A 72,089-nucleotide genomic window follows, 5' to 3' on the forward strand; every position below is an offset into this window, starting at 1 on the left:
GAACATGCGGAACATCTCAGAATTGTTCTAACCCGCTTGAGAGAACATCAACTATATGCCAAGTTTAGCAAGTGTGATTTTTGGCTTAAGGAAGTGCAATTTCTTGGACATGTCTTGTCAGCTGGAGGAGTTGCAGTTGATTCCAGCAAAGTGAGGGATGTGCTTGATTGGAAACCGCCAACCACAGTTCAACAAGTTCGGAGTTTTCTTGGATTGGCGAGGTATTACCGTCGGTTTATTCCAGATTTCTCAAAAATATCAAAGTCCATAACTGAATTGTTGAAGAACCAAGTTAAGTTTGTCTGGTCATTAGATTGTGAGGAGGCTTTCTAGACTTTGAAGAGACTATTAACCACTGCACTAGTGTTAGCCCAACCTGATATCGAGAAGCCATTTGATGTTTATTGTGATGCTTCAGGTATTGGTATTGGATGTGCGTTGATGCAAGAAGGCCGAGTCATTGCCTATGCGTCTAGGCAACTTAAGCAGCATGAAGAACACTATCCGACTCATGACTTCAAGTTAGCAGCTGTGGTTCATGCTCTGAAGATTTGGCGGCATTACCTACTTGGTAATACGTGCCACATGTATATAGACCACAAGAGCTTAAAGTATAACTTTACTCAGTCAGAATTGAACATGCGACAAAGAAGATGGTTAGAACTGATTAAGGATTATGATTTAGAAGTACATTATCACCCAGGTAAAGCAAATGTAGTTGCAGATGCTCTCAGTCGCAAAAGTTATTGCAATTGTCTAATAGTGAGAACAATGGGTTTGAATTTATGCCAAGAAATGGAGAAGTTGAATATAGAAGTAATTCAACAAGGAAGTTTGACCAACATAATTGTTGAAGCTACTATTCGAGATCAAGTTATAGCTGCTCAGAAGGAAAACAAGGGTATAGCCCATATCAAGGAAAGAGTCAAGAATGGAAAAGCGGAATGCTTCCGCATAGATGATGAAGATGTGTTATGGTTCAAGGATCGCCTGGTGGTACCAAAAGTTCCTAAGTTGCGGCAGTCAATTCTAGATGAGGCACATGCTACTAGGTTATCTATCCATTCGGGAAGCAACAAGATGTACCATGATTTGAAGCAAAGATTCTGGTGGACTAAAATGAAAATAGAGATTGCTAGATACATAGCAAAGTGTGATACTTGTCAAAAGGTGAAAGCTATACATTTGAGGTCTACTGGTGAATTACAACCATTGCCTATTCCATCTTGGAAGTGGGAGGACATAAGTATGGACTTTATTGTTGGTCTACCCAAGACATCAAAGGGATTTGACTCAGTATGTGTTATTGTAGATCGACTCACTAAGTCAGCACATTTTCTTCTAGTCAAGACAATATATCCCACGATACAATATGCCAAGATGTACTTAGCAAGAATCATGAGTTTGCATAGAGTACCCAAGACTATAGTGTCGGATAGGGGTACACAGTTTGTCTCCAGCTTTTGGAAACACTTGCATGCTTCGTTAGGTACCAAACTACTGTATAGTATAGCTTATCATCCGCAGACTGATGGACAAACTGAAAGAGTCAATCAGGTGCTTGAAGATATGTTAAGGTGTTGTGTCCTTAACTATTCCACTAAGTGGGACGAATGCTTACCTTTGGCCAAGTTCTCATACAACAATAGTTATCAGGAAAGCATTAGAATGGCTCCATTTGAAGCACTCTATGGTCGTAAATGCAGAACATCATTGAGTTGGTCTAAGCCAGGAGAGAGAAGATTCTTTGGAGTTGACCTTGTGAAAGAAACAGAAGGCAAGGTTAGGCAAATACAGAGTAATCTAAAGATAGCTCAGTCCCACCAAAAGAGTTATGCGGATAAAAGACGGAGACCATTGGTATTTAACAAAGGAGATTTTGTATATCTGAAAGTATCACCAATGAAGGGAGTTAACCGTTTTGGTGTTAAAGGAAAATTGGCACCCCAATACATTGGACCATATCAAATTTTAGAGAGATATGGAAAAGTGGCATATCATTTGAAGTTACCTGAACATCTCATAGCTATGCATGATGTGTTCCATGTTTCTCAATTGAAGAAGTGTCTCCGAGTGTCTGAACAGAATGTTGAAGTTGAAGGAGTAGAACTAGAACCGGATTTGACTTATTCCGAATATCCTATCCGAGTGTTAGATCAGAAAGATCGTGTTACTCAAAAACAGACAATCAAGTTCTATAAAATACAATGGAATCAACATTCAGAAGAAGAAGCTACATGGGAATCAGAAGATTACTTGTTAGAAAAGTTTCTAGAGTTTCTAGCGTCAATATAGAATAGAGTAATGTTAGTTGACTTCGGTGGTACAAGTTGTGTTTTGTAAAGGAACCTCAGTTGTTTTATGGACAAGTTCTGGATGTTTTTGGATTGACACATTTTCTTTTCCATTACTTACTCTATGGCTTTGAATCTCGGGGCGAGATTTCTTTTAGGGGGAAGGATTGTAACACCCCGGGTGTTTAAAATACTAAAACTTACCATGACATCATATGCATTGCAAAGCATTTGAACATATTGAAAACTTGGATATGCAATTACTAAAACAAGTTTACTTTATGTTGTATGTGTGAATTGTGTTGTTTGAATCAAGTTTGAAATACTTGTATTGTTTTGAAATTTCGAAAACCCTGATTTTCAGCGTTTAAATCCTACCCTAAAAATCCATTTCAAAATTTAAGCATATTTTGGGGTTGAGCCCAAAAGCAAAAGTGTAGAGCTTGACAAGTTATACAAAGTTTGTTTTTGGAGTTTTTCAAGTTGTTTAGAAAAATTTCGAGTAATTCGAAAAGGCGTAATTCGATAATTTTCCCCTTTTAAATTCCAAAGTTCATTTAAAAAAACTAGACCGAATTAGAAGATGGTTATAGAAGTAAAGTTGTAGAACTTTTGATTTTGAACAACTTTTGTTTTTGGAGATTTTTTAGTTGTTATGAAAATTTGAGAGTAATTTGTGAATTTTGGTGAATGGCAAACTTGTAAATATTGTGAACAGTACTCACCGCCGAAGCTACATGGCCGGCGACCGTCTTCGGCGTTCCAGGCGCGCGCGTGGCGGCCTTGGCTTCATGCTGGTGCGGGAAAGGTGTCGCCGTGGCTTCTCCTTGCTTCCTTGGCCGCCCTATAAAGCTCCGACGCCGTCGTCGTTGTTCTTCCTTCGCCCTCTGTTTTTCCCGACATTGCCGATCATCTCCGGCGAGCCCGTGCCGTCGTTGTCGTGCTCCACCGTCGCTAATAAGCTAGTCCTAGCTCCGCCTTAACCTTACGCGTCCAACCGACCCACCAATTCAGTTTATCTCCACCGAAAACTCGCTGTCCATGTCTTTCTTTTTCACGACCGGCGACCTTCCCGTCGCAAGCGCATCTCTGTGGCCAGCGCCCTCCGGTGAGCTGCTGTCCTTGCTCTATGTACCTATGGCTTCGTCTCGATGCTGTGGTGCTTACTCCATAGTTGGTTGCTCATTTTGACCACTGCAGTCACTGGTACACCATCACCGATGACATTTTGCTCCGCCGTGTTCGCGCTGAACGTCGAACCCCCCTTGCTGTTGGTCCTCCGGCTTGGTCTTTGGCTCCAACGCGTTTGGGGTGAGCTCCTGATGCTTCCTGTGTCCTTTGTTTAATCACTACCGCACTGGTGTCATCGGCGTAGCATGGCCGTGCCATCGTGTCCGCCATGGCCATCGTGGTGCTTGGTCCAGTTAGTGTCGAGGCTCGATTGTGCCACCAATCGACGCGTAGGGGTGTAGGGATCATTTCAGTACCTTGGTCGTCGCCGTTGAGCTCGCCGTCGGCGAGTTTTTGCTGGTCAGCGCGCATGTCGCCGTGGTCAAAGCGCGAGGTAGAAGATGACAAGTAGGACCCGGTTGTTAGTGACTCAGCGTTCAAATGGATTTTTTCTATTTTCAGATTTGAATGAATAGTGTCTGTTTTTGTTATTTTTGTGTAGATTTATTTAGAGCTCCAAAAATTACAAAAATTTTTGTGTGACTTCTATGTGGTGTATAGTATTTAAGAAAAATATGAAATAATGTTTTTCAGTAAGTTTTGAATGTGATAAAAATTGCTCAATTTATTAATAAATGGATTTCCATGATTTTTCTAGGCTTATTTATTTATCCAAAAATTATGAAATTTGTTTTGCCACTTAGTCATCATGTAATGAACATGTACTAAAATTTTGAGCTCAATTAGAATAAGTTGATTTATTTCATAATTTTGAATTAAATAATTAATTCATAAAAGTAAATAGTAACCTTAATGATTTAGGTTTTGTTGAAATTTTGGATTGAGTGATGACCTTGGGTCATTTGTTGATAATGATCCTTGGCAATTGATGTATGTGTTACGAAAAAGATTTAGTTTGCTTGACTTGCAACTGTACCGCGAAGGAAAGTTGTATTCAAATTCTTAATTTTGTATCCATCATCGAGCATCATGTTTCGTATTTCGCATCATGTTAAACATGGCATTGTTATTACGTGTAGTGAACGAAGGTGAACACGTGGTAGTTAATCAAGTGATTGAGGAAGTTAATCCATCTGTTGAGGTTGGATCGAATACTTGTGAAACGTCGCAGGAACCGGATTTTTCCGTCAACGAAGGCAAGCCCCGGATGCATACAACCCTACCTTGTGTTTTACAAATTAATTTTGCTTTTGCTTTCCATTACTGCATTAAGTGATTAGGAGTTACGTAAAAGCCTAATTGGTGCATTACCACCCTTGTTATTCCATATTTACCATATTACTAGTTTAAACTCGTATATGCCTAGTTTTGCTTAGCTATGCGTAGAACGATGAAAGTCGGGTGACTACCTACCACCTGCAAGTTTTAAATGGAACATTGGTTAATTATGATAGCATGTGAAATGGGAATGTGGAGTAATAAATCTAGACCGAGCGGACTCGGTGTGTGTGAGCCACAAGACATGGAGGTCTTGTGAGCGGGTTCTTTCCACCTGTGTCGATTAAGGCACGTCTATTGTTGAATTGCAAGAGGTGAGAATTTGTAGTACTAACCACATACTCTGGTAAGCCTAAACTTGGCAATTCTATTACGAGAATGGCTACTCGCGCACTGGGAGTGGAGAGATGGCGGGAATAGCGTGTACCCACGTGGCCATGGGCTAGAATGGTGGAGTACTATATTCTTGGGTGGCACGGATCCGTTCTTGTTTTAGAGGATCCAAGGGTAGGTTGGTATATGTAGGTCGGGGACCTGCATATGTCGTGTGGTCTAGAATCCCCAGCTAGGTTTAATCGGTTCGAATCATCATTGCTCCTCGATTATTGAGACTCAACTCACTGTTCATCATCGTAGTATTAATAACTAGAACTTGAGAATGGTTGATGAAGTTGTTGGATATGAAGTTCATGATCTCATTACGGATCGTGTCATCTTTGTATATGATTTTATGAAGTTTAAACAGTTGAAATAAAGAATTTTGTCAAAGAGCTTTTACGCAAAATAACTTTGATTATTGCTAAAACCATACCTTGAATCCCTGAGCCTGCATTCCTATGCTATCAGTTAATATTTCGGTTAAGTCTTGTTGAGTACTTTTGTACTCAGGGTTCATTGACCCTTGTTGCAGGTGAGCCTCATGAGCAGATCTATTTTGGATCGTGCTGCATGACTATCGTTCGTTCTGACGATGAGAAGTAAATGTGTGATCCTTGGGCAGGATGTTTATTTTGTGTGTTATGTATATATTAATTATGCCACTCCACTACTACTATGGTTTGTAATAATTATCGAACTTAGTTTGTAAGGTTTGAAACAACTAGTTTGTAAACTATGTTATTGTAAGACTTCCACTGTTTTTACTCTGATATTGATATTTGAATAAATGTTGTAATATTGCAATGACTTTGTAATGTGATCCTGCTCAGAAATCGTGGATGATTCGGGGTTCCTTGAGGACACTCGATAGTCTTTTTAAGTTATTGGAAGCATATGCATAAATGTCAAAGGTCATCGGATAGTGACAAGTGCATGTGGGCCCTATAACTTAGGAGGTTCTGCCACAGTGGTGCAGATAATGATGACTTTATTATCCACAACCTTCTATTGTTCTTGGTCGATTCAGCAAGAACCTGGTTGGAACACCTTCTGTCCAACAGAATCCAAAGTTGGGTGGACCTGAAGGAGATCTTCGTGGGAAACTTCTAGGGCACATACAAGGGCCCTAAAAACCCATAGGACCTCAAGAACTATCGGCAAAAGGCTAGAGAAACTCTCCGTGGGTACATCTGGCACTTCTCCTGGCAATGCAACGAGCTCCCTAACGTCTCCTCCGTGCCTCAGTGAGCTCCATGGCCAGCCTAGTTGAGACGCTCTCGTCCTCCAGCCTTCATGTTACCATGGTTCCAAGCTTGGCCTAGAGGGAGCTGATCCACTACTACGCCTCATCGTGCTCTTGGATGGCCTGGTCGCGCTCCCCGTAGGCTACGCCATGCTTGAAGTGGTGCCTCTCCGTGGTCTGGCGTAGCTCATCTCACTCCTTGCGTAGCCGGGCAACCACCTTGGCATCCAGGTTTGCCCTCTACTGTAGGGCCGCAAACCTCTCCTTGGATCCCAGCTTAAGCTCCTGCTCCTTCTTTGCCTCGACCAGGAGGTCAAGGATCTGCTAGCGGCCCTCAGCATCCCTCTAGAGTAGCTCGTCCTGATCCTTCCAGACTCTGGCGGCCTCCTCCTCGTCCTACCATGCCCTCACCGATAGTTCCTCAAATGCCTTCTCCGCCTCCACCACGTCCCATTAGACCTCAACCTCTCGTAGCCGGAGACTGGCCGCCTCCTCGGCCACCCTCTATTGGGCGGCAATGAGCTGGGTAGACACATCCCCATGCAGCATGGCCTCATCGACAAGGTGGTCCTAGCTCTCCTTCTCCTTGTGAAGGAAATAGGATTTCTCCTAGCTACGAGCGATAAGGGACTAAAAAAGATGATGGTTAGAACACAAAAATACATGAAGAAAGAAGAGAGAGAAAGGCAAGATTAAATGATTACCCGACCAGTGGGAATGACAACATCATCTAGGGTGCCCCTGGTCTAGTTTAGAGCTTATAGCACGACCAAGATCCCCTTGTTGAGACTCTCCTACTCTATGCTCTTGGTAGCATCATCGAGTGAGAAGAGTGTCGACGTCGGGTCTTGCGGATCTATCCACTAGAGCAGTGGCTTGCCCCATGCGGGTGAGTGGCTGCCTCCCAATGCTAGGGCCAAGGGTAACCCTCAGCTGGTCCTCTCCACCACCACCTTGATGCCTAGGGACCCCTCAGCTATGTCCCCCTCCGTTCGGCCCATATCGAGAGTCGTCATTTGGGCCACTGGAGGTGCAGGTCATGCCACTGCCTCGGGCACCGCCATAGTGGTGTCTACCCATAGACCGCCTATCATGGCTATCACAACTTCTGCCTACCTCGGCAAGGCCTCGTCTGGCTATGTCGCGTCCGTAGGGGTTAGCACCACAAGCACGATCGGAAGCTCTGACCGATCCATCGTTGACAGTGGCACCGCCTCCATCACTGGTTCTTCTGCGACCTCCGAGGGCGTCGTTCAAGCCCCCATGTCTGCTTGTCCTACCAAAGGCATGGGCACCACTACGGGCGATGCCTGAATGGCCGACAAAGTAGTAACACCAGCACCGTTCTCGCCTGAAATGGGTGTGACATCGGTCGATGGCCGCCACCTCGCCTGAATGGCGACACTTTTCTTGGGCGCCAGCGCTAAAAAGTTGCCCCATCTCAGGATGCTGTAAGAAATAAAAGGCGTAAGTCATGCTAAAAACAAAGAAGAACAGAGAAAAATAGAGGAGTCAATGACTTACATAGGCGTTGTTGGGTGGAGGATGCGTTTGGGGGATGAACCCACAGGCACTCGTTGGCGGCGGTCTAAGCACAAAGAAGACTACGGCGAACGAGGCCCTCCAGGCACTGGAGGGGGATATTAGAGCGGCACCATGGCTCCATTGGAGGATTGAAGTAGGTGGATGCGAATTCGACGATGGCTGAGACATGGATATGGGTGGCTTAGGCGATTGGCGGTGGAGGTTGTATATGCAAAGGCAAGGAGGCAAATTACGAAACCCTGGCAGTGAACCCTTTAGTTTTATAGGGGCGATGGATACAAGGAATGCAACCACCTGCCTAGATCTCCGCACCTACCATGATCCACCACCACATCATGTGGCGGGATATGCGCCCACAATCTCTATCCTTTCCCTCCGAAGGTGCGCCGGACATTTTGCCTCCCTAGGCAGACTAGTACTCTTTACCAGCAAAAGGGATACAGGGTCAAATAGCATTCCTCTAGCCCGCCTAGGCCTAGGAGTTTGAGGGCTGGCCCATCAACAATTTCAATGGCTGTCCCAAGGCACCCTTACGACTAAGGATCGGCCCGTGAGCGGCCAAAACTTAGGCGCACGAGCTTCACGGGTGTCTCATCCCATGATCGAGTCTTAGCCGAGCTGACCCTAGCCAGATCCCCATGAATGGGATACCAGGATCCCAATTGAGCTATCTAGCTAACAAACCATCAAGTCTCATGAACATACCCTCGAAGGGTCTAAACTCGGTGAAGAAGAAATCATCGCCTTTTGGGCACGCCATGGGTGACAATAGAGGGCCAGGGCTCTTAGAATCCTCTCTTTCAGAAAACCCTCCAAAGGAGTATCCTACTCCTCCACAGGCTTAGGGGCTACACCCACTGGGTGTGCACGTGTGCACCCACTGGTGAGTCAAAAAATCCCCTAGGCAATTCTACTCAAATCGCCCGGCGGCTCGGGGGCTACTATCAGGTACCAATATTAGGGTACCCGAAGAGGAGCTAATGACCATCAACATTGATTTATTTGCGCGATTAAGAGCGCGACTACAGCGCTTATAGGGTCACTCCTCGTTTGTCCACCGAGACCATGGGCCCCGCCTCAAGCTGACTCCTGAGGGATGGCTCCACCTCGCCAGACGTCTAAGGGCAGACTCTGTCTCGCCCGACCCCCTCAAAGGGCTAGCTCTGCCTTGCCCGATGTCTGGGGGTTGGCTCCGCCTCGCCCAACATCTAAGGGCAAACTCCATCTCACCCGCCCCTCAAAGGCCTGGCTCTGCCTCGCCCAACGTCTAGGGCTGGCTCCACCTCGCCTGATGTCTGGGGCTAGCTCCACCTCACCTGACATTTGAGGGTAGACTCCATCTCAACCGACCCTGAGGGCTGGCTCCATCTCGCCTGACCCTCGAGGGTAGACTCTATCTCGCCCGACCCCCAAGGGCGGGCTCTACGTCGCCCGATGTCTGAGGGCAAACTCCATCTCACCCGACGTCAGGGGGCTGGCTCCGCCTTGCCCAACATCTAGGGGCTAGCTCCGTCTCGCCCAACATCCAAGGGCTAGCTCTGCCTCATCCGACGTCTAGGGGCTAGCTCCGTGAAACAACCCCAATTTCCGTGAAGGGAAAACCACAGAGTTGAAGTGTAATAAGACCGTGGTAGATCATATTACCCAAATTCCAGTCGAATATCACATCCATACAACGATAATATCAGAGTACAAATAGTGCAGAATTATATAAATTATTACATCACCGCATTGGTGGAATCAAAAGTAGCATTCATTCAGAACAGCTTGAAGATAAGATCGCCAAACTCAAGCGTAGGCATGAACCCCTCAACCGTCAAACTCCTCGGAGCTATACTCCTCAGCAGAACCTGTATGCCAAAATTTATCAGTACGATTTGTACTGGCCACTCCCAACCCTATGAGCATTGCTTTGTGGAAATTGGATGCAAGTTGGATATAGTCAAAAGGAACCTATAAGGCTAGGGTTTCCTATGCAGTAGCGTATGAAGTACATAATAACAGTTGGTCAAGTTTTAACACCATTCCCACACACACTCCACCCCATTCCCTTTCCAGAGCCAGGTTTCGATCCTAGGATCGATATACCACCATCTCTATACCATCACCATACCATACCATCGCTCAGTCGATAGGCCAACTCCCTCTCGGCACTGTCTCAAGGCCCATAGCCCCTGGCTATGACCAAACACTCACTTCCCGGGGGAAGAAAAGGACTCATCTATCTATCTAGTTTAAGCAAAACCCAGGAAAGGTCCATAGCCGACAAGTCAGAACATGTATCAATCGATCAACCCTACACTCTGCAGAGGTTTTACATAACCACAAGATCCGCCTTCCTTGCTGACCGTCGTCAACTGGCCTGATTTCGGCCGCTTGCTAGCCTAGGATAATGCCACTCTACCATTCAGCCCTAGTACACCCCAAGTCTAGTCTGGGGTGGCTGAAACTGTGAGTCATGAGCCAGGTCCACAAGGTCTCCATGAAGTCTCAGAAGGCTGTGGGGGAAATCCTCCGCACCCCGTACCTCCCTCGCACTGTCCGCTATCAACCTAGCAGTAGTGGCAATATCCTACAAAGTAGTCCGGCCGTCCCGCACCATATAGGGAGAGTGCTACATAAGGCTTCCCGGTGAATCTGAGTACTAGTAAGTCCTTAGGGTTGACCAAGCCAGAATGCCTTCATCAGGGTTTCCATTTACCATGCCACCATAGCACCTCCATCCCGGGCTCCTCCCATCATAGGTTCACACCCAGGACCACCTCATATACCCCTTTACCCACCACAGGTATCCATTCTAGGGGTGCCTAGGTAGCACCTCACAGCAAGACTTGCCCCAGGCTCGTTGTATACTCCAACTTGGTCGACACAACCCTCACCCTCCACGCACCCAAGTCGCACACGCAGCACTCTCCTCATAGTTCAATTATCACCAGTTTCCAACACGCATCAATGTAGTGTAAGCGTAGTAGAAGTAATAAGCAAGCGTGTGACTAGCCTATCAGCAGGGTGAGCAGGGGTAAGGTTGCGTCAAGGTAAAGGCCATCAAGAAAGCATACTACCATGCATGTTCTACCATAGTGTGATCATAACACCAAAGTAAAGCACTAGCATCTCTATTTTAGCCATGCATAATAGGTGCTACGAGATTGGATGGGATGTGGCACCTTCAGTGTAGTCGTCTCCGTACTCATGGTATTCATGATCCTCGTCGGTCTGGTGCTCCTCCGAGTCTACAAACGATCATATTATAGTCGCATTAGCGACATCTATAGAATAGCACAAAGGAGCAATGAAAATTCAAAAGAGCCAAATGCACTCAAACATGGGTTCATTGCGTAGGGCTTGATTTTAGATGAATTTTGGTCCTGGTTTCGTATTTTTCTAAGGTCGTATGAATTAGTTATGGATTTCTAAAGTTTAAATCTATTTATGAAAATGGAAAAAGGCTGAATTAATCCTGGGTTGACACGTGTCATGCTGTGGTTGGTCCACGTGGCTAGCTGACGTCAGCATCACGGTTCTGAGCTAACAGGTGGGGTTCAGCTGACGTCAGCATGACATCATCAACGTCATCCACACCGATAGGTGGGGCCAAAGGCTATTGGGTCACTGACAGGTGGGTCCAATCAAAGTCAACGCCGGTCAATGGCGAGTCAATGGTCAATGGTCAACAGTTAGGGTCACTAACATGTGGGGCCTGGGCTACTGACATTAGCAGCTAATGTCAGCGTGATGTCAGCATGACGTCACCTCGGCTGTGCTGGGTTCTGACATGTGGGTCCCGCGTGACGTCATCATGACGTCAGCATCTGACGTGTGGGTCCAGAGTGTCTGTGCTACTGACATGTGGGTCTAGGTCAACGGTCAACGTTGACTAGTCAACGGTCAATATGACCGGGTCTCAAACGGGCTTTGGGTTGGGCCAGTCTAGGCTAGGCCAAACATGTGGCGTGCTGTGGTGCAGCCACGCCACGGCCATGGGCCTCCACTGGGCCATGGTCCATGGTTCATGGTCCACAGTGGATGGGTGCGCCGGTCTACGGTGGACCACGTCTTCTTTCGGTGAGCCGCGTCCACCCCTCTCTTCCTCTGTCTGTGGTTCACGTGCACCAGGTTTACGTGTGGGTGGCCGGTGAGGGGGTGTTCCCCTGTTTTTCTCCCGCGGTGGTGCTCCTGTCGGCGGTGGGCTGGCTGTGAGCCTTTGTGGTGGTGTTGGTGCCCAATTGGGGAGGGGAAAGGCTACCCCAGGCTATAGCGACTGCGATGGTGGGGGCTAGGTGGCGGCCGGGGCTCACCAAGGCACTGGCCACGATGAACGGCAGCTCGGCAGTGCTCACCAGTGGTGAGGTTGCATTTGTAGGCTCTCCGGTGGCTCGACTAGGCAGATGTGGGCATCAGTGGATCCGTGGGTGCACGGTGAAAGCATCTAGGGCTCAAGGCGGGGCTTCAGTTTCAAGGTGGCTATTGGGGGCTCCCCAGTGGCCACGGCGACCATGAAGATGATGGTGAGGCATGTGGGTGCGCTATGGGGCTCCGATGGGGAGGTCACGGTGTGGTCTCAGGTGTGCGCGTGGGTGCATGTGTTCCTACGGACCGGAGACGGCCCTAGCCTTGGCGCTCTCGGGGTGGAGCGCCATGGCAGACAAGGTAATGTCCGGCGGTGGCAAGGGGGAGACCGAGAGGCTCACCATTGGTGGTGTGGAAGAGTGGATGGTGACGCGATGGAGAGTCGCTGCCGTGTAGCTCCGGAAGCCATGTAGTGCCGCGTTGCCCGCATCAGTGATGAAGACGACAGCGTCGTCTTTGGCTCCGGCGATCTCTCCCCCCCCCCCGCAGCGGCTTCATCGCTTCCCCCTCTCCTTCCCCTTTCTCCCTCCTCCCTTGGTTCGGGTGCGCAGTGGATGGCCACCAAGTGGCGACGGGCGATGGGACGATCGCTAGGGCAACTGAGGCCATGGCTTTATAGCCGGAGCTCCGAGCTCCAAGGTGGATGGCTGGGGATTGCGTCGAGCGCATCGAGCGGCATTGCGGGGCGTGGGTGGTTGGCACGGAGTTTGCGTGGGCGCGGCGCCAAGGGGGGCAAGGCCATGGTCCGGGCGTGACCCCCTGGCCTGCTCTACCATTGCTGTCGGCCTCCGGTCAGCTGGCGGTTGAGCGTGAGCGCGAGGAAGATGAGCAAGGGAGGGCTGTCATGCGGGGTCCGTTGGCAGCGACTGCGGGCGAAGAGAAAGGGGCGCGCGGGTGAGCAGTGCTCGGCTGACGTGCGGGGCCCAGTGGCAGCGACAGCGAGCGAAGGCGGGGAGGCGCGGGGCATGAGCGGCGTGCGGGGCTGGCCGCTGGGCCTGCGCGTGTTGGGCCGGCTTGCTGTGCGCTGGCGAGGCTGTGCTGGCGGACCGAGAAGCTAGGCTGCGAGGCCTAAGCTGCGTGTCCTTCTCCCCTTTTTCTTTTCTTTACTGTTTTCTATTTTCTTTTTCATCTCCTTTGTTTGAATTTAAATTTGGTTTGAAATTTAAATTCTAATTTGGTGCACCTTATTCATTGGAGTCTTTGGTTATGTGGCCCACTTCATTCTCTTTCATATATTAGGAATTTATTTAGCCATTTGTATAACAAAAATGGGGTGGTTTTGTTATACAATAAATAGGATTAGTTTTTCCTTTTTAAATATTTATCCTTTGGTTTGAGTCATAGTTTCTTCATGGTGTTTTCTTTAAAGGAGTTTTTAGACATGACATAAAATAAATGAAAACCCAAATCACTATTGAGTTGACAATGTGAGCTATGTTTCATTTGTCAGTAATTAAATACACTTGATAACAAATGACATGCCATGCTCATGAAACTGTCTTAGTTGGGTTACTCCTAAGCCAACACTTAGGGTTGGCTCCTACAATGTCACTCATCATCACATGGGGGTTTTTAAGAAAAATTTTGTAGTTGTGATTTTTGGTGTGTGCATTTTTGGGTTGTTACAGTCCTACCCCCTTAACAGAATCTTGTCCCCAAGATTATAGCATAACGTACTCTTTGAAAAGATAAGGATAGTGTAGCCGGAGGTCAGACTCTTTTTCCCATGTTGCTTCTCTCTCTGTGTGATTGCTCCATTGGATCTTGCACATAGGAATAGTCTTGCTACGGGTCTCTTTGGTATCTCTGCCCAAAATTCTGATAGGATGTTCTTTATACTCAAGTGTATCTTGAATGTCAAGTGTATCAGTTGGAACTACTTCATCGGGTACTCTTAAACACTTGCGTAGCTGTGAGACATGGAATACGGGATGTACACCCATCAATTCCTCGGGTAACTCAAGTTCGTAGGTGAGCTTTCCAATCCTCTTGCAAATCTTGTATGGGCCAACAAATCTAGGGGTAAGCTTTCCTTTCACATGGAATCTAATAGTTCCATGTAGCGAGGATACCTTGAGATAGACGAAGTCCCCCACATTGAACTCAAGTTCTCTTCTTCTTTTGTTAGCATAGCTCTTGTATCGACTTTGAGCAATTCTCAAGTTCTTCTTCACTTGAGCAACTCCTTCTTCGGCATCTTGAATCTTGGCGGAGTCAAAGAACGATCTTTCTCCCAGTTGGGACCACGTCAGAGGTGTCTTACATGGTTTGCCATATAGAGCTTCAAATGGTGACATCTTAATACTGGCTTGGTAGCTGTTGTTGTAAGAGAACTCAGCATAGGGTAGGAATTTCTCCCAATCAGAGCCATAGTTCAGTACACTAGCACGAAGCATGTCTTCTAAGATCTGATTTACTCATTTTGTCTGTCCATCTGTCTATGGGTGGTAAGCGGTGCTAAAATCAAGTTTGGTTCCAATGGACTTGTGCAGAGCTTCCCAGAATCGGGACACAAATTGAGGACCACGATTAGATATAATACTAGAGGGAGCTCCATGCAGTCTGAGAATATGCTCAATATATAGATCTACTAATTTTTTGGCATTGGTCTTGGTCTTTACTGGTACAAAGTGAGCAATCTTGGTCAAGCGATCAACAATCACCTAGATGGAATCATTGCCTTTCTATGAACGGGGCAATCCAATTATGAAATCCATGGATATGCTCTCCCACTTCCACTCGGGGACGTCAAGAGGCTTTAGCAAACCTGCAGGCCTTTGATGTTTAGCCTTGACTCTATTATAGGTGTCACATCGTGCCACATGTCCTGCAATGTCTGTCTTCATGCCTTTCCACCAAAAGTGTTTCTTCAAATCTTGATACATTTTTGAACCTCCAGGGTGGATATAGTACTTAGAATCGTGAGCTTCTGACAAAATTTCCTCTCATAGCACTGGGTCAGATGGAACACAGATTCTGTTCTTGAACCAGATGGTTCCTTGTTCATCTTCATGGTGGTTGGTCTTATAGCCTAGTTTCATTAGACCATGGAGATATTCGATTTCTTCACAATCTTTCTGAGCTTGACAGATGCGTTCTATGAGATCATACTGTATGCGGAGCTCATTCAACAAGCCATGCGGTAGTATCTCAAGTTGGAAATCATCAATCTCTTCCTTGAGCTCAGGTGGTATGGATTTAGTGATCAAAGTGTGACAGTAGCTCTTGCGATTGAGAGCATCTGTGACTACATTAGCTTTTCTCGGATGATAGCGAATTTCTAGGTCATAGTCCTTGATCAACTCTAGCCAATGGCATTGCCTCATGTTCAAATCTTCTTGAGTGAAAAAGTACTTCAAGCTCTTGTGATCCATATAGATATCACACTTGTTGCCTATCAAGTAGTGTCTCTAGATCTTCAGGGCATGCACAACTGCTGCTAACTCAAGATCATGAGTAGGGTAATGGTTCTCATGTTCTTTCAACTATCGAGACGCATATGCTATCACTCTTCCATCTTGCATCAATACACAACCAAGTCCTTGATGGGATGCATCACAATAGACTATGAAATTTTTGCCGATATCAGGCAATGCTAGTACAGGAGTTGTGGTAAGCTTCTGTTTCAATTCCTAGAAGCTTTGTTTGCACTCAGGCATCCATTCAAACTCCTTGGTCTTCTTCAGAAGATTGGTCATTGGACGGGCTATCTTGGAGAAGTTTTCGATGAATCGGCGATAATATCCAGCCAATCCCAAGAAACTTCTGACTTCTGTCACATTACGGGGTTGATCCCACTCTTTCACAGCTTCAATCTTGGCTGGGTCAACTGTGACACCTTTAGCTGATAGTACATGGCCTAGGAAGGCAACTTCCTGTAGCCAAAACTCACATTTGCTGAACTTTGCATAGAGCTGATGTTGGGCTAATTTCTCGAGCACAGTTCTCATATGATGTTCATGTTCTATAGCGGTGGGTGAATAGACAAGGATGTCATCAATGAATACCACCACGAACTTATCTAGTTCATCCATGAAAACCTTATTCATCATGTTCATGAAGTAGGCAGGAGCGTTCGTGAGTCCAAAGGATACCACAGTAAACTCAAACTGACCATACCTAGTCACAAAAGCTGTCTTCGGGATATCACTTTCTCGAATCTTCATCTAATGATAGCCAGATCTGAGATCAATCTTGGAGAAATACTTGGCACCTTGAAGCTAATCAAGTAGATCATCAATCCTTGGCAAGGGGTACTTGTTCTTGATGGTGACTACGTTCAAGTTCCGGTAATCAATGCACATTCTCAATGAACCATCCTTCTTCTTGACAAACAGAATAGGGGATCCCTAGGGTGAAGCACTGGGTCTGATATATCCCTTTGAGATGAGCTCATCAAGCTATTTCTTGAGCTCCGCCAGTTCATCAACTGACATGCGATATGGTCTCTTGGCAATGGGTCCCGTTCCCGGCAATAGATCAATGATGAACTCTACATCACGGTCTGGTGGCATACCCAGTAATTCTTCAGGGAATACATCGGGATAGTCTCTGACTACTGGCACATCATGAACTGTCTTCTCCTCTTTTTGTGATTCTGAACTTGCTTTAAGGGCACATAGGATAGAGGTGGACTTTCCAGACTGGGGTTCACATATAATGACTTGGCCTGATGGGTGGGTCACTTGGACATATCTAGGTGAACATGATATGATACCTCGGTGAATGGTTAACCAATCTATACCTAAGATGACATCTAGGTTTGTGGAAGGTAACAGGGTTAGGTCGGCTTTAAAGATAAGACCCTCAATGGCAAGACTCACTCCCTTATAGATGTGGGTGCATTTTAGGTCTCCTAAAGGTGAGCTGGTGATGATAGGCTTTTCATGTGGGGTTACAGGCAGGTCATGCTCTCGTGCAAACTTGGATGATATGTATGAACAAGTTGCTCTAGAGTTGAATAGAACTGATGCTGTGTTGCCATTAACTAAAAACATACCGTACACCATGTCAGGGGTAGCTTGTGCTTCCTCAGCATCCAGATGGTTGAGACGTCCACGAGTAGCAGATCCCTTGGGCTAAGACTTCTGAGCAGCTGAGTTCTGAGGGCACTCAGCGCTTTGTGACCTGGTTGGCCACAAGCAAAACAGGTGAAGGGCGTATCGCCTGTAGGGGTCAGCGCAGGTGCCTTCCAGTTTCCAGTGCCTGGTGTAGAGCGGTTCTGTGCTAGGCGTTCATTCGCTGAGCGGGGATGGTTGAAATGGTCCTAAGCATAATGGTCCCGGGTGTAATGATCCTGAGCAGGGCGGGAGTATTTGGCGGTGTAGCCTCCACTACCCCTACTTGATCTAGGGTTGTCATCCCAGTTGTGGTGAGAGCGTTCCCTAGATGGTGCATCTCTGTGGAACCTCTTGCGATCACGGCCACAAAAGGACTCCTTGGGCTTACGCTTCCTCTCCCTGTACTCTTCTCTAGCTTCAGCATGATCTTTCTCAATCTGGATGCAGCGATCCACCAGAGCACGCAACGTGTTACTCTCAATACCGCCAAACTTCAGCTTGATGTGTGGGTTGAGTCCCTTGCAATAATAGTACAGCTTCTCCTTCTCAGAATTCACAACATAGGAAGGGGCATAGCGAAGAAGATTGGTGAAATGAGTAGTGTACTCAGTCACCCTGTCCTTTCCTATCTTGATGTTGCGGAACTCCTCAGCTTTGGCCTCCATGACACCCTTGGGAATGTGGTACTCAGTGAATGCTTTGGTGAACTCATCCCACGAGATGTTGGCAGGGTCCTCATGGGAATCACTAAAACTGTCCCACCAGGCGCGTGCTGCACCTGTGAGCTAGTGTGTGGCAGCTCCAACACACTCATCATCGGTGAAAGTAGTGAGGTCAAGCTTCTTCTCCATTTCCTTGAGCTAGTCATCTGCTACAAGTGGGTCAGGGTCTGTGCCATCATAGGTAGGTGGCCTTAGCTTTAGGAATCCCTCCAGCTTCCTTTGGAAGTCATTTTGCTGACCTCCCTAGCAACGGTTTGTTCCTTCAACCAGAGCTACAAGAAGCTAGGTCTGCTGTGCCATCACTTCTGCTAGGTTTGGTGGTGGTGGTGGAGGAATGTTCTCCTTAGGCGGCGGAGTATTCTCCAGGTGGAAGGGTATCCCTCCACGTCCACAACCATGGCCACGGCCACGGTTGTTGCCACCACGTCTCCCATTGGGTTCAACTGGTTCAGGGGTGGGCGCACGTCCTCGATTCATTAGGCAATTAGAACGGCGGTTCGGCATCTGCAACACGGATCATAGAGAGTTTAGTGCTTGTGCCATAAGTGCTTATAATTCAATATGATTACATGATTTTGACATTTTAAAGAAAAACATTTATGCTATCCAACACTCATTACAAAGAAGCAATAAGATTCATAAAGATGCAATAAGATCCGAAACATTCATTACATGGTTTTTATTACATAGCATCATCTCCAGTAGCTACACTTGAAGACGTGCGAGAATCATTCTATGCATAGTGTCTCATAATATATCTCATAAGGGGTACATCATGGGGTACAACTTACAGAAGCTACTGACATGACTCATGACCACGTAGGGTCATCTACTCTAACTCGTACACCGCAGCTAGGATACGACTGTTCTCGTTCTCGATCTCCTCATCAGACTTGTGAAGTCGGGACACGTACTTTAAGGCCTTGGTGAGCTCCTCAGTAGGCTTGGCTCCAGGTAGGGTAGGGCAGGCATCTAGGTTGAGGCGAGTTGGGGCTAACTCAAACTCCTCTATCCTAGGCTTCGTCTTGCTGCGAACCTCCTTGGGTAGCTGATCCCACATACCCTTCATCTCCCTGAGATGCTTCCTGTCAGACTTCTGCCAAGCCTGCCATGTCCTCTCACACTTGTCCCATAGGTACTCGGTCTGCCTGAGTGCCTCGATCAGGTGACCCTAGTTGTGAACGGCCTTCTTCCTGAACTCCTCTAGCTCTTGAGTCATGGTCTTGTTCCGAGATTGGATCTTCAGCATGTCAATCCCCTTGGATCTCTCTCTATCTCCTCTGCGGTTGAACTTGGCCTTCTTGTCGTCCAACTCTCTGCAACTCCAAGACCTTGCTGTCAAGGTAGCAGTTCCTGTTGCCTAGGTCGGCTGCTTTGTCCTGTAAGTCAGCGACCTTGGCTCTATGGACCTCCTCATGATGGTTGAGCTCATCTAGTAGCTTGGCAACTGTCTCTAGTAGACTAGCTCACTCCTATGCTCCCTACAAGTCTCGCTCTTGGTACTCCCACCGAAGGGCCTGGTCCTGACGTCTCCTCTGCTCTAGCTAGGTCACGTACCTATCTTGCTCCAATAGGTGGATAGCTAAGACACAAAGGCATCTATCCTCCTCAGCAAGGATAACTCTGCCTGCTGCGAATCTTTGCTCACTGGGGGTAAGGCTGAGGTCGAGGGCCTAGGGAAGTAGATGGAACTTGGTCATCTTCAGGTGCTCGTAGTGGTCCCTCATCACTCTGTGAAGTGCCTTGTGTGAGATAGCTCGTAGTCCCTCCTCAACTGTGTCCTCTATAGTCAACTTGGTGGAAGCTGGGATAGAAGGTAAGGTAGTGCTAGCTAGGAACTCGGCTGAGGTGACGACTGGTCCTTCGATTCCTCCTTCCTGAGCTGGCTTTCTGGTGCAGGTGACCTTGACAAGCTCGTCGGGGACACCTAACATGACGAGAACTCGGTAGAGGGTCTGTGCAAAACCCCCGAGCTCACGTAGGTCGAAGGTAAGCTTGGCATGGTCCAGAGGTAGCAGTCCTAGAGGTGGCCAGTCGACGTTCGTTGCCATCTGCATGTTTTAAGGAATAGGTGTTAGCAGGTCCATCATAGATAAGCCTTGCATAAAAGTAAATGCAGGGTCAGTATATAACTGAAAGAAGGGCTGTCCACGTCCTATTCTATCGTCGATTTCTAAGGGTTTCGTCCTATGGTCAAGTATGGCTCTGATACCAACTAAAACAACCCCAATTTCCGTGAAGGGAAAACCACAGAGTTGAAGTGTAATAAGACCGTGGTAGATCATATTACCCAAATTCCAGTCGAATATCACATCCATACAACGATAATATCAGAGTACAAATAGTGCGGAATGATATAAATTATTACATCGCCGCATTGGCGGAATCAAAAGTAGCATTCATTTAGAACAGCTTGAAGATAAGATCGCCAAACTCGAGCGTAGGCACAAACCCCTCAACCGTCAAACTCCTCGGAGCTATACTCCTCAGCAGAACCTATATGCCAAAATTTATCAGTACGATTTGTACTGGCCACTCCCAACCCTATGAGCATTGCTTTGTGGAAATTGGATGCAAGTTGGATATAGTCAAAAGGAACCTATAAGGCTGGGGTTTCCTATGCAGTAGCGTATCAAGTATATAATAACAATTGGTCAAGTTTTAACACCATTCCCACACACACTCCACCCCATTCCCTTTCCAGAGCCAGGTTTCGATCCTGGGATCGATATACGACCATCTCTATACCATCACCATACCATACCATCACTCAGTCGATAGGCCAACTCCCTCTTGGCACTATCTCAAGGCCCATAGCCCCTAGCTATGACCGAACACTCACTTCCCGGGGGAAGAAAAGAAGAACTCATCTCTCTATCTAGTTTAAGGGAAACCCAGGAAAGGTCCATAGCCGACAAGTTGGCACATGTATCGATCGATCAACCCTACACTCTGCAGAGGTTTTACATAACCATAAGATCCGCCTTCCTTGCTGACCGTCGTCAACTGGGCTGATTCCGACCGCTTGCTAGCCTAGGATAATGCCACTCTACCATTCAGCCCTGGTACACCCCAAGTCTAGTCGGGGGTGGCTGAAACTGTGAGTCATGAGCCGGGTCCACAAGGTCTCCATGAAGTCTCGGAAGGGTGTGGGGGAAATCCTCCGCACCCTGTACCTCCCTCGCACTGTCCACTATCAACCTAGCAGTAGTGGCAATATCCTACCAAGTAGTCCGGCCGTCCCGCACCATATAGGGCGAGTGCTACGTAAGGCTTCTCGGTGAATCTGAGTACTAGTAAGTCCTTAGGGTTGACCAAGCCAGAATGTCTTCATCAGGGTTTCCATTTACCGTGCCACCACAGCACCTCCATCCCGGGCTCCTCCCATCACAAGTTCACACCCAGGACCACCTCATATACCCCTTTACCCACCATAGGTATCCATTCTAGGGGTGCCCAGGTAGCACCTCACGGCAAGACTTGCCCCAGGCTCATCGTATACTCCAACTTGGTCGACACAACCCTCACTCTCCATGCACCCAAGTCGCACACGCAGCACTCTCCTCATAGTTCAATTATCACCAGTTTCCAACATGCATCAATGTAGTGTAAGCGTAGTAGAAGTAATAAGCAAGCGTGTGACTAGCCTATCAGCAGGGTGAGTAGGGGTAAGGTTGCGTCAAGGTAAAGGCCATCAAGAAAGCATACTACCATGCAAGTTCTACCATAGTGTGATCATAACAACAAAGTAAAGCACTAGCATCTCTATTTTAGCCATGCGTAATAGGTGCTACGATATTGGGTGGGATGTGGCACCTTCAATGTAGTCGTCTTCGTACTCCTCACGGTACTCACAATCCTCGTCGGTCTGGTGCTCCTCTGAGTCTACAAATGATCGCATTATAGTCACGTTAGCGACATCTATAGAATAGCACAAAGGAGCAATTAAAATTCAAAAGAGCCAAATGCACTCAAACATGGGTTCATTGCGTAGGGCTCGATTTTAGATGAATTTTGGTCCTAGTTTCATATTTTTCTGAGGTCATATGAATTAGTTATGAATTTCCGAAGTTTAAATCTATTTCTGAAAATGGAAAAAGGCTGAATTAATCCTGGGCTGACACGTGTCATGCTGTGGTTGGTCCACGTGGCTTGCTGACATCAGCATCATGGTTCTGAGCTGACAGGTGGGGTCCAGCTGACGTCAGCATGACGTCAGCAAAACATCATCAACGTCATCCACACCGACAGGTGGGGCCAAAGGCTATTGGGTCACTGACAGGTGGGTCCGGTCAAAGTCAATGTCAGTCAACGATGAGTCAACGGTCAATGGTCAATGGTCAACAGTCAGGGTCACTGACATGTGGGGCCTGGGCTACTGACGTCAGCAGCTGATGTCAGCGTGACATCAGCATGACATCACCTCGGCTGTGCTGGCTTCTGACATGTGGGTCCCGTGTGACGTCATCATGATGTCAGCATCTGACGTGTGGGTCCAGAGTGTCTGTGCTACTGACAGGTGGGTCTAGGTCAACGGTCAACGTTGACCAGTCAACAGTCAATACGACCGGGTCTCAAACGGGCTTTGGGTTGGGCCGGTCTGGGCCGGGCTGAACACGTGGCGTGCTGTGGCGCAGCCACATCACGGCCATGGGCCTCCACTGGGCCGTGGTCCATGGTCCACGGTGGATGGGTGCGCCGGTCTACGGTGGACCGCATCTTCTTCCGGTGAGCTGCGTCCACCCCTCTCTTCCTCTGTCTGTGGTTCATGTGCACCAGGTTTACGTGCAGGTGGCTAGCGAGGGGGTGTTCCCCTGTTTTTCTCCCGCGGTGGTGCTCCTGCCAGCGGCGGGCTAGCTGTGAGCCTTCGTGGCGGTGCTGGTGCCCAATTAGGGAGGGGAAAGGCTACCCCAGGCTACGGCGACTGCGATGGTGGGGGCTAGGTGGCGGCCGGGGCTCACCAAGGCGCTGGCCACGGCGAACGGTGGCTCGGCAGTGCTCGCCGGTGGCGAGGTCGCATTTGTAGGCTCTCCGGTGGCTCGACTGGGTAGATGTGGGCATTAGTGGATCCGTGGGTGCACGGCAAAAGCGTCCAGGGCTCAAGGCGGGGCTTCGGTTTCAAGGTGGCTGTTAGGGGCTCCCCGGTGGCCACGGTGAGCATGAAGATGACGGCGAGGCACGCGGGTGCGCTACGGGGCTCCGGTGGGGTGGTCACGGTGTGGTCTCGGGTGTGCGCGTGGGTGCATGTGTTCCTATGGACCAGAGAACACCCTGGCCTTTGCACTCTTAGGGTGGAGCGCCATGGCAGACAAGGTAATGTCCGGCGGTGGCAAGGGGGAGACCGGGAGGCTCACCATTGGTCATGTGGAAGAGTGGATGGTGATGCGGTGGAGAGTCGCTGCCGTGTAGCTCCAAAAGCCGTGTAGTGCCACGTTGCTCGCGTCAGTGGTGAAGACGACGGCTTCATCTTTGGCTCCGGCGATCTCTTCCCCCCCCACAGCGGCTTCAGTGCTTCCCCCTCTCCTTCCCCTTTCTCCCTCCTCCCTTGGTTCGGGTGCGCAGTGGATGGCCACCAAGTGGCGGCGGGCGATGGGACGATTGCTAGGGCAACCGAGGCCGTGGCTTTATAGCCGGAGCTCCGAGCTCCAAGGCGGACAACTAGGGATTGCGTCGAGCGCATCGAGCGGCATTACGGGGCGTGGGTGGTTGGCGCGGAGTTTGCGTGGGCGCGGCGCCAAGGGGGGCAAGGCCATGGTCTGGGCGTGACCCCCTGGCCTACTCTGCCATCGCTATCGGCCTCCGGTCAGCTGGCGGTTGAGCGTGAGCGCGAGGAAGATGAGCAGGGGAGGGCTGTCATGCGGGGTCTATTGGCAGCGACTGTGGGCGAAGAGAAAGGGGCGCGCGGGTGAGCAGCGCTCGGCTGACGTGCAGGGCCCAGTGGCAGCGACAGCGAGCGAAGGCGGGGAGGCGCAGGGCGTGAGCGGCGTGCGGGGCTAGCCGCTGGGCCTGCGCGTGTTGGGCCGGCTTGCTGCGCGCTGGCGGGGCTATGCTGGCGGGCCGAGAAGCTGGGCTGCGAGGCCTGAGCTGCGTGTCCTTCTCCCCTTTTTCTTTTCTTTACTGTTTTCTATTTTCTTTTTCCTCTCCTTTGTTTGAATTTAAATTTGGTTTGAAATTTGAATTCTAATTTGGTGCACCTTATTCATTGGAGTCTTTGGTTATGTGGCCCACTTCATTCTCTTTCATATATTAGAAATTTATTTAGCCATTTTGTATAACAAAAATGGGGTGGTTTTGTTATACAATAAATAGGATTAGTTTTTCCTTTTTAAATATTTATCCTTTGGTTTGAGTCATAATTTCTTCATGGTGTTTTCTTTAAAGGAGTTTTTAGACATGACATAAAATAAATGAAAACCCAAATCACTATTGAGTTGACAATGTGAGCTATGTTTCATTTGTCAGTAATTAAATACACTTGATAACAAATGACATGCCATGCTCATGAAACTGTCTTAGTTGGGTTACTTCTAAGCCAACACTTAGGGTTGGCTCCTACAATGTCACTCATCATCACATGGGGGTTTTTAAGAAAAATTTTGTAGTTGTGATTTTTGGTGTGTGCATTTTTGGGTTGTTACACTCCGCCTCGCCCGACATCTGCGCGCTGCTCCTTCATAACTACGTGTGTAGATAAGGCAGGGCACTCAAGTCAACCACAAAACTGAGGACCATACCATGCACACCAGTAGGAAGGTACCATCAAGATATGACAAGACAAGCGCTTTAAGCCTTTCCAGGCATGTTAGAGCCCGAATAGTGTTGTAGGCACCGACATTTGTCTTATAGTGTTGTGGGCGCCACCATTTGCCCTTGGGCGCAAATCCTAACGGAAGCATACGACAACCACTATAGTCCAGGAGGAAACTTGTATCATCTACAATAATCGGCATGCGGTCACTGTGCCGTTTGCTCCCCATAGGGTCATAGATTAGAACCCTGGTTCGTCGCACCGAACGCCGGAGCAGGATGGGACATGACCACTTGCTGACAAAGCCAGAACATGGCATCCTCAGTGGACAGACACCCAGCATGGCCCTATCAGTATTAGTGGACATGCACCCAGCATGGAGCTACCCTTGACACCGTCTGCCATGTCAGCGGGGTTCACTTTGAGGAAAAGGAAGACCCGGCATCTTTGAAGGACCTCCTTTGCCTCTAGTTTTTCTTCTTTCTCCCATCTGTAATCCCTGCTTCTCCTTGGTCTTTGAAAGGGAAGGCAGGACACCCCACTAAGGGGACGGATCGATTCAACACACCATGCATCACATCACACATAGCTGAGCAGCAACCAAGCTCTCAGCACCCATTCGACCTTTCCATCAGAGACTTGGGACCTTTTCCCTCTCTCGCCCATTTGTAACCCCTACTATAAACTTTTTGGTGCTAATAACATGAGCAACAGCCACGAACTGGATGTAGGGACATTCTGCCCGAACCAGTATAAACCTTGTGTTCATTTAGCACACCATCCGGGGCAGACACGCAATAACACAAATTTACTCGTTGGTGTTTACTCAAAACACCGACACTTGGTCTTAAGCATTTCTCTTGCTCTTTGGTTGGATTTTTCTAATCCAAAGCATGAGAAAAGTCTACATATATGATCCACAACATTTTTGGATTAATACCATGAAAATCATTTGACATACTAGTTTTCCACCGTGCAAAGTGTGTTCCATCAAAAAAGTGTGGCTCACAAGCAAAGCCTAACCCATTAGTTGCCATTCCTTCACTCTCGGGACAGTTAAGTCCACACAAATGAGAGAACAAGGCTCTAATACCACTTGTAGGATTGAGCAGGCCAACTAGAGGGGGTGGTGAATAGTCATTTCTAAAACTTAATCGTGGAAGCTAGCCATTTAAAATGCGGAACTAAACTAATGGTCAAGCCATGACTACATTCTCAAACACACAAACAAGAGACTTAGAAAGACTTGATATGGCCCAATCGATTAGACACTCCAACAAGCCCCTAATCCACTTGAGATGCTCTTTGCCTTTCGCTGGCGGGGACAAGCTCAAGACCCCCGATCAAATCCTTCTCTAGAGCGCAACACAACCTTCACACAAGCTTCCATGGAGTCACAATTATCAAGTCATCTAGGAACTAACAAGATCCATGAGTAATAAGCAACCATGCTCACAAATCAACCACCTAGTGCCACTTAATCAATCTCTCAAATATCCTGCACTAGAATGGCTCCTCACCTCTCCAAATATGCCTGACATGCAAGTGTATGAGAGTGAGTATATCTTTCCCAAGGTGCCAAGAGAGGATACACAACATGCCATCCCTCAAAGGGAGTGGAAAAACTAGCCCTTATATGGGATGAACTCCAGCTCTCCACCACCGGCAATCAGACCATCTAACTTGGCGGTTAGACTGGTTGGTGCCCAAGGGTCGGCTAATAGACACTTTTGAAAGTGTCTTTTCTCCTGGCATTTTCTAGTGGCCCATGCATGTTAGACCATCCCGGCAGGGGTCAAGCCGTCTATATAGCTAAGCCATCCCAAGGCTGGCCACCCACGTGCACGTGGAAGGCACACACACCTGTGACCATTGATTGGTGGTCTGACCACCAGTGGGCCTAGTCAGCGCACCAAGAAAAAAGAATTCCGCCTCTTTTTTGAAATGCTTTCAAAACATGCTATGTCCAAATGGATTCCCACAGGAATACCAATCCCTTTATCACAATTTTGCATTTTTCAAATCATTTTGCAAATGTTTTTGAACACATTTTTGAACCGCCACTCGTTTCTAATTGCAACACGACCAAGACCTCTCAAGTGGCACTAGATAACCAACATGCAAATCGCATTTTCACATCTTAATAGTACGGCTATCTAGCCTAAAACCGGGCATCCTAAACTTCTCTACAACACCTCATGGCCAGCAAAAAAAATGTCCTACATTTCATACATTTCCCTTGGCTTATCCAACTTTTTTCAAATTTATGCCCCAAGCAAACAAAGTCTGACATAATCACAATGCCACTTGATATCATCATCAAAATCCTCGGGTTGTTCTTCATAAGTGATGTGGATCACTCAAAGCTTCATATGGCCATCATAGACCATCAACCGAAGCCACCTCGCATGCTCTTCATGGTTGCCTTGCTCCACCAGTGCCAAGCACTCTACTCATACTTCTTCACTGCCTCGATGGTCCATTGTGTCAAGCCTCTAGCTTGCCCTTCACCTTCGCATGGTCCATCACAACCAAGCTTTGCTTCGACTTTTGCCATCATGCCTTACTTCACTTGAGCTTCTCCAACAAGCTTTCGATGACGCCCATGTCATTCAAGCTCTCATGTTGACTAAACTTAGTACCTTCGCACATTTCTAGTGAAATGTTAGTCTACAATTCGTTGTCATCAATTACCACAATCCAACAACAACCTAGATCTTTCGCAAACCTACTTGTGCGTGGGGAAGGTTCTTAGGCTCCGTGGAGTTACTTGGCTAGGAGCTTCTCGATACCTTAGGAACAGTACTATTGTGAACAGGAGTTTGAATTCTCTACCTCATTTACGTTTCCACACCTAATTGCATTTCTTACGTTGTATGCTTTACCTTTCTAGTCTAGCTTTCTAGGTTAGTTGATATAATTGAAATGTATGATGCAAAACTCTTTTGTGGTAGATATAACAATACTTATCAAAATGGTAGTGCATATTTATATTGAAATCTTGCATAGGTTTTGTTAAGTAGAAAATGGAGGCCAAGTAGTTTCAAGTTGTGTAATTCATCCCCCCTCTTAGGCATCACAATCCCTTCACTCATGTTAAAATCCATAAGTTTTCTAGTTTTTGGATCGACTCGTAATCCATAAAATTCGGCCTAGACTATCTCAAAGTTGCCTTAGACAACTTTTCTAGCAAAGTTGGCTATTCCAACCTCTAAGGTCTGCCATCCCATCTTTCTTTGGAGAATTTTTTTTAGGATCATAACCTTGTCGTCCATACTTCAAATTTGGTGTTTTGTACATGTTTTTCAATCATCTTGGTGAGAGAAATGCAACAGTGATGTTTAATTTGTATTTTGATAAATTCACCATGAGCACGCTTTGTCATTCACGTTGTACGCACGACGTACGACATGTTTGGTTTAGGGATGCAACCCATGCGTCATAGACTGGTCCAGCATGGAGTCGTCCGGCAATATCTCCGGGAACCACCTGGTCCGCATGCATATGTATATTAAAGTGCTACATGCAACAGCTTCGTGACGGATGGGTTGATGACATGATGCAAACCAAACACCTGGACTAGACTCGGTACTAGGATCGGATAATTCTGCATGTCTTCGTGATGCAAACCAAACACGTACGTAGTCTCTATGGATGTAGTGGCACGCTTTGTTCCTTATATTATAATGACTCGGGACCAAAATAAAAAGACACCAGTAGAAATATACTCCATCCATTCTAAATTATAAGTCATTTCAACTTTCTTGACAAAGAGTCAAAACATCTAAAGATGGACCAAATTTACAGAGAGAATTACAAAGATTTATTATATCAAATAGATATACTATAAAAATATAATTAATAAAGAATCTAATAATACTTATTTGGTATCATAAATAAATGTTATTATTGTTATATAAATTTGATTAAACTTGAGATACTTTTACTATTAGCAAAGTTAGAATGACTTATAATAATTTGGGACGGAGGGAGTACATGTCAACTAGCAACAGAAATCCATTCTCCTGGCTTTCATTTTTTTCCCTCAAAGAAAGAAATAGCACCAGCGCGGCAGCGCTTATCAATTATTTTCGTAACGTATTAGCATAGGGAAGGTAGGGTAGGCCCACCACCACAATCTCAATTCTCAAACAAAGCAGCATGCACGCGCGTGGTCTAGAAGTCCACTCGTCCAGACCAAGAGAGCATCGGATTCGATGCGCTAATCATCGGTGAGCAGGGAGGACGGCCAACGGCCATTGCAAATTTTGCTGCCGACACATCAATGGCTGGCCGTTTGCCTATACTTCTCAACCAAAAAAAAAAGGATGCGTTACAAAAAAATGCCGTATGAAATGTCATGTTGTCGATCAGTCTTCCCCGAAAAAAAAAGAAGTAAAAGAAGAGAAGGTTCGATCCATCTCCACTCCGGGGAAGCGATCACGCGAGAATCAAACCAAAGCAGTACAATGAAACATGGCGAAGAAAGAGTAGCTTTAGGAGATTTTATATTAAATATTTTATTTTATTTTTATTGCCACACACTTGTCAGTCATATCCTATGTATGCAATACTCCTGTTCTTGCACAAGTTCAATTAGTATGGTCGTCGTCAATCTAGCAAAGTGAAGCTGCACTGCATGCATGCACTTATTTTGTTCAATACTTTATATGGGTAGTGATCTAGTCTTCGTATTGAGTGTTTCGAAGAGAGCCTGGGATGGAACAACCAACCACACAACCGGCCATGGTCTGTAATCTGCCATTGTTTCGGACTCATCATAAAAATAAAAGAATGTTTGTAAAAGGAAAATAATGCATGTAGGTGGAGCTACTACATTGAGAAGCGCTAGCCTTTGGGTTGGGGCGGCAGGCAACTGCGGCCACCCTTTCCACTGAATTACTGAACTGTTAGTGTGGTATTCAATTCGATCGTGCCGTCTTCCGCCGCCGCTGGCCTCAATCAGCTCCTGCAATCCAGTAGCCTTTACTGCTTAGTGATAGCGTATTCATGCAGGTTTTAAGCAAGATGGCGACAGACACGGTCCTAGCAATTTTCCATGTTTTCTGCTAGTACTAGAGTCCTAAGCACTATACTACACTCCATTATGTTAGATTATGCTACTAGTAGTATACTAGTAACACACACCCCCTTGTTTTACTTTGTTCTGTCCTGTTACCGCACTGATGACTATCCTTCAAGCTAAGAAAAAGGATTGTGATGATTTTCTTTATTGTGTCAACGGTCAGCAAGTCTCCTACTACAACTCTGCCGTGCAACGGAGTTTGTTTCCTGACGATAGAAATTGACCAGCAGCTAGCTAGTCTTAGGACGCAAATTAAAGGAACGGCCGGGAAACCTCTTTTTTTCCCCTACGTTTGCTCAGAATTCAGCAGCAGGTATGCCATGATGACAAGAACAGAGCACCAACCCAAGGCAAGCGTGGCAGTGATCATCATATACCGTAATCATCACGGGTGCACTTAGAATCCAGGATAATCATAATAAAGAAATGATCGATCTAGCTAGCAAGCCAGATCACATACGCATCGATCTTTAGCCACCATGAGCCATCACGTTGTTGATAATCTATAAATGAACTAGGAATAACCGGCTAGCCATTCATCTTGTGGGCCCGAGTTACAAAGACTTAAATCATTGTTTGCACATTGGAAGCAGACCTGCAAACTAATAAAGTGCGGAAAGGTGAGAACAAATGGTCGTCCAATTAGAACAGCATAGCATTTTGAAGTCCCCATGCTATTTTTGCGTGAATAATGTTCTTTTTGAAACTGAAACAAGAAGAACGATTAGTTTTGAAACTGAAACATGAAACATGAAACAATTAGTTTCATGTATTTTCAGTTCAATGATGATCACTATAATTTCCCGGAAAAAAGATCGTCTAAGCCTTGTGAATGCACTATCTGATGAGCGATGACTAATAATTATGTACTATACTCCCTCCGTACTAAAAAATGAAGTCGTTTTGGACAGCGACATGGTCTCCAAAGCATAACTTTGACTACTTATTTTTATAAATATATTTATCAAAAAGTGATATATGTAAATTTTTGTGAAAGTATTTTTCAAAACAAATCTATACATATGGTTTTCACATTTTCAAATTCAACAACTTAAAAGTTATTCATGATTTATATTCCCAATGTTTGACCCAAGTCTTATTCAAAACGACTTTATTTTTGAGTTTGGAGGGAGTATATGTAACGAGACATGAGAGTATTAATTGAGTCAGTGGAAATGAATGAATCCAACGGCGGTAAGGGAGGGTGAGTGCTGGTTCACATGCTTAGATGAAATGGTGTCAACAAAGTGCTCACCTAATGTTTGCACTTTGTTGTTAGTATAAACTCTCCCCAGCTGACTGCAGACCTATTCTTTGAAATGGAGGAGCGAGGTGGGGAAAAAGCAGCGACAATTTGATTCGATTCGATTGAGAAAGGAAGAAAGGATGGGATGTGTGGTGCTGCTTCCTCCAGATGCCTATCTTTCCGTTTTGTATTTCTTCTCTCCATCTCCGATGGCGACTTGCGGAGGTCCAATAATACTGCACCACAGTAGTGACAGTAAGCAAGTTCAGATCGAGTAGCTCACCTTGATCAGCATTTGTCTTATTTGACATCTCGTAGCTGAGGACTACTTGCAGAACAAATTGCTTGCTTGCTTGCTTACTGGTACAGTTGACTTGGGCACTTGGCTTGGCTGGTCACCATAGATATGTTTCGTTTCTGCAGTCGGCAACTATTATAATCCCCTGTCATCTTGATTGTGTGTCCAAGGTTGAACTGGACGGGACCAGAAAAATAAGCAGCAGCAAAAACGATGCGTCTAGCATCTGACCGATCGGCAAATTTTGTCATGATCCATGTACGCACGCATGTAGTGTCGAATCTGTTAGCTATATTATACTACAACAAAATTCAATATAAACCACGCACAGTGCTCGATTGAACTTATCCGTGCATTATATATAATAGCATAATTACAAAAAATGATGCAAAGATCTGCCCGCCGTGATGTGGATCGTCCAATAGCACACAACGCCTCCAGTTCCGCTGCTGTGTTCAGTAATTTGTTATATAAGATGAAGCAGAAATGAGTGAGAAGAATCAGATGCGCGCACCATCTACCACCAACCACTGGCGTCCACAAAGGCACCAGCCCAAAAACAAAGAGAGCAAGCATAGCAGAGCGCCAGAGCCAAGAACTCAATTCAGTTAGCTAGCTAGACACTCTCTGATCTTGCTGGTTGATGCATGGCTTCCATGTTGCGTTGGAAGAACAGGTACGTGAACGAGAGGCTGCAGGGCCTCTCTGGCCTGTCCTGCTCCTCCGCGGCCTCCACCTCCGTCGTCGCCTCCACTGGCCGCGCCATCGACCGCCACTCTCCGCACCTTCGTGACCCTCACCGGCGTCTTCCGCCATCCCTGCCCAAGCCACCCAGACCCAGCTCCTCCCCTTTCAGCAGTACCATAGATTCCTCCTCCTCCCGGAAGCAGCAGCAGCAGCTTTACCACTACGACGACGATGGCAAAGACAGAAGCAAGAAGAAGAGCCCCGCAGCAGTCGCTGGTAGGGGTAGCTCGTCGACGTCGTCGTCAGAGCATAGGAAAAACAAGAAGAAGGCGGTGCAGCTGCAGCAGGTGAGCCCCGCGAGCTCGTCCAGGTTCCTGCTCAACTCCTCCCGGCTCATGATGCAGTCCGACGACGAAATCACCGTCGTCGACTCCTTGCCGCCGCTTCCGTCCCCGCGGCCCTACTTCATTGACGACGCCGGCGACGACATAGACATATTCCCACCCAGCCACGGCGGTGCCGTGTTGCCGGCTGTTCCATCCAGTCCTCAGCTCGTGGCGCCGCCGGTGGACTTGTTCGCTGAGCCGTCTGCATCAGGTGCAGGGTCCTCCTCCTCCTCGTCAGAAATAGGAGGCAGCCATGTCGTTGCCGGTGACAACACTGTCATGGTGAGATCATGTTCCACGAGAACAGGCCAGCACCAGGTGAGATCATATGATTCATATCGTTGCGTCCAGCTTCGTCGATAATTGATGCATGAACTTGTTGCCAACTTTGTAATTCGCACGTTGAGTGAGTCACAAAAATACATAAAAACTAATCGGATAGAGCTAACATACGACGTACAGGTGGTGGTTTTGAGGGTATCTCTGCACTGCAAGGGGTGCGCTGGCAAGGTGAAGAAGCACATCTCCAAGATGGAAGGTGAACTTTTCACTCATTCTACCCCTTCACCTCCAGTTCAGTTTCGATAACTAACACGTACAAGCCTGCATCCAATCCAGGCGTTACTTCTTTCGACATCGACATCGCGACGAAGAAGGTGACGGTGGTGGGAGATGTGACACCGCTAGGCGTCCTCAACAGCATCTCCAAAGTCAAGAGCGCCCAGTTCTGGCCAGACTCTCGCTCGTATTTCTCCACGCCGCCGCGTGCCTCCGCCTCCTTCTGAGCTACCCCCCTACCTTCACAAACTTGATTGCTGGGACTGTGACGCCAATACGGTCTTTCAAATAGCTTTTTCTCCATATTATTGTCGGTTGGAAAATATATTTGTAAAATCCAATCAAAAAATTGTTCTATTGTGAAAGACGCATTTTACAACATGTAATTTTTACTATATACATATGTAGAAGCATCTATTTGAGATAACCGGTCGTTGTAATAAAATTCTTAATTAAAATATAACTTATGTTTTGCAAATTTGTTAAATATATAAGTAGGCAATTTATTACGACACTGTATTAATACTAACCAGATCAATTGGACATGTAGCCATTTGTTATAGTACTCTTGTGGTACATGTCTAGAGCGGTTTTTTTAGAGGAACAAATCTAAAACAGGATAGGCCATATGCCAACAACCCACTAGCCCAGGAAATGCCAAATTTCAGTTCACTTCACCATGCGGTTCATAGCAAGATTTAAAAGGGTTTTCCATATGAATGAACTATTCTGAAATGTAAAGGCAAAATTAAAGTATGTTTGGTCTACCCTTTTGGTGTGGATCTGGTTAACAAAATCAAGTACCAGAAATATGTCCATTCAACTGCGAGGTGACTTGGAACCATGCTTTTTTTCATTAAACCTAAGACTTTATGTTGTGATGATGTATCTATGTTCAAAGCTAGTTTTTTTTTTTAAAAAAAAAGGTTCTGTATATGAATCTTTCCGATAACCCATAAAAAAGTTCTAGTCCATATTTGGATCTTTAATCTCGTATAGACCTTTTTAAAGCTTAAGTGTTATAGGTAGTTTCCTAATTAACAAATGGAAGCTAGAGCCTCTAATAACTTGAGCCCTGAGCCTAAGTTGTACAACATGAGTGAGTGTATAGAATCCTGAGACAAAGATCGGAGGAGGTTTATTGGTACACTACTGCCAAACCAAACTTCGGAGGTGGGTAAAAACATTAAATAGAGGTGGGCACTGCCGCCTCTATCATTTCGTCACTGTAAATCAAGAATAATACAGGCGGGCCAATAAGAAAGCAATAAAAACCAGACCCACTTACGGAGCCCGCTACTCAGGCCTGCCGGCTGAGCCCTCTACCTAGGCCACCGCGCCTACTCGATCTGCCGCCACGCTGCTGCACCTGCTCGATTTGCCGCCATGCTGCCATTCCCAGCTCGATCCACCGCAACAATTGCTACCGTTTGGACGGGCCAACGTCGGAGATCCATACACACCTCGATTTGCACACCATGGCTAGGCCACCTCAATGCCTTGCGGGACCTGCGCACCTTAGGCTGTGGTGGCGCCGCCACGCGCCCCAGTGATCTTCATCCCTCGACCGGGTTGCTGATGACCAATGGCTTGGGCTCATTACTACAAATTAAAGTTCATCACCGCTGGTTCGAGACCCCCCCCCCCCCCCCCTTCATTGACGGTTTTGGCCCTTGTTGATAAAAGTTGTTGGTGATAGTATGCATGATTACCGCCGGTTGCGCACCGAATGAGGTATTGATCATCACCACCGGATCAGCATACTATCTGACGGTGCTGTCGGTTACTTCCCGCCTCGTTAGAGTACGATCCGACAACATTTGGTCGCATACCACCGCCGGTGTTGTAGACGATTCGGCGGCGATGATGGGGACAATAGGGTCGGTTCGGCGTACCATCCGACGGCAATGACGGGGACAACAGCTACGGTTCGGCGTACCATGTAGCGACGATGACGAGATATCAATGTCGGTCCGGGTTATGATCCAATGTTGATATAGTTACTAGCACAGCCGATTGCCATTTGATTCGGCGGTGTTGATTTCAGTAGCACCGTTGGTCTGGCGTACTATATGCGGCGGTGAAGCCCTCTCCATCACGCTATGCTTGCGACGATGTTGTTACTATCATCACCACGGGTTGATTCCATATCACCAACGATTTGGACAGGCCATCAGTGATACTGCATTTTCTAGAATCTCAATTGTAATAATAATAGAAATATTATTTTGATTACACGCCAGACCCAGGTCATATATATATACACAATGTCAGTAACATATACATCGCTGCCAAGACACAGTTCCATAAAACACATCCAACCACAAGAATGGCATATTGTTTGAGAGCACATAACCAAAACAAACAGGAATTACAAGGTGAAGAACATTAGCACCTTCATTACATACGAAAGTGGTCTCCATCGAGATTCATGACTAGGTCCATAATGAAACTGCTAAGGTGTCCTTGCAACCCATGTGTAGTCGGTCAACACCGCTGTACCTTGACCATAGTTTCTGCAGCACAAGAACCACCGCTGTTCCTCACATCCTTGACAAATTGGTCTGCACTATATTGCTACCATGCATTTCCCTTATCTGGAGCTCACAACTCCATTGTATTTGAGATTTGGCATCACAAACATCTGAGGGAAGGGAAGCCTCCAATTGGAGGCGAGTGTTGCTCTATGAGTGAACTATAACTATATTCACCTTACTTTACCAGTTTGAGCCTCTACTTTGAACTGATATGATTATTATTGTATACAAATCAAGGTTGAATTTTGTCTGACACAATTGCAATAGATCATGGTTCTACACTTTCTATCACACAGTCCGAGACAGTTCGGTAAGCGATTAATCTTTTATGGTAAACTAAATGGTAGATACAACTTAACAAAACTCAAGCAGATTAGTTAAGTTCAGAGGAGGCATGTTGCATCACCCCTATACTGCACCGCAATTTGGCTTAGTAGATCAGCCCATGACTCTGATTTACAGAGGAAATTGGTTCAATCCCTAATTCATTGGAATACTACACGGTTATCGTGCATGGCAAGCAATCTCCTCTCCGGGTTATGGAGTGTCTTGGGCACAAACAAGACAGAGACAATACTTCATGATTATTACATATGCATATTGTACTAGAAACCTGGCTCTAAGTCAGCTCCTAGAGTTGATCGAGAAATGGATAATCAGTGTAACCAACCACCGGATCGGAGGTGTAGAAGGTGCTCCTGTCTTCAACGCGGCCTTCTTGGCAAAACGTGACGGAAGGTCCGGGTTGGCCAGGAATATCCGGCCGCACGCGATCAGGTCGGCATAGCCATGGGCGATGGCGGCGTTGCCTTCCTCACGGTCGTATCCTCCGCTAGCTATTAACGTCCCCTGAAACGCCCTCCTGAATGGCAGCAGCATCTGCTGGAGGGTCATCTTGCCGTCGTCTGGGTTCACCCGCATCCTAGGCTCTACCATGTGGCAGTAGAGCACGCCGAGCGGGTTCAGCGTCTTGTCGATGACATGAAGCCCAAGCGCCTCTGGGTCAGAGTCATGGCAGTCCATGTAGTCCGCGAACGGAGAGAGGCGCACACCCAGGTGGTCAGCGCCGACGGCCGCCACCACCTCGGCGGCGAAACGGCAGCGGTTCTCCAGGCTGCCCCCATAGGCGTCGTCCCGGTGGTGCTGTCCTTCATGAACTGGTCGAACAGGTGCCCGTTTGCCGCATGGATCTCCACTCCGTCAAAGCCGTTTAGTCACAAGAGTAGATCAACTGTTAGTAACTTTTTATTACTCCCAGCAAAATGCATGCAGTAGCTCCGTCATAAATATAAGTATTTATAGATTTATTCTAAGTCAAATTATTCTCATTTTGTAGAGAAGATAATTGACACCTATCACATTAGAAAATAGTTTTACTCAAGGTCGAAACGATTTTCGCTTTTAAAGGCATGTAGTTATATTAATTGATATCGCAAATATTATAAAAATAAGGCATCTAATTATGTTTTACTGTTATTGCAAATATTACACATCGGTTCTATGTTATAAGTCGTTTTGATTTTTCTAAATTCATAATTTTATTATAAAAATAAGTCATATAATTGTTGGTCATGTTTGATTGGGCTTTTGAATGTACTTTTGCTTTTGCAAAAGCCAAAAGCCAACAAAAGAACTCCAAAGCTACAACTGCTTTAGACCAAAAGCTGATTTCGCTTTAGTACAAAACTGAAAGCAGCATTCTCCTGCTTTCAGCTGCTTTTGGGGCAAAATATTACCCCCCACCTACCACTGGTTATGAGATCGAATCGTGCCAGGTTGAACACGCCCATCTTGTAAGGTGTCAGCAGAGGAAGAGTCGGCTCCCTCTCCTTCTCCATCCCTCGCAGTCGCAGAGGTTGCCCACAACTGGCTAAATAGATGCTGATATACGATGTTGTTTGTAACTTCATGTGGCGCCAGCTACGTGTGCTGGGCATCAGCTGCACCCATATTTTGTAGAGCGGTGCTGCGTGCCGTAAGAGGAGGCGGAGTTGTACTTGTCTTGTCTTACTGTAGGTTCCGTTCATACCAGAAGACAGCAGCCTGGTCGTCGATGCACCATCTGAGGACTAACTACGTGTCACCTGATCTGTCATCCATCAGAATTCAGAGCCGTACGTCGATCAGCTGGGGTGGATGATATAGCACGCAATTAAAACGGGCAAGAAGAAAGTCGCCGGGGAAAAAACCGTGTAGCCAACAGAGAAAGATGTCAACTGGTTAAGAAAGAATGCCGCTGCGAAAAAAACATGGTGGCGTTTCATCAAATAGAAAAACATGGTGGCCTCTATTTTCTTGAGCACGACATAAACTTCAGATATAAGAGATGACCATGCGATGAATAGCTATATGCATGATCAACAATTATGAATAACTAGGCTTTTAGCTTGACCATAGCGACTTGACTTTCCTTACAATAGAGATATCATTTGTGTCGTTAGATGCCTTTAGCGAGTAACCATCGGTCGTATAATAGAGATATAAAGTTTTACCTACCGCTGTCGTACAATAGAGATATCATTTGTGTCGTACAATAGAGTTATCCTAACAAAAGTCAAACCGTTTTTCATCGTCTCTTCACTATACCGCATATAAAGTTGTACCTACCGACATCTTTGTGCCACGTATGATCTGATGTGTTGAGTTTTACTGACTGGTGTTCCATTACCACTTTTACCGACCAACTATTTGAAGAAACATATTACTTTTACCAAGTGATGGTTAAATGTGATAGTTTCAAATGGATAAACAAATAAATATAATTCATACGTATATTATATTAGACACAATAGTTAAGATTAATTTGGTATAGAGAGGTGCCCATAGAGGTGCTGCGCGCCGTAAGAGGAGGCGGAGTTTTACTAGTCTTATCTTAGTGCAGGTTCCGTTCATACCAGAAGACATCAGCCTGGTCGTCGATGCATGTGTGGAACCGGCCAGCGCAGGAACCACAAATACCATCTGAGAACTGACTACCTCGCCTGATCAGTCACGTGGACCAGCTGGGGTGGATGATATAGCACACAATTAAGAACATCTCCAACAGCTTACCAATAATTCATCTCCAATAGAATGGTATTGGTGGTCACCAATTGTATTTTTTGAAATATTAGGGGAGGTGCTCTAGTAAATCACCAATAATCTTCCCCAATACATGGGACCCGCACGTCAGAATGGAGAATGTGGGAGAAAAAAGATGACAGTTGTTGATCCCAGCACTAATGGGGGAGATGCACTTGCCCTTTAATTTATTTGAGGGGAGAAAGAAGGTTTTTTCATGACAAAAAAGAGAAAGCTATTGGGCTGGAGAAATGAAATTGCCTCAACTCCCCAATATGATAGTTTTATGAGGATGAGGGATACTATTGGGGAGCTGTCGGAGATGCTCTAATGCCCTATTTAACACACCTTCACCAACAACTTTAAATCATGAGCAGTTGTGAGTTGTTTCTTTTGACGAACGGGCTTTTTAGAACAATTTCATCCTTAAATCGTGCTCTCACATGTGAATAGATTGGGATGAAACTGAAAATAGTAGGTTTTCACAGCTTCATCTCACACATATGGGCCCAGTATGTGCAAAGACCGATATTACCCTGCTTTGGTCTCTAGGGGAGAGCGTAGGTACGAGGGCCACCAGGGACACGGCTTGCCGAGGCATGGGCGCAACGGCTTCAGATTGCGCGTCTGCCCGGGGCGCTGCCTGCCGAGGGCGTGACGTGACAATGCGAAGGCCAACGGGACGTGGGGGTGCCGGGGACGCAGCCACCGGACGTCAAGAAGAAAGGCACAAAGCAGGCTACAGAAAGAAAGAACCTGTGGGAAAGAGATGATGAAAAAATATAGAGGGAAATAAGAGCGAAGGGCATTATGGTTTAATTTTTTTTTGTCTACCATGTAAAGCTATTTTGCCAAATGAGTCTCTTAAACAACTTTAACTTCACCGTGAAAGCTGTTCGTAAAGCTGAAACTCTAAAACTCTAAAAAACAGTGTACCAAAATTGGCCTAAAATGGGCAAGCAAGAAAGTTACCGGAAAAACCGTGTAGCCTAGGGAGAATGATGTCAACTAGGTAGGAAAAAATGCCACTGGGAAAAACCGTGGTGGCCGTGATTTTCTTAAGCACAACAAAAACTCCGGATACAAGAGATGACCATTCGATGAATAACTAGGCCTTCAGCTTGTCCATAGCTTGACTTTTTTTTTTGAACCTATAGCTTGACTTTATTTAGATTCCCAACAAAGTCAAACCGTTTTTCCTCGTCAGTTCACTATACCAATATCCTATAATAGAGATATCATTTGTGTGGCTAAAAGCCTGTAGCGAGTAATAATCAGTCGGTATAAATACTTCCCAATTCCTTTCAATGGATATAACTGCCATCAGTATAAAGTTGTACCAACTGACATCCTTTTGCCACCCATGATATGCGTTGAGTTTTACCGATTGATGTTCCATTACCACTTTTACTGACCAATTTACCAAGTGATGGATAAATGTGATCATTTAACATGGACAAACAAATAAATATAATTCATACACATTTTGTATTATATTAGACACAATATTTAAGATTAATTTGTTATATCCACGTTAAGGCATTCATCACAACTTTGATTCATTCATTTATGTTCAAATCTAGAATGTCAAAATGAATATCAATCATCACTAGATACTAAATACACGTCCTTCAAACAAAAAAAAAACAGGCATTTATCAGTAATTCGGTATCTTGATTGCTGGCTCGCTGCCAACAAAGCTGTTGCCGAGTAGTTCCTAGTTGTTCATGAAAATAAAAATTGCCATTGTAGTCAGAGGGATCATACAATCCTATGTTCTCAATGCATAGAAACAAAGATAGTAAAGTGAATTATGCTATGAGTCCTTAAACTTTTCCATACTTCTCACCTAGGTCCATTAACTTTTTTTTTTGCTTGTTTGGGTCCATAAATTTGTCTACGTGCTAGCCGCCATCAAAGGCAGGAAACATAGGACTCGGCTATCTATGTGGCATCAGACGTGCGAGGATATGGTCATGTGCGGCGCCACGGTGTCACCATGCACTATGCAATACTATTCAAATGAGTCTCGCGTTTACACCTAGTGCCCTGATTTTGTTTTTATTTCAACTCTGCAGCCCTCCTCCCAAATCAGAGCAGAGCAAACTGGTGGCAGGGCCAATTCTCGCTGGTAGGGGCGTCCGTCAACAGCGAGCAGGCCCTTAAGCACCAGCGTGCCCACGCGCACCGATAGGTGGTCGAAGCATGGGTGGAGGCGGCCCGAGGCCTTCCGGCCACAGGCGTCGGCGACCTAAAACCGAGCACCACTGACGGCAAGGTGCTTTGACGGCGGAGGATTAGGAAAGGGAGGCACTAGACTCGTGAGACTGAGGAGGAGGCAGTAAAGTCCTTGTGTGGGGGATATACCCCCCGGTATCCACAAGACAAGACATGGGCCGCACCATCAGAGGTGGCCCAGCCCACAAGATCAAGGCGTGCGGCGTGCGGCACTGGTCGGCGTGCACCGCAAGGCTACAATCAGACATTGTATAAAACCAAATAGGATACTTTCCTTGTAACACTACTCCTCCAGAGCATATAAGAAGGGGCAGGGGTCCCCTAGTTGACATCCCCATACGGATCTTACGCTCAGCCTAAGGCATCGGATCACACGCAACATCATATCATAGTCAATACAATGCAACAGACCACAGGAGTAGGGTATTACGTCGCGTTGACGGCCCGAATCTGTCTAACTCTTGTGTCTCTGTTGTCTTCTCGTTCTCGATTACACGCATCTCTGCCGATCAGTCTACCTTCGTGGGATACCCCACGGAGGACTGCCGATGATATTCTGTCGACAGTTTGAGCGTCAGGTAGGGGTGTGCGTGCTATTTCCATGATGAACAAGATGGCATATCTCAAGATCAACATCATTCGTGGCGACACGACGTCACAGCGTGACTCGCCGCGAATCCGTGGCAGCCCAAAACACCCAAAACGCGGCATCCGCATGGGAGTATTCCAGCAGATCCAATCAAGACCACGCGTCGACTGCGTGCAGAGAAAGCCATCGCCACGTCTACCCTGGACTGGAGCTTCTTGACAAGCCAAGATGGCCAACTACAGATTGCTAAGGCACTTGCATGTGCGCATGCACGTACGCATCGTCTCCCAAAGCATGCAAGGGCCGACTCCGTGCATACACGAGACCAAAACACCTCGTTCGACTGCATATCAAGCGACTACGTCCGTTCGACTATGACTCCGACCACTAATATAAGGATGACATCACCCGGACTACTTACTCCGACCACCTGTTGAGTCGCAATGTTGATCGCTGCGAAGAACGGCGCCGTGACAACCGCGAACCGCCGTCATGACAGCAGTTCGAAAAGCTCGAGGGCCAAGCAATTTCATCAACGCTGACCAAATAACGCCATATGCCGCCGACCAGACATTCTGTCTAAAGCTAAGTCATGCTTTAATATTTTTCTAAATATTCTCCAACCTTCATATATCTCTATGATGTTTCTCCGAGCTATTTTCTCCATGTTTGTTCACCAAATGATTTTTTTCATGTATACCATCTTAAAGATGACATACAACTAAGTCTAAGGCGAACCCCCGAATAGTCATGTTGATGCTCGAATGTCCCTAGAGATGGCCCTATCTCTGACTCCTCCCTACACGTGCACGAGTGTCTGCCCTCTGCGTTATGGGTGGTCGGCAGCGGCTCCTTAGTGACGCTGTGTTCTTCCTACACGCACATGGGCTCTGCACTCCTTGTTATGGTTAACGGGCTAGTTAGGGCTGGAGACTCAGCTATACACTAACTGGTCAGGCGGTTTATATTAAATATAAATACATCTTCAAAAAACACTAAGTGTTCACACCAACTGATCACCGAGCTGCATATGCTATTGTATCACCATTGCTGATTCTTCTCTGGAGTTCATATATTCTATTTTTACATCATATACTACCTATTCTACACATTTGTTTCATAGGGGCACGGCTCGGTCAACGAGCTTATGCTCAGGGACTGGACAAGACAATCATCATCCAGGTGGTCGAACCACCTATCAGATGGACTTCACCGCCAACCAACTGGTTGGACTGCTCGGCGCTCACTCCTACTCAGCGCTCACTCCTGTTCAGTGTTCACTTCACCGCCAATCAGTTGGCTAGACTGTTCGTCGCTCGCACTTCATTATCAGCTACGCTAGGGGCTCTCCAGCTACGCTGGGGACTCCTCGGCATTTAGAGAGATCAATCTACTACTGGGCTCTCACAACTGCTCAACACTCACTCCTACTCGGTGTTCACTTTGCAGCCGACTAGTTGGATGGACTGCTCGTCGCATGGACTTCATCGTTAGCTACGTTGGGGGCTCGCTAGCTACGCTGGGGACTCCCTTGGAGGTCGAATTTTGCTACGTCTCATCCGTGTGCTATCAAGCTGCTCCATGCTATTCAGATCAGGGTGTTGATTTTGGGCAGCAAGTCTAAGGTCTTGGTATGCGCATCACAGACGACGTCGGCAAGCTTTTAGACTTCTTTTCTTTGACCCTGCTACAAGATTCATTCTTCATCTTCCAGCAGGCTCGGGGACTAAGTGGCTACACTTCACCTAACTATGAATGTAGTGCTTATTTCTTGATTTACCCTCCTTATTGACGGAGTCCAAGTGGCTACACTTCTCCTAAGTGGAAGAATTCTCAAATTTCATCTTGAGCCCCTTACATCCTTTTAGCAAGCCTTACTTGACTAAGTCCGAGGTCTTCTAACCAGTTAAACTGGTTGGCTTCGACTTCCACTGCACGGATCACCAGTTAAATTGGTCAGCATTGACTTTCATCGCCTAGGTCACTAGTTAAACTAGTCGGCTTCGACTTCCACTGCTTGGATCACCGATTAAACTGATCGGCTTCATGTCAAAGTGCTCAAACTTGTTCAAGACAGCGTTGTTCAAAGGATACAAGGCGCCTGGGGACTAGCTGTGGGGGATATACCCCCCGGTATCCACAAGACAAGACATGGGCCACACCATTAGAGGTGGTCCAGCCCACAAGATCAAGGCATGCGGCGCACGACACTAGTCGACGTGTACCACAAGGCTACATAAGACATTGTATAATACCAAATAGGATACTTTCCTTGTAACCCTACCCCTCTAGAGCATATAAGGAGGGGCGGGGGTCCCCTAGTCGACATCCCCATATGGGGTATTACGTCGCACTGATAGCCCAAACCTGTCTAACTCTTGTGTCTCTATTGCCTTCTTGTTCTCAATTATACGCATCTCTGCCAATCAATCTACCTTCATGGGATACCCCTTGGAGGACTACCGATGATATTCTATCACCAGCTTGGCTCCGGTGGAGGAGCACTAGGGAGGCAGCTTGGGACTACGCTCTAGCGGTGACCGGAATGGAGCTGTGCACCAAGGCACGATGACAGAATTAGTCATCCTAGGGCAGACTCACCTCACAAGTGTGTACATGGAGGTAAAGCGACATGACAAACCCAGCAGTGGCGTTGATCGGGCTAGAGGAAGCTTGCCACAGTAGGAATGGGTGGAGGCGGAGCTCGGCCCAGCACTAATGGCGCGCGCAACCAGGAAAATAGAGAGAACGAGAAAAAGAGGGCGAGAGTGTGTGCAAGAGAGAGCAGAGGTACCGCGCAGGTGATGGCCGATGACTGCAATGCACGGGTGACTATTGGGTACAGCAAAGTGGCGGTGCTCTCCCATGGCAACCTACGCGCGAGGCGAAGCGATGGTGCTTGCCCGCGACAGCCTATGTGCGAGGTGGAGTAGTGGCTCCCGCACGTAGTGGCCATGCACTCACTGGTTGTCATGCGCTCACTGTCATCATGTGCTCAGCCCATGGCAACTAGCCAACACTGCTGCCGTGAGCTCCCCCAAGGAAACCACCATGTGCTTGCTTGAGGACACTGCCGCCATCGCCCGTAGGACCACCACTATCGCGCGCTCGCCCAAGGATGCTGCCCCCACGAGCCTAGCAACACATGAGCCTCCTCTACCTAGCCATCATCAAGCACTGTTCACATTCCCATGATCCGCTAGATTCATTGCCGCCACCAAAAGTAGGATGAGGGTGCCGCCATGACCAGAAGGAGGATGAGGGCGCCACCACCACTAGAAGGAGGACAAGGGCACCAACACCAGTATCCTCTTCCTTAGTGCCCTCGCCAATGAGCGAGATAGAGAGAGGAGACTAAGAGAAGAAGTGATGAGGACATGGCACCTATGGATACGCCCATGAAAGTTAAAGACAAGGTGAACTCGTTCATATGTTTACATAATGATAAAACTAAGAATTTGTTACTACCTAATGTTGGTATTTCAAATGTGCTTAGGAATGATGGTGATGATGATAGAGTATGGATATGTCATGAACAAGACTGATCTTGGAGTGCAAGCTTATCAAAGTCCAATATTCGGTTAGTCGATAGCTCGACAGTGCTTCATAGCGAAGGCCATAACTCATCCATATGGAGTGCGATTGCGGTCAATGAGCACTTGATGAAGAGATTATTTGATAAGCTTTCAAATAGATCTTGTCCCACCTCAATATCACATTAGCAAGGACTCAAAATTATCAAGACATGCTATCGCTATTTCTGCTAGGAGCTATGTCATCACCATGGGCCTGATATTCACCCTTATGACCCTATCCCAAGTTGGAGCACGCCCCAAGGATATGAAGAACACATCAAGGAAGCCCTTGGATGTCGTCCTCCTTAGCCACCTCCTTAGGAGGCCAGCAATGTAGTAGAACCGTCCAATTTATAAGAGCACAAGTACAATAGCAGCTCGCAAGCAGTCACAATGTCATACTTGAGCCCATATAAACCCGGTAGTCTGTCGAGTACCACGAAGGGTCTCAATTAACCATCAACATAGAACCAAGATCATACATGATTCAACATAGATGTCACACATTACATAAAGTTCACATATATACAGTTCATCCATCAGAGTACGAATTTAGGTTATTACAAACCAAGTTCAGTAAAATAGTAGCGGAAGCAAATTAAAAGTTTGAAACCAACATCTACAACATTGTTTAAATATAGTGCACAAATACAGTTCCATACACCAGAGTATGATTAAAAGTTATTACGAACCAAGTTTAGATAAAATAGTAGCGGAAGCAAATAGAGTTTGAAACCAACATCTGTCATCATTGTTCAAATACGGTGCCAGCACATGATCATAATCCCACAAAAGCATAAGAGAGGGATTAATAAGAGATGCCTTGCCCAGGGCCCTAATCCTCGTCCACGGTGGGACTAGAAGTAGTTCTTACAGTAGCTATGATACATCGTATTATCTGCAACAATAGAAAATAAACCCTGAGTACAAGAAGGTACTCAGCTAGACTTACACATCATAAACCAAAAATAAAGTGACTCCAAGGATCATGCAAGGCTTTATAAGTGGAGCTAGCTTGACAACATTTTGCATAAAAAGTGACTAATTCAATTGTACATTTATAGTTCGATCATCAAGTTAATTATAGTTATTTTCTCTAGATTAGCAACTAACCTGTGCCAAACATGTCGTCTATCATTTAGTAGCATACAATAGTAACCATAATCGGTGTAGTAATTCCATGTTCATCATAACCATCATTCCATAATACACTTACTATGATGTTGGGACTAGCCAAGTTTCTCACTTTCTGGGAGAGACGACGATTCGAATTGATTTCAACCAGTTGGGAATTTATTCCTAACACAAACCCTGGTAGACCAAATCAACGGTCACCTTAGTTCACCTTTGGTACAACTTAGGTCCACATTTCGTGGGTTTGATTAGCACCGCACAATCAGGGACGACTAGTTGCCTAGGACATTCAGGCCTAGCCTTCCCTTGGGCTCATGTCTGGCTCCCCACACATCCTTACTACCATCTAGAGAGCACACTCTTATAGAACGAGGCCTGGCCTGAGTTGAGCAACTCGGCTTCATGGTCAGAACGAGTTATCTAGCCAGCTAATTAAGAGGCATGCATTCAATCTTTACAGAAGCGCCAACAACGGTATGTTCCTTAATCGGTACAGACAGAATCACATGAGCCAACCTACGCATAGACTCCATCTGACCACTAGTTACATTACTCCATGGTTCTTTTCTATGATAGCAAATATAGTCAACCATGCTCTGGTATCCACCTATATCTCTTAGGTGACAAGAAATTACCCGACTTCTACCGGTCTAAGCATGACTAAGCATATATTCGATCCTAGACCTACACAGGGTTAAATGTATATTTATATGAACAAGGTAGTTTTATGCATCAAGTGTTTCCAATTCAACTCTTATAATCGAATGCATCAAATATAAAGGACTCAAGTGATATTTTGTAAAACATAGGGAGGCTTAAAATGCTCTGGGGCTCGCCTTTAATCAAAGAAGTTGGCCTATGGTCTCGGTACTCGGGTAAGTCTTCAAGAGTATGCTCCTCTCCTTTTGGAGCTACAGCCTAAGGTGCCTCCTATTGTTCCTATGGCTCTCCATCGAATTCCAATAGAGTTATCCCCTCGGATGATCCTATATGCATGAGCAAGAAATAAGATATCATGAATGCATATATACTAACATACATGATATGATATCGTGTGATGAAATGCATCCTCATAAGTGTTCTCAACAGCATTACATTAAGGTGATAACAAGATAAAATTTTCTTTTACTGAGTAGGTGTATATCTATTCTCTAGTAACATAAACAAACACTTATGTAAATCATTTTCTAGACTACAAGACAATAGCCACTTATTTTGATCATAATTGGAGTTTTAGACATCAAAAGAATATAGGTTGTGGACATTCTAGAAATCTTATAAAATTGACTACAACTTTGTTTTAATCATCTTAATCTGCTTTAGTAGTTATCTAGGTCAAACAATTCAATCTTTCAAATCTGTCCAGAGAGCAAGCATTTCTAACAGCAGACTTCTAACAACCATAATTCTTAAACCACAAGACCTATGACTATAAAAATTCAATACCAAGGAGATAAGTTATCTACAACTTTGTTATTAACAAGTTTTATAGAAAAGACAATTATCATCATGAAATCATCACCACAACAAAAACTACACATGTAGTCATCTAATTGAATTATAAAGCAATAATTAACTAGTTGCCTATAAACAAATACTTCTAAGCCTCACTAATAGTATCAACAGATTATATGCATCACACACACCATAGAAAACATCATGGTTAAGCCTAACAAATTTATTTATATTTATTTATTAATTTCCTTAGATAATATGGTGATTTATAGAGTAAATATTTCCATTGCTCAATAAATTCCTGAGAAAATTACAGTAGGCTACAAATGACCCTAATAGTCTATTGCACAAATTTCATGCCATTTGGATAAGTATAGCTACCTCTACAAAAATGACAAGTTACATAAGCTTATTTTAGAAAAAATAGTTTAGCATAGTAAAAAGTGTCAAACAATAGATTTAATATTTTCTTACTTTTCTCCTAGCATGAGAATACTATGTAAAAATTTCTATGATCATATGTTATGTATTTTTACCCTAATTAATTACACTAGAATCTAGCAATTAATTAAGATTAAATAGGAAGACCATATTTTAAGTATGTGTACTATAGGTTTAGTATTTCAACACAACACCAGTAAAATTGTAATCACAATTTTATCACCTTCCTAGCTCAAGTTATGCATTTTACAAGATATAAACTACTTTAAAAGCACTTATGTTGCTCAATTTAGTTCTCCCCAAAAAATACCCTAAGTAGAAGATTTCATATTTTTATCAAATAGTACACTTCAAGATGAATCTAAAAAATTTTGTTTCACCCCATTTGGATACTCCTAGCTTTAGATATGAATTTTTGAAGTTTGTATTCAAATCTATGAAATTAATTCAAAAACCAACTAAACCCTAAATGCTATGTACACCCAGTCTACTACACCCACGGTGGCTGATAGCGGGGGCCCGCAGGTCAACCCGGCCCATGATCTAGTGAGATCAAGGTAGAGGTGGCGGTTGATCGGCGAAAAGCTCACCGACGGCGAGGTTGTCGGCAGTAGCGTCACCACCGACGTGTTCCCCAACCCATTCCGCATCTACGGGTGCCCTTGGTTGGCTCAGAGGCTCGCCGGAGCTAGCTCGACAGCGGCCATGGCGGGCGGCGGTGCTACGCTTCGGTGGGCTCGTTGTCTCCAGCGACGGCAAGCCAAGGTGAGCACTGTGGCGGCTTCGGGGCTACCTTGTGAAGACATAGGGTTAGGTGACGGCGATGGTGGAGCGGCAGTGAAGCTTGGCCACGTGCATGGCATGGCGGTAGCGAGAGCACAACGGTGAGCAGTCGTATTTTGGCGTTGGTGTCCTGGCATTGGCTCGACAGCCAGCGACGTGAGCTAGACATGACCCTATGCTAACCCTAACAAGAGAAAAGCATGAGCAAGATGGCTCGATGGAGCATGGCCACGACGAGCACAAGCTTGGCGGTGCTTCGGCAAGGGCACGGCTACAACGAACTCACCCTTAGGCGTTTACCTTGGCTCAGGTTAGGGCAATGGGTGATCGGCGAGGTGGAGGAGGTGATGGTCGAGTGGTGTGCGTGAGCAATCAGACAATGGTGCAGTGATGGCAGTGAGCGAGCTCAGCGAAGGTGCGACGGCGATGGCGGCGCTGCGGTTCTGCTTCGGCTAGCGCAAGAGCAAGAGAGAGGAAGAAAGTGAGGGCGCAAGTGAGTGGAAATGGGAAGTAGCTGGCTCACCCTCCCTCTTGACACGATGATGCATGGGCAGGCGAGCAGCGACACACGGCACGCGGTGTCTGAGCCGGTCGGCCATGACCGGCGCGCATCCGGCCGATTTGAAAAGGCCATCAAGCTGACTGAAATGGCCCTTGTCACTAACCTTTATCTCCTAATCCGTGGTGAATTTTTGAAAACTTTAGTAATACAAAGTGTAGAGCTACGTGAGTACTACAACTTTGCTATAATGATCATGTCCTAATTTGAGCTAGTTATCAAACTACAGTGCTCCAAAGTGGGGTACTCTAAAACTATAAACCGGTTTAGGACATTAAAATTATCCAAGTTACAAATAGCATTTTGTTGATACTTGTGAGCTCTATTTGACTAGGTTAGGTATTGAATTAGATCATGACCCTTAAATAAAATTTGTTACTCATGACAAGAACTACAACTTTTATTTAGGTTACATAGCCATGCAAGCTCTCTAAACTACTGTTCAACTTTAGTCAAACTAGCATCATGAAAATGGCTTTTCAAAGTAAATCAACACTTAGAAGCAAAATTGGTCTATGTCATGAATATAAATATTGTTCCAAATATCATTCTATATGTGTCTAAGGTATTTTGGTGACCTCACAACTATCTCATACATTGGTCACATATGATCACAAGCATAATTAAGTATATGAGCAACATCACATGTGATAAAGAGAAGGTGAATGAAATGAAACTTCATATGCTCATGCTCATGAATGCTTGGATGATGCTTCTGCTGATGAAATGCAAATGCCAAATGCAATGCTTAACACTGGGGTGTTACAAAGCAAGGGCGTCCAAGCCAAGCCGGAGGCCCAGTCCTACTCGACTTTGATTCTGTTTCGGCCTTCAAGACCAGTCTGCATTAAAATGGATGCCCATGACGCATCCGGACTCCATTTTTGACAATCCACATATGGATGGAAATATAATTTATAAGCTAACCAATGGCTTTGGTTTGAGGTCCAAAGTTCACCGGAGTCAATGGGAATCATTGAAACAAGTCAGCATCCAAAATCTATCAGGTTGTTGCATCACCGTCTTTCATCCGTTGGGCCGTGTATCCTTTTTGAGCCCATTAGGGGGCGCGTCCATAGGGAGCAACGAACATTAGACCTTATATTCAATTACCGTCACCATCATTAGGGTTGGGGGTTTTGCTTTAGATCAATCTGTCTTTGAACAGTAGCCATTTTCGGTTTGTGAAACCCCACATTTGAGATCTTAATCATATATATACAATTGTCACTTTACTTGAGTTGTATTTATCTTATTCTTGATTGTGTTCTTCGATTCGCAACAGAAATTAGCCTTCTTGACGAGATCAATAGGATTGTGACATGGTTGATAACCAGAGGAGACGTGGTGCTATGGTTACAGGGTTCGGGACTTTATGATCTGAAGCTGGATTGTTGTGTCGCTCTCTAACCAAATCGATAGTTATCTTGAACCTGACGGAAAGATCGGGAACCTTGTGTAACACCCATATTTTTGCATCATATTAAAAATCACTAAAAATTTAAACTTTTTAAAACTTTACAACAAACTAAAACTTGATTAGTTTATTTTTCCGCAAAGCCATTTTAAAAGAAAATGCTTTTCGTAAACCCTACATCAGAATCCACCATATGCATTTGCGTGACGCATAGGATTTAGATATAGCGCTAGGAATAATTTATAGGATTAGAAAATTGCTTCGCATTTAAATTCCATTGGCTGCACTTTGTTTGCTTGAGTGTATGAATGCTTGCGTGATTGCTTGAATGATTGTTTGCATGTTTGATTGCTTTTCTAGAATTTATTTGCGGCACCAAAATAACTCACCTTAATTTCTAACTCCATTCTTGAATTATTTAATCCTTTCTTTTGAAGCACTCCATAATTATAATAGATATATTGTTGCATGTTCTTAATTACCTAGGAATTATAAGTGTCTTTCCATACTAGGTTTAATTATCTTTTAGTTCATTTCTATACATATGAAATCCTTGCTTTTAATTTCTATTATAGTAGAATATATATAATATGTTGATATGCATCAGGGTTACGTTCTTTAACTTCCTAATACTAGAAATGCTCTACCTATCTATTATTTACAAAACACACACACACACACACACACACACACACACACACACACACACACACACACACACATATATATATATATATAGACACACACACACACATACCTGGTTAATTTATCATCCTTTCTCTTCTCAATTACATGCTAGTTAATTCCTTTGCTTTGAAATACTTAGAAATATATCAAGAATATAAAAGTGTTGCATTGCATATACATCATCTATCTATAGGAATACATCATAGTTGTATTTCTCTAGTAACTAGCAAATACGTCGTATAGGTATATATATACATTGTAACATTATCTATTTTTATTTACAAAAAGAAAATGGAAAATGTCTACTATGTACAGTCTCCCTCCTGTCGATTGGGCCCAGCTCGGCCACCTCTCGGCTTGGCCCAAGACGCACGGCGTCATCGCGACCGCACCGCGTCGCCTCCGTGACCGCCAGCATCGTCGTCTTCCTCGTACAAAATATCATCAGTGTACTGTGCTCAACCACCCTTGTGGCATGTCGTCTTCCCCGTCGATCTTATCTCCTCCCCGTGATTTCCGTCGACAGCTCACCGAAGATATTTCCGACGAACCGCCTCACCACGCCTATAAAAGGGGCCGACGAGCTCGCCGTTGGCATCAAGGAGCGAAGCCAAGCACCTTGAGATGAAGCCAATTCGCCGAAGTTCTAGGCGCCGCAGTCGTGCTGCCCGTCTCCCTCCACGCTTCCCCTCTCCTTCTCCTCCTCTGCTCTCTCTTCTTCCCTCCCTCTTCTCCTCTGCTCACCGGGGCTGAGCACCACCAAACCTGCCACTGTCGCCCTTCCGCCATCATGGCGCTGCTCTGCTCGCCTCCTTACTCACCCAACGCCTCCGCTCTCACCTTGCCTTGCTCTACGCCACCGCGGCAAGCGCCGCCACAGCCCGCCTGCCCCTGGCTGGCTCGTGACAGAGCTCCGACCAGCCGCGCCCGACGCCGTCCGCCACGCCCTTGCCCTGCTCCGCTTGCCCTAGAGCCGCCCTGCGCCACACCACCGCTGGCTCTGCTCCTCCTTCTCTCCTCCCCTTCTCTTTTCCCTCTCTCTTTTGCACGCTCTCTCTCTCTCTCTCTCGCGCGCGTGCTTCCTTTGCTGGGAATCAGACTGTATCCAACACAAACAACCCAAACACGATACCCATTCAAAAGTAAAAGGTCACAGACCCAAACCTCTACCTTCTCCAACAAACCCTGAGCAACCACACCACTGCTGATGGGAAAAGGGGTTGTTCCTGATCTTTTGGTGAATGTGGATAAACTTGATTTGGGGTGGATTCGACGTTGGCTTGTCTGACTACAACGACCACAAGGTTGCTACGCCTTAGCAACAGGTACACTGGCTCTGATTGTGATGTTCTTGCCATGCCAAGAACACCATGAACCTGCAAGCAACCAAGAACAAGCAAGAACAAGATGAACAAGCAAATAACTCACAAATTTAAGCCAAAGGTTGAATCTGAATCACAAGTTGGGGTCTTGAAACAAGCAAATCGGGTGGTCTAGCCGACACACGCGTTTACAAGGAAGAAGCAGCAGCTATCTTGCATCTAAACAAAACCCACCCTCATTCTGATGGTTGCTAGTTCTATTTATAAGGAGAAGAGCACAAGGAGGAGTGGGAAACTCTAATCTAGGGCGTCTCTCAATGGGCTATAGTCAGTACAAGGCCCAGGCCCAAGCTATAGGTCTATGCGTCCTTTTGCTTGCTGCGCACAGCTTCGGTAGATTCTAATAGTGGGGTTGGACCCATTTGAAAGAGGACGACACGCTCTTTCCAACAAGTCAAAAACCAGCTTCATTGGATCTCATATCAAGGAGTTATGGTACTTTTGATGGAGTGTTTCCTGCTGTCTCAAGATGAGCTGAGCGCCCCAATAATGATGATTCCCACTTGTTCGGCTGCTCCATCCTCATCATGGGGTCTAAACATGAGGCAATGGGGCCTTGACCAACATTCCTAAGAATAAGACAATCATCACCATGATTTAGTAGCATCCAATTCTGAGACGAGTTTTTATGAATAGCGAGGAACGACTTTACCTGATAATTAAGTTGTCGTGCTCGAGCTCTTGTCATCAGACCTTGTTGTGTAGCAGGTGTGGTTGTATCAATGGAAGGGATGTCCTCATCATCCTCCCCTTCTTGCATTTGAGTCATCCTCAACTCTAGTTCATCCTCTTCTCCCAAATATGGCTTCAAATCTACAATGTTAAATGTGGGGCTAACCCCAAAAGCTGCAGGTAGCTCAAGTTTGTATGAATTATCATTAATCATTTGTAACACTTTAAAATGACCATCGGCTCTAGGCAGCAACTTAGACTTTCGCAAATCAGGGAACCTATCTTTTCTCAAAAGGAGCCAAACTAGATAACCAGGTTCAAAAATGACATGTTTCTTCCCTTTGCTACCAACTAGTTTATACTTTGCATTCATGCACTCTATTTTATCTTTAGTTGTTTTATGTAATTTTAAGATCAGTTCAGCATGTTGTTTAGCATCAAAATTCACTCGCTCTGCTGTCGGAAGAGGTAACAAATCAATAGGAGCATGTGGCACAAGCCCATAAACAAATCAGTAGAATGTTGTGAATGATTATAAGCAAACTCAACATGAGGAAAGCACTCTTCCCACATTTTATGTTCTTTTTCAAAACAGCCCTAAGCAAAGTAGATAGTGTTCTATTGACAACCTCAATTTGTCCATCAGTTTGGGGATGACAAGTAGTGGAAAATAAAAGCTTAGTCCCTAGCTTAGCCCACAAAGTTCTCCTAAAAATGACTAAGAAATTTTGCATCCTGATCAGAAACAATGGTGTTAGGCACACCTGTGCAATCGAACAATCTCACGAAAGAACAAATCAGCAACATGTGTAGCATCATCGCTCTTATGACATGTTATGAAATGTGCCATTTTAGAAAATCTATCCACCACAACAAAGACACTATCACTCCCCTTCTTTGTTCTAGGCAGCCCTAAAACAAAGTCCATAGAAAAATCCTCCCAAGGTGCACTAGGAACAGATTGAGACATATACAAACCATGAGGATTAAGGCTGTGACTTAGCTTTTTGGCATGTTGTGCAGCGAGCAATGAACCTTTCCACGTCTCTCCTCATCTTGGGCCAAAAGAAATGATCAGCAAGGATGTCCTCTATTTTCTTCACACCAAAATGTCCCATCAGCCCTCCTCCATGCGCTTCCTATAACAATAACAAACGCACAGAGCTAGCTGGAATGCATAGCTTGTTAGCTCTAAAGACAAACCCATCGGTGAGGACGAATCTGTTCCATGTTTTCCCCTCTTGGCAATTCAGCAATAGATCTTTGAAATCATTGTCATGTGCATATTGTTCCTTAATAGTTTCCAAACCAAAGATTTTAAAGTCAAGCTGTGAAAGCATGGTGTAACATCTAGACAAAGCATCAGCAATTATATTTTCCTTCCCCTTTTTGTGTTTGATGACATAAGGAAAGGACTCGATGAATTCAACCCACTTCGCATGTCTACGGTTCAGTTTTGCTTGACTATGGATGTGTTTTAAAGATTCATGATCAGAATGTATGACAAACTCTTTGGGCCATAAATAATGCTACCATGTTTCCAAAGTCCGAACTAGAGCAAGCAATTCCTTATCATAAGTAGAATAGTTCAAACTAGGGCCACTCAACTTGTCACTGAAATACACCACAGGTTTTCCCTCTTGTAACAGCACACCACCCACCCCACATTCAAGCTCAAAGGTTTTGTTGAAATCACGAAGTTGGAGTAAAGGTGCGTTTGTTAACTTATCTTTTAGCGTGTCGAATGCATTCCTGTGTGCTGCAGCCTAAGTGAATGCCACACCCTTCTTGGTGAGCTCATGTAGTGGGGCTACAATGGTGCTAAAGTCCCACACAAAGCGGCGATAGAACCCAGCAAGTCCTAGAAAACTTCTTATTTGTGTGATCGTAGTGGGAACTGGCCAGCTATGAATTGCCTCGACCTTGGCTTGATCAACTTCAATACCCTACAGGGTCACAACATAGCAAAGGAAAGAGACTCGATCTGTGCAAAATGTGCACTTCTCAAGATTACCAAATAATTGAGCATTACGTAAAGCATAAAAAACAACACGTAAATGATCAAGATGTTCCTCCAAAGTTTTGCTATATATCACAATGTCATCAAAGTATACCACCACAAATCTGCCAATGAAAACACATAAAACTTCATTCATTAATCTCATGAAAGTGCTGGGTGCATTAGTGAGGCCAAAAGGCATGACTAACCACTCATATAGACCGAATTTGGTTTTAAATGTTGTTTTCCATTCATCTCCTAACTTCATGTGAATCTGCTGGTAAACACTACGCAAATCAATTTTAGAGAACACAATTGGGTCGCTCAATTCATCAAGCATATCATCTAGTCTAGGAATTGGATGATGATATCTAATTGTGATATTATGAATCGCTCTACAATCCACACACATGCGCCTAGGATCCATCTTTCTTAGGAACTAAAACTACGGGAACAACGCAAGGGCTAAGAGACTCACGCACATAACCTTTGTCAATCAATTCTTGCAATTGGCGCTGTATCTCTTTAGTTTCCTCTAGGTTGGTCCTATAAGGAGCACGATTTGGCAAGGAGGCCCTAGGAATGAGGTCAATCTGGTGCTCAATTCCCTGAATTGGTGGCAGTCCTGGTGGTACCTCCTTTGGGAAAACATCGGCGTACTCCTGCAAAAGGTTAGTGACAGTAGGAGGCAAAGAAATAGGAGTATCCTCAAGTGAAAACAAAGTTTCTTTGCAAACCAAAGTATATCATATAGTAGTGCAAGTATCAATCTCATCCAAATTAGATTTGGTGGCAAAGTAACAAGAGCCTTTCAGCTTGATCTCATTTTTATTATGATGAACATATTTGCTAGACTTCTTCTTATGTTTCTCAAGTTCATTAGCGACAATCTGATTTTCACTAGCAATAGCCTAATTCTTAAGTTTGCTAGCTCTAGCAAGTTCATCTCTTCTTGTCATTATGCACAAAAGAGTATTGATTTGTTTTACCAAAGTGCAAGGAATCTTTATCAAACTGCCATGGTCTACCTAACAACATAGAGCATGCTTGCATAGGCACAACATCACAATCAATGGAATCATGATAAGAACCAATGGCAAACTCTACCCTTACCAATCGTGTTACCTTCACCTTGCCGCTGCTGTTAAGCCACTGAATGTAGTAAGGCTGCGGGTGTGGTTTTGTGCTCAACGAAAGCTTCTCCACCATTTTAGCACTTGCCAAGTTGTTGCAGCTTCCTCCATCTATGATCACATGGCAAGAGCATTCCTTGATCACACACTTGGTTTGAAACAAAGTGTGGCGCTGATTTTGTTCAGCCCTCTCCATTTGGGCACTTAGCACCCGCTGCACCATGAGGCTCTCATAGTGCTTAGCAACTTTAGCCCCAATGTGCTCTTCGTCTTGTTGGAAATCATCTCCTTCCACTACATTGTTAGCAGCAAGCAAAGCATATGTTTCTTCATCAAAATCACTAGCAGAGGAGTACCCACCATCAACTCGCACAACCATCACAAGTGTCCTTGGGCAGGTCCTTGCGTATGTGGCCATATCCTTTGCAGCATAGGCACTGAATATCCCTTGTTCTCCCCATGGATACCACCGAGGATGAACTCTTGGTAGATGTAGCCGTTGCTCCTCTAGTTGGTTCACTTGGGCATGGTACAGAATTTGTTGTAGATGAGTGTGGCTTGATGGTCGAGGAAGATTGTGGGGGTGCATGTGTTGATGGTGCAGCAGCATTGGAGGGTGTCCATGGGCTAGCATGACCTACAGGAATGTTAGCCCTCATGCTAGCTCATCGTCCCTGCACTTCTCGTTCAGCTTTACAAGCAAGGTAAAATAAACGATTGACAAAATTATATTCCTTGTAAGCTAGAATGTCCTGAATCTCCTGGTTCAGCCCACCCATAAATCTAGCTATGGCACCATCCTCATTTTCCTCTAGCCTGCAACGAAGCATACCCATTTGTAGCTCTTGATAGTACTCTTCTACATATTTGGATCCTTGGCTCAATTGTTGCAACTTATGTAAAAGATCATGGGCATAATAAGAAGGAACAAATCTGGCCTGCATGACCTGTTTCAAAGCATCCCAAGTTGGTGTGTTATTTGGGTTCTTATGATGGTATTCATACCACCAAACAGAGGCAAAGTCAGTAAACTCACTAGTTGTAGCCCTAACACGTTTGTCCTCAGGGAAATCATGGCAAGTAAATTTCTGATCAACAGCTAATTCCCAACTAAGGTACATATTAGGATTATACCTGCCATCAAAAGCAGGTATGGTGAATTTAATCTTGCCAAATGAGTCATCAGCATGTACCTCTTGCCATGGTGGGCAAGGACCTGTCTCATGGTGGCGGCGATGTTGTTCGATGCATCGATGACCATTCACCTTGTCATCAAGCTCAGTGTCCGCTGCATATTCTTCTTCATCATGACCAGCAGCGCTGCCCCTGTTGTTGTTGTTGTGTTTGCATCATTTGAAACCATCACATCAATTCTGTCCATCCCCTCCAATCGCTCCAAGACACCTACAAGAGATGTATTAACAGAACCAAGAGTGCCTTCCAAGGAAGCCAACTTGGTGTTGGTCTCAATCTGAGCCATCTCCAATTGACCAAGGTGCTCATTTGTGACACGAATGTCCTCATCAAGGTGTTCAGCATGGAGCCTCACTTTGCGTTCAAAGTGTTGCAGCAAGGCTTTCGATCGAGGTGATTGTGGAGGGGTCCTTTCACCTTCTCCTACCATGGTTAGTATGCAGCAAGGGAATCACAAAAAAATATGTCCTACCAACTAACTGAATTAGGTGGCAACAATTTTCATTCTCTCAGCATGTGCAACCGAGTTCTTACATGTCCTTACATTGCTATGTAGATGGTGTTGGCGACGGCAAGAACAACACAAGTAGTAGCAAGTAGAACCCTGTGACATTGTAGATAATTTGTGGAGCTGTAGGTGGCTTAAAAAATCAAGGTACAGCTGGAACCACGTTAGTCAATGCAAGTTGAATAAGTGTTCAAAGATAGTACCGTGCTGGTCCTAGGGTAACCCATGCTAGAGACGCGAGCCTAGACACAAATGTTGTCACCAGACAATAGCAAACAATGGAAATGATGAGAGTAAATAGCATCAACTTAACCCTTCTTTTTTTGTTTCTTTCTTTCCTCCTTTTCCTTTCTTTTTCTTTTCTATTTTCTATTGTGTTTTCTTTTTCTTTTCTTTCTTTTCAACAAGTAGCACAAACTAAACTTTTGCAATATGATTATAACAAGAATGCAGCAAGTAGCATAGACTTTCTTTTACTAGGGATAAGGATTGCAACAAGTAGTACAAATATGTAATTTGAACTCTCTTATTTTGAAAACTGAGTGTACTCAGATTTGCACCAAAAGGATAGGTGCATAAGGTAGTGTTTGTGTAGGCGCGGTTGAAGGTGATGGTGGTGAGGGTTTCAGTGAAAAGGTGGAGAGAGCAGCAGTGCTTTTGGTGGTGGTGGTGGTCGTGGTGGTATTGGTGGAGATTGCAGCGACTGAAGTGGGGGGAAAGGCAACAGCGGATTGTGTGGTGACTGAAACATGACAAGAACTCGAAACTCTAAAGGATTAGAACCTAAGAACCAGCACTTGACACCACGATGTAAACCACAAACTCAACAAGCAAAGAACTAAGCATATCAGCAAGGCTCAAACTTGTGTTTGGAATTTTAGTTCTATCCTATTTTTATATTTCTGGACTATAGGTAAAGTAATGAACGGTAAATCACTCACCAAAGAACCTTGCTCTGATTACCACATGATGGGACAAGGGGATGTTCTTGATCTTTTGGTGAGTGTGGATAAACTCAATTTGGGGTGGATTCGACGTTGGCTGTCCGACTACAACGACCACAAGGTTGTTGCGCCTTAGCAACAGGTACACCGGCTCTGATTGTAATGTTCTTGCTGTGCCAAGAACACCATGAACCTACAAGCAATCGAGAACAAGTAAGAATAAGATGAACAAGCAAATAACTTACAGATTTAAGCCAAAGGCTGAATCTGAATCACAAGTTGGGGTCTTGAAACAAGCAAATCGGGTGGTCTAGCAGACACACGCGTTTACAAGGAAGAACCAGCAGCTATCTTGCATCTAAACAAAACCCACCCTCATTCTGATGGCTGCTGGTTCTATTTATAAGGAGGAGAGCACAAGGAGGAGTGGGAAACCCTAATCTGGGCATCCCTCAATGGGCTGTAGTTAGTACAAGGCCTAGGCCCAAGCTATAGGTCTGTGCGTCCTTTTGCTTGCTGTGCACAGCTTCGGTAGATTCTGATAGTGGGGTTGGACCCATCTAAAAGAGGACGACGCGCTCTTTCCAACAAGTCAAAAACTAGCTTCATTGGATCTCATATCAAGGAGTTATGGTACTTTTGATGGAGTGTTTCCTGCAGTCTCGAGATGAGCTGAGCGCCCCATTAATGATGATTCCCACTTGTTCGGTTGCTCCATCCTCATCATGGGGTCCAAACATGAGGCAATGGGGTCTTGACCAACATTCCTAAGAATAAGACAATCATCACCATGATTTAGTAGCATCCAATTCTGAGACAAGTTTGTATGAATAGAGAGGAACGACTTTACCTGATAATTAAGTTGTTGTGCTCGAGCTCTTGTCATCGGATCTTGTTGTGCAGCAGGTGTGGTTGTATCAATGGAAGGGATGTCCTCATCAACTGCCCCCTGCTTCCTCCCCCGTGTCATTTTGTCCCCACCCGCCCTGCCCCCCACTAGATCTGCTCCGCTGCCACCGACACCCCCTCCTCACCTTCCTCCGGTGAGCTCCTCGTAGGAGTAGGGCCGAGCGCCATAACCGACCCGCCCACCCACCCAGACCCTACTGCCACGGGGCCTAGATCCATATGCCCCCACAGATCTAGATCCATGGCCCACCCTAGCTCCTCCTCACCGTCGCGGCGGCCACGCTGCTCGCGGCGGCGCTGCCAGGCGCCCGCGGGTTCTACCTCCTGGGGAGCTACTCGCACAAGTACAACCCTGGTGGCTACCCAGTCATGGTTGAAGCGGGCAGGGAGGTCATAGACATAGATCTGGACGAGGAGCGCCGCGGCTGTGCCAGTGTCGGTGCCTGTGGCGGCGAGGGAGCGGGGCTAGACATGGAGGAAGGAGGAGCGACGGGCAGCATGGTGGAGAGGAAGATGGCGAGGGAGAGGGCGAACCAGAGCAGGAGGAGGAGCCAGGTGGAGTGCTTCCACAGCCTGGCGGCGAGGGTGGGGGCTGCTTGGCTTCTCCTCGGCTTGGGATCTCTCATGGCGGAGGCGCGCGGGTGGACACAGCTCACGCCGAAGCCCCCCTTAGCCCCCCCCTCTCTGCTATGCTTTTGCGTCGTCAAGAGAGATGGCACTTTTTTGCCTTCCGACTCATCAGGTACCCAAAATGGGTGCTTTGGTTGCGTCCTCTGTTGGAGTGCGTTTTTGGGACGTAAAATATTGTGCACGATATATTTTGCGTTTGGGTCATCCTTTGCCTGCGCTGTTGGAGACAGTCTTAGATCCTCTAACTTTGCCTCCTAAACTATACTCTGCAGTTGCTTGAAATCTGACCACACGCTCATATCAGACGGTGAGCAAATTATATGCGCTGCCCGTCTCTGCATGCTGGGCTTTGGCCCAACAGAGCATGGCCTGTTTCAATAGAAAAGAGCTAGGGCGTTCCTTTTTTGGCGCGAGTACTTGTTGTTTTGGCGCCGTTCCTCTCGTTTATGGTGCGAGTGCAATCGCGCGGACGTATCAAGGCGCCGCTCGGGTGCCATGTGACGGTGATCGACATCTCCTGGTGCAGTTTGGGCTCCATGGATCTACAAGTTGCAAAAATCTCTGATCGACATCTACAAGTCGCTGAAAAAAGTTCAATTGTATTTAATTATTTGATTCTCTTTTATCTGAAGGAACAAGAAACTTTTGCATAAAAGGGAGGTAAGAAAAAGAAAAAGGCTTCTGAGGAACAAGAAAATATACAAGCTGCATTTCATGGTGGTGCAGCAGTACCAAATATTTCCCCTAGTACTTCTTTGCTCAAGGAAGGGATGTGTGAACCATACATGGTCATCAATAGCTTTTCTAAACTATTGACGGTAATATTTCAGAGTAAAAGACATTTTCTCTTAACCATGGCCACTATATTGAATTATTGTTCTTTTATTTTCCAATCCAAGGATCAATAACATATGGTGTTATTGCTGACTTCTAGTAGTACAGATCAGATCATCAGCCTCCTTTGAATCATGTTCAGATAGTTTTGGGTTAGTTCAAGTGTAATATTCAGTAGTATGCAGCCTCTGAATATGCAATTATCAGCAACAGCTTTTGTTGATTCCATTGATAATAGTGTCACAGAACCAATTTATAATACAATGGCAAGCTTGGCCACACTGGCACAATGTCAATCTTTACAATTCCTATACAGTTACAATTTGCATAGCACTTGCATAATTTACAGGACTCAAGACACAATATGCAGTCTTCTCTGTTCTACTGACCACCACCTGCCTGGCCATGGAGGACCATGACCACCGCCTACAGCCACGAAGCAAAATCTTTACAATTCCATTGGCAATAGTTACAATTTACATAGGTTGCTAGCACTTGCAAATTTACAGCACTACTAGGAACACAATTTGCAACATTCCTGGGAACACAATTTATCCCTAATGTACTGACCACCAGCGTGCCTGGCCATGGAGTGGCGCTGCCTGCAGCCACGATGCCGATTGACGCGGTGGCGGGGAGGAACTTCCGGCGTGATGAGGACCATTGCCGATGCGACCGGCTATGGGACGGCGACGATGCTCGGTGGCGCGGAGGGGGGCGCAGTCGAGATGGAGAAGCAGCTAACGCACCATGCCACTAGATCCTATAGGGAGTGGAGGGGAGTTCCGGCGAGGTGGAGAACTCGGTGACGGACGGGTGAGGAGGGGCGTGCCGATCCAGCGACCTGCAACGGCGGCGTAGACGACGACCTCACGCTGGGGAACAGGAGTCAGCAACGGCGGCAGAGGCGACGACCATACGTGTCGCACAGGGGAACAGGAGGAGTCCGTGGCTAGGCTCAGATGGGCTGGCTGCAGGCCTATTAAATTGGTTACGGGAGAGTCTTATAGTTGATCTAAAATGGATGGCTACGATGATTGACTACGGAGTACAGATTCAGGAGGTCAAAGTTAGAGGAATGACTCCCTCTGTTGACCGTGCGGACAGGGTACGAACGGACCGACGGGAGAAGGAATCCAAGGCCCGACGGCCACGTCGTTCGGTCCAATGAGGGGAGGCCACCTCGCCCACGGGGCCCGCCAGTCATAGGCTCTACTCCCTCTTTCCCTTTTCTATGGACGCGGACCACGTGAAACAAAGAGAGAGTGGAGCTGAGTCCACAGATCGGTGTTGTAGACCACGGGCACAGTGCCCAATCAGCCCGTCAGCAGACTGGATCCCGCGTGACAGCCATAAGTAAAATGCTACGCGTACCCGGGAGATGTACAAAGTCAATTAAAAGGTAGGCTTATTAGCTACGGAAAAATTCTCAGAAAATTTATAAATAAACTAGAGCTACCCTAGATCATACCTAGATAATTTCCACTCATTTTCATTAACTAAAATTATAGAAATAATTTCCATATTCTTTTTCCACACGCGACTCGGTAGACTTGAATAATTTATATCTCACCCATTTTAATTCCTAATTCCGTAATTCTTGTAACATAAATCTTCTAAAGTAAAACCCTACATATTGAAATGCCTTTTCCTAATTTTTGGCACCCATTTAAATTCTAGATATGATTGCTTTTCATTTCTTTATTTAATAATTAACTCGTAGTTGCATCTAGTAATTAGCACCACATAGCCGCATATGCCCATGTACATATATACACTATACTCCGTATATAAATACATAGATGAATATAACATGGGCCACGAGGGTGGTAATGGGCTCGACCTTATTAATTAAGATGGACTGTAACAGAACTGTCCAATTTATAAAAGCACAAGTACAATAGCAACTATCGAGGCAGTCAAACCATCACACTTGAGCCCATATAAATCCGATAGTCCGTCGAGTATCATGATGGATCTCGAATCAATCAACATACAAGCCAAGATCATACATGATTCAACATACAAGCCACATGTTACAACAAGTTCACAAATAGTTTGTCATACATCGGAGTTTCAACATAGTTATTATAATATCAGTTTAACAGTAGCAGAAGCAACATAGTTCTAAACGACATCAACAGTAGTTTAGATACATAGCCAGTTTTCATAGTCATCTCCAACAAAAGCACAAAGGTGCGATGATATATAGAATGACCATGCCCATGGTCCTATTCCTCATCCACTACAGGAGCAAAGCAGTGCTTACAGTAGCCGTGGTACATCACGTTATCTGCAACAATAGAAAAATAAACTCTGAGTACGAGAAGGTACTCAACTAGACTTACCCATCATAAACCAAAATAAGAGACACCAAGGATCATGCAAGGCTTATAAGTGGAGCCAGTTGACATCCTTCGCCTACAAGCCAATATTTATCTGGTATCTTTTAACTTTGAAATAACAAGTTTATTATTCCTGTCCCATTCTAGATGAGCATCTACCCTATGCTAAACATGTTGTGTACCGTTAATTTATCACAATAGTAACCATATCAAGTTGAGAATTTCCATAATCCACATAACCATTAATTTCATCAATTACTACGATGAAAGGGGCTCATGTCAAGTCCGGGAGAGACGACGATTCAAATTGATTCCTACCCAGTAGGGGAATTATTTCTAACACACACCCATACTCCCTGTCAAGGTCGCATCGGGTCACCTTTGGTACAACTTAGGTCCAAATCGTTGGTAAGACCAGCGCCGCACCCTCAAAGATACTATCAATCTGCTAGTAGGCTCGGGACTCGAACCCGCCCTTAGACTCACGCCATTAGCTCTTCACACATCCTTACTGCCTCCTAGGGTGCGTACTTTAACTGCTCGTGTCCTCGGCCTAAGTTGAGCTACTTGGCTTCATTGTCGAAATGACTTATCCTGCCAACTATGTGAGAGGCATGCGTTCAACATGAAAAGAGGGCCTCCAACGGTCAGTCCTTAAATGACACAGACGGAATCACTATAAATCACCACACCTAACATATAAGATTCCATCCGATCTCCAATTGTTCAACTTCACCTAGGTTATGTTCCATGATAGCACAATATAGCCAACCGTGAAGTCACCACCTATAGCTCGCAGGTGATAGGAAATCACCCGACTTCTACCGGTCTAAGCATGGCTAAGCATAAAGGTCAATCCTGGACCTACATAGGATTCAAAATAGATATTTCTGGATAAGGAAAGCATATGCAACAAGTAGTTTCAATCAACTCTTATAACCTAATGCATCAAACATAAAGGACTCAAGTAATATTTTATAAAACAGGGGAGACTTAGAATACTTCAGGGCTTGCCTTTCACAAATGTGGCCAGGCTGGTGGTCAAGGCACCCTAGGAGATGATCAACTTCAAGCTCATCTTCGCCTGGAGCTTCTTGGTGCTGAGCTTCCTAGTCCTCCTCTTGTGGATTGGTTTTGAGTTCCGCCAACATGATTTCTTCCACTGCACCTATTGCATGCATATGCATAAAGTAAGTATCATGGATGCATAAGAAGAATTATGAATGATATGACATGAGAACATGCCTGATTCTATACTGATGATTATATCAAGTTACTTAGATGATAACCAAGTTGAATTCTTATTTACTGAGTAGGTGCATATCTCTTCTCTAGAAATTTCAAGAATCCACACTAAGTCCATTTTTGAACCATAATACAGCAGCTACAAGTTTAGATCATAACTAGAGTTTTACTCAACCAAATTCCATGATCTTGGACTTTCTGGAAAGCTTATAAAATTTCCTACAACTTTAATTCAATGACCAAAAGCTGATTCAACCTATATCCTAGTCAAAACAGGTAAAATTCTCAGGTCTGTATAGAAATTCCAAAGAGTAAGCATTTTGGGAGACCAACTTCTAACAGCCATGACTCCTAAACCATTTTGGCTATTTCCCTAAAATTTTGACACAAGCTAGATAAAGAAGTCCTCTACAACTTTATTATTAACTATTTTTACAACAAATCTCATCTTGCCAATGCAATTCACCAAGTGATAGAATCTGTCCAAAACAACCTCAATCATGGAATTATAGAGCAATAATATTTTCATTGCATATAAGCATTCAAAATTGGACATCAATAATTGTACCAACAGTTCATAGACCTCAAATACACTCTAGAAAACATACTGGTCAAGCCCAATTTATTTATTTAAATGCCTTTATTAATTTAATTAGATAATTGGGTGAAATAAAAAACATATACCAAATTTGCACAATAAATTCTTAGAAAATTACAGTAGCTTCCAAGTGCTCCTAGTAGGCTACTGTATAAATTTCATACCATTTGAACATGTATAACATCCTCTGCAAAAATGACCAGCTAGCAAGGTTTATTTTAGTAAAAATAGTTACCCCTATTGAAAAGTGTCAAGCAACAGATTTAATATTTTTCTTAGCTTGACCATAGCCCATTAACACTGTACAAAAATTTGCATGGCAATATGTTACTTATTTTTTATACTTATGAATTTCCTTAGAAAACACCATTTATTAAAAGATAAATAGAAAGACCCTACTCCAATCAAGTTTACTGCAAGTTTAGTATTTTTCCTAGCTAGATCATGTCAACACAAGATCAGCCAAATTAGAATCACAATTTTATCACTTCCCTAGCTCAAGTTATGTATTTTACAAGATTGGAAACAATTTAAAAGCACTTATTTAGCTCCATTTAATTCTCCTAGAAAAATAATAGAAAAGTGCATTTCATATTTTTATCAAATACTACACTTCATGATGAATCCAACAAAATTTGGTTCACCCCATTTGGACACTCCTAACTCTAGATATGAATTTTTAAAACATGCATTCAAATCTATGAAAACAAATCAGAAAATGAAAACCTACACAGGCTGGCAGCTGGGGCCCACAGGTTAATGGGACCCACACGTTAGACACACAGAAGCAGAGCACAACGGTTGACCGGCGAGAGTTCACCATTGGTGAGGTTTTCGATAATAACATCTACACCGTTGCACTCTACACGTCGAGCCGCATCGGTTGGTGTGCTTGGTTTGCCCAGAAGCTCACCGCAAGTAGCTCGCCGATGGTAATGGCAGATGGCGGATGTCGTGCGGTGGTATGCTAGCATCCTCTGGCCACCATACGCTCCGGTGAGGTGCTCTGTAGCTACATAGTAACCTATCAGAGCTAACCTAGGTGGCAAGGGTTCTGGTGATGTGACAGCGAGCTTGGTCCGCGTTCGTGGTCGCGTGGCGGCGCTCGGAGCACGACGGTGTTCTCACCGTTTTGGCAAGATGGCGACGGGAGAGAGGTCTCTGTCATGCCATTTACTAGACCTAGGGTTACCCTACCGATGACGCTAGAGGAAGGAGGGATACGGTTGACTAGCTCGACAGCGACGAGCTTGAGTGCCATGACGGCAATGGTGGCCACACGCGGAGCGGCGACCTGTTCTAGCACCAACACGTGGTGGCATCATCCCCAGATTTGGCCTAAGCTTCTAAACTTTAGCGGGGTGCTAGACCAAAGGAGATGGAGGCCTGCAGGGTAGTGGAATGGCCGGGCCACAGTGAGCCATGAGCGCGGTGGCGCTCCAGAGATGACGCGGTGGTGGCGAGGTGAAATGGGGCCTTACCAAGGCGCGACATGAGGTAGTAATGGTTCAAGGAGGTAAAGGTGGAGGTGGCTGAGCTGTTGGCGTGAGGAATCGAGCGGTGGAGCTGCAACGGCGATGACCAGGCACGGCGGAGCGACAGCGATGGTGCGGCGGTGCTGTGCTTCGCTTTGCTCTAGCATGGGCGAAGAGAGAGCGAGGTGCAGGTGTGAAATGGAGCAAGCAAAAGAGGGCATGGAGGCGATGTGCTTTGCTTTGCTCTAGCACGGGCGAGAGAGAGCGAGGTGCGAGAGCGAAATGTAGCGAGCAGCAGAGGCGCATGCCTTTGCCCTCCGCGTAGGCCTAACCAGCCAGCCCGATGCTAGCGTATGGCCGCCATGTGGCACGCCTAGCCTACCCTCGGTCGGCCACTACCACTGCCCTCAGCTGATTCAGTCCGATGACGAAGTCGACTGATAGAGCAACCTTGATCCCCAATATCTCCCAAACCAGTTAGTGTTAGCAAAAATTCCCTGAATAGAAATTATAGAGCTACATGTAACCTACAAACTTGCTTTAAGAAGTATCCCCAAATTCTCAATGGTTAGCCAGTTACAATGCTCCCAAGTGAGGTACATGGAAACTGTAAACAACATTAAGAGTTAGAAAAAATTTTAAAGTCAAAAACAGTAATTCTATTGCTACTTGTGGATTGTTTTTGAGTATGCTATGCACTGAATTAGGTCTTGATCCAAAAATAAAAGTTGTTACTCTAGTCAAGTACTAGAACTTTGCTTAAGGGTGCACTACCATGCAAAGTCTCTAGAGTATAGTTCAACGTAGGTCAATCATACAACTTGAAAATGAAAGCCTACACTACAACCGTGACTTAGAGGCCAAATGGGTCCAAGTCATGAATACCAAAGTTGTTTCATGTGACATTCTAAACAGTTTAAGGTACTCCTATGGTCCCACAAACATTTTATACATTGGTCACATGTAAATCCTAGCATATGTAAAGCATTTAGTAACAAACACATGTGATATAAGCAATCATAGAGATAAAATTTGAGATGCTCATGCACATGAGTGATCAATGATGCTTGTGATCATGCAATGCCAATGCCAAAAGCATCCTTAACACCTAGGGTGTTACAACCCTTCCCCCCATGACTAACCATCTCTTGTAGAAAACCAGATAGAATTTAATGACTTTGCTAACCATCCCATGTAGCGTCTTGCTCACTATGGTTATTCCACACCACCTTGTAGAATTTAATGACTTTGCTATGGGTCACTCTTTCCACTGTCTCAAGCACTCGAATAGGTCTTTCTTCATAGGTTAAATCCAACTAGATCTTGACACTAGCGGGTTCAATAGCTTCTTCGGGCACACGAAGACATTTCTTGAGTTGGGAGACATGGAAAACATTGAATATAGCTCTCATTTTTGGAGGTAACTGGAGTTTGTAGGCTACTGGTCCCCTTCATCCAATGATCTTATATAGGCCTACCTATCTAGGTGCAAGCTTTTGCTTCACACCAAACCTTTGCACTTTCTTCGTGGGAGACACCTTCAGATATACAAAATCCCCAACTTCAAATGCAATGGGACTTCTCCTTTTATCTGCATAACTCTTCTGTCTCAATTGAGCAGCTTCAATATGTTGTTGAATAATTCAAACTTATTCTTCAACTTCTTTGACAAAGTCAATCCCATAATACGTTCTTTCACCAGACTCAATCAAATTTAGAGGAGTCCTACACTTTCGACCATACAAGGCTTCAAAAGGATCCATCTTGATGCTTTCTTGATAGCTATTGTTGTAGGATAATTCTACCAAAGGTAGCCATTTCTCCCATGAACCCATAGAAGAAATCACACAAGCTCTCAACATATCCTCTAGAATTTGATTCACCCGCTCAGTTTGACCAGCTGTCTGAGGGTGGTAAGCAGAGCTACGGATCAATTGGGCACCTAGCTACTTATGCAGATGTTCCCAAAAATGATTAACAAACTATAGTCCTTGATCTGACACAATACTTTTAGGCACACCATGCAATCGTACGATTTGGGCAATGTACAACTCTGTGTACTAATGGGGTCGATATCTTTACTTAATAGGGAGGAAATGTGCAGATTTAGTCGCGGTCAACAATTACCCATATGGAATCATGACCCTTTTCAGTGGTTGGAAGCCCAACTATAAAATCCATACTGATGTCATCCCATTTCCAACTTAGGATAGACAGTGACTGAAGTAGTCCAGCCGACTTCAAATGGATGGCCTTGACCCGACAGCAATTATCGCATCTAGCAACAAATGCTGCAATTTCTTTCTTCATTTTTGTCCACCAAAAGCGTGTTTTCAGATCTTGGTACATTTTACTAGTACCTGGGTGAATGGAAAAATTGGAAGAGTGTGCTTCCTCTAGAATTTGGTTTCTCAATTCTCTATCTTTTGGCACTACAAGCCGATCCTTAAACCACAACACACCCCTCTCATCTAGCCGAAAATGCTTGGTTTCTTCCTCTTTCGTCTTTCTTTTGATATGGAATATGCCCTCATCGGTCTTTTGGAGCTCAATGATTTTAGACTCAAGAGAGCAACTAATAGTGATATTGTGTAAGACTATCGGATGCAATAAGTTGAAACCATCTTCCAACAAGGGATTACACTGATACTTCTGGCTCAAGGCGTCTGCAACCACATTGGCTTTCCCTAGATGATAACGTACTTCTAGGTTGTAATCCTTGATCAATTCCAACCATCTTCTCTACCTCATGTTCAATTCTGGTTGGGTGAAAATGTACTTGAGGCTCTTGTGATCGGTGTAGATATGGCAAACATTACCAAGTAGGTAATGTCTCCAAATTTTAAGAGCATGGACAACTGCTGCTAATTCTAAATCATGGGTTGGATAATTGACTTCATGCTTTCTCAGTTGCCATGAGTCATAAGCAATGACTCGGCCTTCCTGCATTAGAACACACCCCAAACCTATACCCAATGCATCGCAAAACACATCAAATGGTTTCTCAATGTCAGGTTGTGCTAAAATAGGAGCAGTAGTTAGCAACGCTCGTAAAGTGTGAAAAGCTGCCTCACACTCTGATGTCCATACAAATTTCTCATCCTTCTAAAGCAACCTAGTTATGGGCTTGGCAATTTTGGAGAAATCCAGAATAAACCGACGGTAATATCCCGCTAAGCCAAGAAAACTCTGAATCTCATGAACGGAGGTTGGGGCTTTCCAATCAAGAACCTCCTGCACCTTGGATGGGTCTACCGAGATTCCATCTTCAGATAAAACTTGGCCTAGGAAAGGTACTTTCCTTAACCAGAATTCATATTTACTAAATTTAGCATATAACTTATGCTCTCTCAGCCTAGACAACACCACTCTTAAGTGCTCTACGTGATCTTCTATATTCTTGGAATAGATTAGGATATCATCGATAAACACGACCACAAACTTATCAAGCTCGGGCATAAATACCGAGTTCATTAAATACATGAAATAGGCAGGAGCATTGGTGTCGGGTTCATAAACCCGGGGTCCCTTGGGGACCAGCTTCCACGCCAGGGCTCGGCCCCGGAGGATGGCCTTTTCTTCCTCTAGACCAGCCTAAGAGTCTAAACTCAATAGACCAGAGCACTCGCTTCAGGCCCTGGCCATCTTTGGCCCATCTTTCTGACCAGAGCACTAGCTTAGGCTCAGGCCAACTCCGAACGGCCTCTCCGATCAGAGCGCTAAGCGTTAGGCTCTGGCTACCTTCGCACGGCCTCCACTCAGAAGGCCTGACCCAAGGACTGCCTCTGACTCCAACCCCATGTCTCTGACTAGGGTTCATAGAGAACCCTGCCCATCGCCATTCTCCGACTAGCGCACCAGAAAGGACTGGGGACCATCCGACCGGGGACGCCCACTCAAAAAGAACCAGAAGGCGTGCGAAGGAAGGCAAGACGGGGCTCACAAGTCAAACCATGGCACCAGGGACCATACCCTGCGAAGTAGCACTTTACAACTACCCTGCCATGAATAGTATTGTAGGCGCTGACATTTACCTCTATAGTATTGTAGGCGCCGATCAAAACACACGTACGATAAGACCCCCCATGTGCCTCTGGGCATCAACAGTATTGTGGGCACTAGAATTCACCGTACCAGGTAAACATGGTACAACCATGCCTCTAGTCGGTGAGACAGCATTTTTGTAGGTACCGATGTCCTCCAGTCTTAAAGAAAATAGCTCAACCTCCCACATGTACCTGACATTCTGCAGCAACATCAATAGTATTGTGGGCGCCCACCATTGTCCCATCCCCATCGACGTGGGCAACAAGGCTTAGAAACGTTCATACTCTCTCCCTTTCACTTGTAAAGACATCCCCTTCTTCTATAAAAGGAGATGTGTTCCCTCTAAACACGGATGGTTAACCCAAGTCGACCTCTTCAAGTTCAAGTTTAGGGTTGGACACTTCGTTCATAGCATAGCTCCTGTCGATCTTGGCCCTTTCGACCGGACCGACTGGACACCCCATCTCTCTCTCTCTCTTGTTTGTAACCCCATTATAGGCTTAGGAATAAAGTCACCGACCGACCCACACTAGACGTAGGGCACATTGCCTGAACCAGTATAAATCCTGTGTCATTGAGTGCTAGGCCACCTCCGATCACAACATACAGCAAAACTACAAATATTTACTAGTTGGTCACTTTCTGCACCGATAGTTGGCGCCGTCCCGTGGGGAAGATGCTATATGTTC

The 72,089-nt window shown here is 45.4% G+C and overlaps 1 protein-coding gene and 1 pseudogene across 1 annotated transcript; one reads left to right on the top strand and one right to left on the bottom strand.

The window, feature by feature from the left end:
- Positions 1 to 31,828: 31,828 nt before the first annotated feature.
- On the top strand, positions 31,829 to 33,369 carry LOC136458293 (protein SODIUM POTASSIUM ROOT DEFECTIVE 3-like). The gene is made up of 3 exons (XM_066458261.1): positions 31,829 to 32,770; positions 32,915 to 32,990; positions 33,071 to 33,369. The coding sequence occupies exons 1-3, from the start codon at positions 32,027 to 32,029 to the stop codon at positions 33,235 to 33,237; spliced, it is 987 nt and encodes a 328-aa protein (XP_066314358.1). The 5' UTR covers positions 31,829 to 32,026; the 3' UTR covers positions 33,238 to 33,369.
- A 2,809-nt stretch (positions 33,370 to 36,178) lies between these two features.
- LOC136460612 (putative 12-oxophytodienoate reductase 10) lies at positions 36,179 to 36,758 on the bottom strand (annotated as a pseudogene).
- Between the last annotated feature and the right edge of the window lie 35,331 nt (positions 36,759 to 72,089).

This window comes from Miscanthus floridulus, chromosome 6 (assembly GCF_019320115.1).
Source record: "Miscanthus floridulus cultivar M001 chromosome 6, ASM1932011v1, whole genome shotgun sequence".
NCBI lineage: Eukaryota > Viridiplantae > Streptophyta > Magnoliopsida > Poales > Poaceae > Miscanthus > Miscanthus floridulus.

Coding starts and splice junctions, on each gene's coding strand:
- LOC136458293 (XM_066458261.1), top strand. CDS start 32,027: ATGGCTTCCATGTTGCGTTGGAAGAACAGGTACGTGAACGAGAGGCTG. Junction 32,771..32,914: donor CGAGAACAGGCCAGCACCAG/GTGAGATCATAT, acceptor TACGACGTACAG/GTGGTGGTTTTGAGGGTATC. Junction 32,991..33,070: donor GCACATCTCCAAGATGGAAG/GTGAACTTTTCA, acceptor CATCCAATCCAG/GCGTTACTTCTTTCGACATC.